A 72,089-nucleotide genomic window follows, 5' to 3' on the forward strand; every position below is an offset into this window, starting at 1 on the left:
GATGAGAGGGATGGGGAAGGTGGGGAGGAAGAATAAAGCCAGGGAGCTTGGTACAGTGCTTCTAAGTGTCCTTTTGTGTTGTTTTAGGTATTTACTTTTAAGAAAGCTGTGTTTCTAGTCTTGCTTACCCTACTGTAATGCCCCCATCTGTGATAGACTGCCATCCTGGATTTTCATACCTGTATTGCATTAGAGAAAACAGATGGGAGATGTAGGGGAGGCATTTTCGTTTTGGCTAACTTCTCTTACAAAAAGAGGCAGCCTTGACATTTTAAAGCAAGTTTCTATTGTTTATGGAAATGTTTTTAAAATCAAGAAAAATCCAATATCATCTCTACTGTGAGTCATTAAGTTTGAAGAAAACCAAACCTTTTATTTTGTCTCTCCATCTCCAAATGCCTGCTCCACAATGTGTCAACCTAATGTTGATTTTTAAAAAATAATAATGTTTATGGCTTTTTAAAGAGTATCTGTTTGACTGGTTTAAATCCAAACCATTCCTCTGGAAATGTACTGGCTTGCAGGGGATGTTTGTCTACCGTGCTCCTGGCTGCCCTGAACAGGCTGGTCCTTCACGTTCCCATCTTGCAACAAGTTCCAAGATGTCTCTCCTCAGCACTGCAGCTCATCCAATCAGCTCAGGGATGAATTTCTACAACTAGAAGGCAGCCAGTGAAGTGGGATACAGATAAGTAGCTGCCTGCCTCCAGCCTTCAGTCATGTCTTCCAGCCCATTTTCCAGTATGAAATTTAAAACTTGCAATGTCTCAAATGCCCCCCTGGGGAAGAGGGACTGGATCATGAGTTGCATCACAGCTGCCTCAAGTAGGGAGCTATGTTGAGAAACAATTTCTCCAAGCTCACCAAGTCTTAATTACTGAGGGTGTAATAGCAAAGAATTTGAAATTCACAGCCAACTTGGCCTCTAAAACAATAAAAGCCCTCGGGGAAGACAGCATTGCTCCCTAGTTGCCTTAGAAAACAGATTAATGTGACAATTTCAGGAATTTGGAAATTGAGCCTACCACCCAGCCACCCCTTGAGGATGCCAACCCACAACCCCACCTGCAGCCTATTGGGTGATGTGGGATTAGACCAATTCTGGGAACACATTCAGTGCTTAAAAAGAACCCAAGGGACCAAGCAGAGAATGTGGCTTTTTTTTTTTTCTAGCCATCAGTCTCCTGAAATAAATATGGATTTTTTAAATGCAAGCTAGAGAATAATCACTTCCATTCCAGCCAGGTCTGGGATGCAGACAGCTACTTCAAAAAAAGGATGAAACAGCAGCAAACAATCATTCAGCTGAGAAAAGGTTGGAAGAGGAAAACTCTTAGGATAGTCAAAACAAAACCTTGGTCAATGCACCTATCTCCCAGTCTTGAAGTGCGGTATAAAGACTTCATGGTGGAGAACAAAAGACTCTGGAAGAAATAATGAAAACAAAACAAAAAAATGGCCAAAGGAAAGAGAGATGGGTGAAACAATAACATTCTTCCAAGATCTGGAACTTAATCCTTCCTAAAAATAAAGGGCACAAAAGAATGACAGCTATACAATAGAAATAGAAAATGACTGTGACATGTTGGGCTAGGAAGCCAGTATGACAATATTTTCTCATAAAATGGTATTCTATTTCATCACCATATGCTTTAGGAAAATCCAATATGTTCCTGAAAGACTTCTAACATTTTTCCCCAAGATGGTTAAAGCTTTAGGGAGTGTGTCAAAGATACTTAGCACCCATTGCGTTCTTTAATATTACACATTGGTAATTCTCCGGTTCATGAATTTTAATAATACCATTGCAATTCACTTTGCCAATCACTCTCCCCAGAAGTGGCTGATAAAAACATCCAATAGCACATCCTGGTTTTGTTCCAATATACTGTTGAGTCTGTACATGGAAATTATACATGTAGAAATTTTCTTAAAAGAAATGGTATGCTAAGATGGGATACAAACATTATTTGAAGAATTATTTCAAAGCACTGTTTGATGACATTTCTAAATATAGCTCACTAGTTATTGTGGAAAAGAAGTGAACATTAAAGATTGATGATTCAGCCACAGATATATGACTTCAAACTAAGTAACATCAGTGAGAATTAAACAGGAGATTAAAATGAGTCATTTTGTGCTGTTTGCTCTGCACACGACCACGTGGAAGACTTTTTAAGTTATTTATACAGCCTTCTCCTCTCACTCCAGCCCTATTTGCATCTCTCTAAGTGCATGTGCATGTCTAGTGGGCTATTGTGGCTTCATCACATATGCTATCGATACTATACCTGGAAATGTACTGGGTAAACAATAAGGTATTATATACAGTATACTGGATGAGGTGCTCTACCATTAATATATTAGTGTAAAACTGAAATAATCTATTTTTCCTTTTATCTCACTTCCCTGTCTTTATTCTTCTCTTTTCTTTCTATCAATTCTAATTTTATCCTTCCAACTTCAAATGCAGTTGTCTTTCATCCTTCCTATTCCCCAACGTCACCTTTTCCAGTGAGCAAACTCTATGAGATCTCTATTAGTTCTTTCATGAACATGGCCTTTAAACCATCTGTCCTCTTTCTATTCCCATTTCTCAAAGCCAGACCCTCATCTTATACCTAGACTCTGCTAAAAATCTCTTAATAGCTTCCTGCTTCCAGTTTGGTTCCTCTCCAATTCATTCCTTTTGTTGGCACCTGGTAGATCGTTCTAAAATGCTGCTTTAATCTTGTCACTCCTCTGCTCAAAAACAAAGGCAGCCACTATTTACAGGATAAAGAACAAAGTCCCCATTTCTTAGCCCAGGGCCAAGGTAGACAGCCCAGACTCTTTGCAGCCGCACCTATCACTACATCTCAAAACAAGCCCTTGCCTGCAAGAGTGTCCATTGCTACTTGCCCTGCCTACAACACCTTCCGCCTCTGTCCATCTAATTGAGCCATAGTTCCCCATAGAGCCTCCCAAGCCTCATTTGCCCACAGGTTCTCCCACCTGGACACTCGGTGCTTGTTTGGGTTCAATGTGCATCACTTGGCTGCAGCCACTGTTGCATCTGTACATATGTCTAATATTTTCCCCCAATTGATGCAAGCTTGTGAGGGTAAGAACCTTCGAGTAACATTTATTAAGGACTTTCTCTGTGCAAAGTCCTACTTGAGATGACACCAAGATAGGGAGGTGTCTTTGTCCCTTCTGGCCACTATAACAAACTACCAGACTAGGAGGCTTATAAACAGCAGAAATTTTTTTCTCCCAGTTCTGGAGGCTGGAAGTTTAAGACCAAGTTGCCAGCATGCTCAGGTTCTGTAAAGAGCCCTCTTTCGGGTCCAGACTGTAGACTTCTCACTGTGTCCTCACAAAGTGGAAGAGGCCTGGGAGCCTATTTTATAAGGGTTCTAATCCCATTCATGAGATCCACCCTCATGACCTGATCACCTCCCCAAACCCCACCTCCAAATCCCATCACCTTGGGGGTTAGGCTTTCAGTATATGAATTCTGGGGGACACAACATTCAGACCATAGAAGGAAGGTCATATTTCTTTGGCATTCTATAAAAACAAATATGGTACTGTGCATATCATAGCTGCCCAATGCATATTTTGAGTGAATTGATTTCCACAACTTTTATATTATAAAATTTACAATTAATTAAACTGTCAAAATTAAATTTCATTCATGTCTTTGTTTAACAGCAGGCAAACTATGGTAAAGAAAGAGGAAATTTCTCATTAACCCAGAGTATTGGTAACAAAGTTAATATCTTAATGCACATTTTTGTTTTCTATTCAGCTGCTGCAACTGCCAAGTCTTTCTACATCTCATCATGAAAAACATTGTGTCCTGGGTTCAACGTTTCTTTGTGCATGGAATTAATGAATTGCTCTTCTGCTTGTGGCACTTTCTGGCTTCGGTCTCTTGTCCAACAAGGCACTGATTCTTGCATTTCCGATGTCTCCGTTTTTTATATGATTTTCCTTATTTGGACTCAATCATAGAAAGCCCAAATCCTATGGAACTGGAGCCAAAGTTATATAAATCAAAATAGATGTTTCTTATGCCCACACTCACACTGCTCTAATGACTAGCTACGAAGATAATTACTGAGTTTTCCCAGTAATTAAAGAAATTTCAAAAAATGTTTTTGATCACAAGCCTCAGTTAGTTTCCATTAGACAAAAATATATGTGCCTCCAGGACTATTTTATATTTATAATAAAGAGATTTTGATGCAAGACGCATTGATAAAGTGCGTGCCTTGTCTTCACTCATGTTATTTGGAGAATATGCCAGATGATAAATCTTCATAGTACTTGTTTAGTAGAAAGAAGTGACTCGACACTTTGAAAGTCAAACAGCCCAAACAAAGAATAAAACAAAACAATGTAAAACAAAAAAGATGCACAGAAAAAAAAGCCCTAACACTAAGATATTAACAAAGTTTTTTTCTAGTTTTATTCATTCATTATTCACTCATTCATTTAATCATTCACTGATCATACACTTTGGGAGAATTTATTAACTCCCAGGTATTATGTCAGACATTGAGTTGTCAGACTTTCTTTTTACTTCTCCAAAATCCCATGACAGCATGTATCAATTTTATGTTAAAAAATAAGCTCTCTAACTACAATATAGTTGTGATGGTTAATTTTATATGTCAACTTTACTGAGCCACCAGGTAATTACACATCTGGTCACACATTGTTCTGGAAATTTCTATGAGATTGTCTTTGAATGAAATTATCATTTGAATTGGTAGGCTGAGTAAAGCTGAGTGCCCTCTCTAATGTGGAAGGGCCTCATCCAGTCAGTTGAAGGCCATTAGCTCTGTCTTTATGACCTTGGGCATTGATATAAACCCAAGTCCCTGCACAGAGATAGCTTCAGAGCTTATCAAAGCTTATAAAATTGGCTTTGCCTTTAGTAAGTTTTGTGTCTTCTATCATTTCTCTCTACCTTTCCTCACTGTTCTTTTGTGCTTATTTTGGTTGAGCCTGTTTCTAATTTGCATGTTCAGAGTCAGGTTTATTAGGTTGTTAGAAATGAGTCTGTTGGCTCTGAGTGACAACTGAGGGATTCTCCTGTAAGTTAAATTCTGATACTTGAATATTCAGCAGAACTCAAGATCCATTTTTTGCTTCTCAGAAGTTGATCTGCTTACTTCCAAGTTTTACTGTGCAGGCAATTAAAATGACAAGATATATGACTCTGAACACTTGGAAAAATGAGCTACTAATGAAATATTGGGTAATATCTATAATAATAAAAGCGTAATATGCTGATTAGACCAGACAGCCAAACTACCTTCTGGACGTCATTCCGGATGTCCTTCCGGATGAAGCCGTGGCAGCAGGGGCTGAAGCAGAGGCGATTAGGGGTGATCAGGCAGGCGGGCTGAGGGGTTAGGTGCAATCAGGCAGATAGGCAGAGGTTGTTAGGGGTGATCAGGCAGGCAGACAGAGTGGTTAGGGGTGATCAGGCGGACAGACGAGCAGTTAGGGGCAATCAGGCAGGGGAGCAGTTAGGAGCCAGCAATCCCAGATTGTGAGAGGGTACAGGTCAGGTTGAGGGGACCCTCCCATGCACAAATTTCATGCACCAGGCCTCTAGTATATATATGAATATATATGAATTTGTATCTATCTGAATGTATGTAAGAATATATATTACTTAATATGGAAATGTACAAAAATATGCTTTGTGATATGTCACAGATATGAAGTATTAGTTTTCTTCAACATAAAACAGAATGTAAAAATATGGATTTTATTATTGCTAAATTATTTTTTAAAGAATATTATGTACTAAAATCTTGCAAAAGTTCTTCAGTTGCATAACTCATTCATACTTATTAAATTCACTGTTTGCCTTTTCTCAGATTTAAATTTAATATAAAAATTTAGCAATTTATTTTTCAAAGGTCAAAGTATTTTAATTGCATTTTAGAATATGTTGATCTTAGCTGAATCTAGTAACATCAATTTTGGCTTTTTGTGCAATGAATTTAATAACCCTTTTAGCTTGTGGATACAAAAATAGTGCAGAGCTTTTGAAGAATTGGAACCAGACCCCTTTAATCCCAGGGATGGTCTCATTAGGTTGATGAAAGCTCTCTGAACACCTTAGCCATTCTGCAGTGAAGCAGCCATTGTCTGAGGACCCAGAGCAGTAATATGGCCCTGGCCTAGTTCTATAAGCTTTATACTGGAGTCAAATCCCTTAAAGCCACAGATTTATTTTCTTTTGTTTTGTTTTATTCTATTAACAATGAAAAAGAAAAACATGGTTTCAAATAAATTAACTTTTTATTGTCTTATATTTTATTTTAAATCTATTTTACTGTGAACATTGTATTATGTCTGAAATGTTTTCTGTGGGTTTTTTATTTTATTTTATCAATTACAGTTTATATTCAATACTAGAGGCCTGGTGCATGAAATTTGTGCACTGGGGGGGGGGGTGTCCCTCAGCCCAACCTGCACCCTCTCCAATCTGGGACCCTTGGGGGATGTCCAACTGCCTGTTTAGGCCCGATCCCATGTGGCTCCCAACTGCTCGCCTGCCTGCCTGATTGCCCCTAACCGCTTCTGTCTGCCAGCCTGATCATTCCCTAACCACTCTCCTGGCAGCCTGATCGACATCTAACTGCTCCCCTGCCAGCCCGATCATCCCCAACTGCCCTCCCCTGACAACCCAGTCACCCCAAATGCCCTCCCCTCCATATTCCCTCTTTATTAGATAGGGCTTTTTCTTTAACATATTGGACAGCCCTAACTGGTTTGGCTAGGTGGATGGAGCATCGACCTGCAGACTCAAGGGTCCCAGGTTCGATTCCGGTCAAGGGCATGTACCTTGGTTGGGGTCACATATCCAGTGGGGAGTGTGCAGGAGGCAGCTGATCGATGTTTCTCTCTCATAGATATTTCTAGCTCTCTATCCCTTTCCCTTCCTCTCTGTAAAAAAATCAATAATATATATATATATTTTTAAAAAGAAACATTTAAGATTCCTCCATATCTGCCTGGTTGGTGTGACTCAGTGGTTGAGACCCCAGACTGCTGCAGCTGGGAGGGGATCGGACCTTGGGGGTGGCTGAGACCCCAGCCTAGGCTGCCAGTGCTGGGAGGGGACTGCGCTGTGGGGAGTGAATTTGTTTTGGTCTTTTATAAAGGGTCAGGAGGGCCTCTGGGCAGCATTCCGCCAGGCCGCTTACTCTGTAGGCTTTCAGCGGCAGCCCTCCCTGAGACTGGGAGACTCTGGTGGGGCTGAGAGGACTGGGCGCCGCCATCTTGTGACTATGGGGGGCGCCATTTTGTCGCAGAGTGATGGTTAATTTGCATATAACTTTCATTAGATAGGATTCTTTTGTATTAGCTTAAGGTGTATAGCATAGCATTTTGATAATGATATACTTTACAAAGTGTTCTCCCTGATATTTCTAGTACCCACCAGGCACCATCCATAGTTGTTGCAGTATTATTGACTATATCCCCTATGCTATAATTTATGGCCCATGACTATTTTGTAACTACCAATCTGTACTTCTCAATCCCTTCCCCTTTTTTACCCAGTCAACCCAGCCCCTTCCCCTCTGGCAACCATCAGTCTGTTCTCTGTATCTATGAGTCTGTTTCTGTTTTGTTTGTTCACTTTTAAGTAAAATCATATGGTATTTATCTTTCTCTAACTGGCATAATACCCTCTAGGTCCATCCATGCTATCGCAAATAGTAGATTTTATTCTTTTTTATGCCTGAGTGATATTCCATTGTATGTATGTACTACTGCTTTTTTTATCTACTCATGTATTGATGAGCACTTGTATTGCTTCCATATCTTGGCTATTGTAAAAAATGCTGCAAAAAAAAGTGAACATGGGGTGCATAAATTCTTTCAAATTAGTGTTTTGGGTTTCTTTAGATATTTTCAGAAGTGGAATCACTGGGTCATAAGGCAGTTTCATTTTTAATTTTTTATGAACCTCCATACTGTTTCCACTGCACCAATCTGCATTCCCATCAATAGTGCATGAGGGTACCCTTTTCTTCACATCCTCCCCATCACTTGTTGTTTGTTGACTTATTGATAACAGCCATTCTGACAGCTGTGAGGAGTTATCTCATCGTGTTTTAATTTGCATTTCTTGGGTGATTAGTGAGGAGCATCTTTTCATATGTCTATTGGCCATCTGTAGGTCCTTTTTGAAGAAGTATTTATTTAGGTCCATGGCTCATTTTTTAAGTAGATTGGGGGGTTTTGGTGCTGAATTGTATGAGGGCTTTATAAATTTTGGATGTTAACTCCTCGTCAGATATATCATTGATGAACATGTTCTCCCATTCAGTGGGTTATCTTTTCATTTTGTTGGTTTTCTTTGCTGTGCAAAACGTTTTTAGTTTGATGTAGTCCCATTTATTTTTTCTTTTGTTGCCCTTGCCCAAGGAGATATATCAGAAAAAAATATCACTAAGAGAAATGTTCAAGATTTTACTGTATATTTTTCTTCTAGGATTTTTATGCAATTGAGTCTTATATTTAAATCTTTAATCCATTTTGAATTTATTCTTGTATATCGTATAAAAAGGTGGTCTGGTTTCATTTTTTTGCATCTATATATCCACTTTCTCCAACACCATTTATTAAATAGAAGGTCTTTACTCCATTGTATGTGCTTGCCTCTTTTATCAAATATTTGACCATATAGTCTTGGCTTTATTTCTGGGCTCTATATTCTGTTTCATTGATATATATGATTGTTAAGTATCATGCTGTATTTATTTTTTAATATTTACTATTGAAAGTATTACAGATTTCCCCCTCCACCTACTCCAGTCCTCCCCAGGTCTTCCCCACACTATTGTTTGTCTATGGGCCAAGCATATCTATAATAATAAAAGGGTAATATGCTAATTAGACCACTCATCATTCCAGACTAAGCCAGGGCTGGAGGGAAGTCCAGGTCCCAGGTGCCAGAGGGAAGACAGTGCCGGCAGCCGGGGTAAGGAAGGCTTACTCTTTCATGAATTTTGTGCATTGGGCCTCTATTATGCACATAAATTCTTTGGTTAATCTCTTCCCTCCCCTCCCTTCCCTCTGAAATACATCAGTCTATTGCATGTTTCAAAATACCTGTATCTGTTTTGTTCACCGGTTTATTTTGTTCATTAGATTCCACATATTTTGATAACTATGACCTTGTAGTATGGTTTGATATCAGGTAGCATGATTTCTTCAGCTTTGTTCTTTCTCAGGATTGCTGTGGATATTCAGGGTCTTTTGGATAAATTTTGGAATTATTTGTTCTAGTTCTGTGAAATATACCATTGGTATTTTGATAGGAATTGCATTGAATCTAAAGATTGCTTTGGGTAGTATGGACATTTAAAAAATGTTAATTCTTCCTATCCATAAGTATGGTTATGCTTCCATTTATTTGTATCTTCTTCAGTTTCTTTCCTCAGTGTCTTATAATTTTCTTAATAAAAGCATTTTATAATTTTCTCAATACAGGCATTTACCTCCTTGGTTAAGTTTATTCCTAGGGTTATTTTTTCTTTTTTATGCAATTGTAAATGGGAATATTTTCTTTGTTCTCTTTCTTTTTTTAATATATTTTTATTGATTTCAGAGAGGAAGGGAGAGGGAGAGAGATAGAATCATCAATGGTAAGAGATAATCATTGATCGTCCTACATGGCCCCCACTGGGGATGGAGCCTGCAACCCAGCCATGTGCTCTTGACTGGAATTGAACCCGCCACCTTTTATCTACAGGCTGATGCTCTATCCACTGAGCAAAACCAGCTAGGGCTCTTAGTTCTCTTTCTAATATTTCATTATTGGTATATAAAAATGTAATTGATTTTTGGATATTTATTTTGTATCCTGTTATTTCACTGAATTTATTTATCCGTTTCAATAATTTTTTGTTGAAATATTTAGGGTTGTCTATATCCAGTATCATGTTATCTGCAAATAATCACAGTTTTACTTTTTCCTTCCCAATTTAAATGCCTTTTATTTCTTCTTCTTGTCTGATTGCTGTGGCTAGGACATCCAGTACTATATTGAATAAGAGTGGTGAAAGTTGACATGCCTATCTTATTCCTTTTAGCTTTTAGTCTCCCCCCACCTCCATTGAAAATGGTGTCAACTGTGGGTTTGTCATATATGGCTTTTCTTATGTTGAGCTATGTTTCATTTATTCCCACTTTGCTGAGAGTTTTTTATGATAAACCAGAGGCCCGGTGCATGAAATTCGTTCATGGGTGGGGTCCCTCCAACTGGCTGGTGATCAGAGCCCATCAGGGCCATCTCACCCAGTCCCAATCTCAAGCCTAGAAGCTGCCTGTTGGCTCTCACCTCACACCTCACTTTCCAGTCCAGCCCACCAGCACCTGCAGCAAGCTAACCTATTGGTGGAAACATCTGCCCCCTGGTGGTCAGTTCACGTCATAGCAACTGGTCAAGCAGTGAAACTCCCAGCGGAATTCCAGTCAAGGGGGCAATTTGCATATTAGGCTTTTATTATATAGGACTAGAGGCCCGGTGCACAAAATTTGTGCACAGGAGCGGGGGGTGTCCCTCAGCCCAGCCTGCACCCTCTCCAATCTGGGACCCCTCGAACGATGTCCGACTGCCCGTTTAGGATCGATCCTACCGGGATCAGGCCTAAACGGGCAGTCAGACATCCCTCTCACAATCCAGGACTGCTGGCTCCCAACTGCTCATCTGCCTGCCTTCCTGATTGCCCCTAACCGCTTCTGCCTGCCAGCCTGATCACCCCCTAACCACTCCCCTGCCAGCCTGATTGATGCCTAACTGCTCCCCTGCCAGCCTGTTTGCCCCTAACTGCCCTCCCTTGCAGGCCTGGTAACCCCTAACTTCCCTCCCCTGCATGCCTGGTAACCCCTAACTGCCCTCCCCTGCAGGCCCAGTTGCCCCCAACTTCCTTCCTCTGCCAGCCTGGTCACCCCCAACTGCCCTCCCTTGCAGGCCTGGTCCCTCCCAACCGCCCTCCCCTGCTGGCCTGATCGCCCACAACTGCCCTCCCTTGCAGGCTGGTCCCTCCCAACTGCCCTCCCCTGCTGGCCATCTTGTGGCAGCCATCTTGTGTCCACATGGGGGCAGCCATCTTTGACACATGGGGGCAACCATCTTGTGTGTTGGAGTGATGGTCAATTTGCATATTACTCTTTTATTAGATAGGATGGGCACTGGATTTTGTAAAAAACTTTTTCTACATCTATTGATATGATCATATGATTTTTATCCTTCATTTTGTTTATGCGGTTTATCACATTTATTGATTTGCAGAAATTGCACCGACTGTGCATCCTAGGAATAAATCCCATTTGACCATTGTGTATAATATTTTTAACGCATTGCTGGAACTGGTTTGCTAATATTTTGTTGAGAATTTTAGCATCTATGTTTATTAGGGATATGGGCCTATAATTTTCTTTCTTTGTAGTATCTTTATCTAGTTTTAGAATTAGGATAATGCTATCCTGGTAAAATGAGCTTGGGGGTTGTCCCTCCTCTTGAATGTTTTGGAATAGTTTGAGAAGGATAGGTGTTAGTTCTTCTTTGAATGTTTGGTAAAATTCACCTATGAAGTCATTCGGTCCAAGACTTTTGTTTGTTGGGTTTTTCTAATTACTATTTAAATTTCAGAGGTTTTAATCAATTTGTTTAGATTTTCTATTTCTTCTTGATTCAGTTTTGGGAGATTGTATGTTTCTAGAAATTTTTCCATTTCTTCCAGTTTGTCCAATTTGTTGGCATATATTTGTTCATAATATTTTCTTATAATCCTTTGTATTTCTGTGGTGTCAGTTGTTATTTCTGTCTTCTTTCATTACTCTCTCTTTTTCTCTTGATGAGTCTGATTAAAGATTTATCAATTCTATTTATCTTTACAAAGAACCAGCTCTTGGTTTCATTGATCTTTTTAATTGTTTATTTTAGAATGTATTTTATTTATTTCCATTTTAATCTTTATTATTTCATTTGTTCTCATTTTTGGGCTTTGTTTGTTGTCTTTTTCTAGTTCCTTTAAGTGTAAAGTTAAATTTTTTATTTGAGATTTTTCTTGTTTCTTTGGTAGGCCTGCAATGCTATGAATTTCCTTCTTTGGACTACTTTAACTGTTTCCCATAGATTTTGGGTTGTTGTGTTCTCATTTTCATTTGTTTCAAGGTACCTTTTGATTTCTTCCTTGATCCCATTAACCCATTTATTGCTTAGTAACATGTTATTTGGCCTCCATGTGTTTGTGTGGTTTTCAGTTTTTTTTCTTATGATTGATTTCTAGTTTCATGCCATTATGGTCATAGAAGATGCTTGATATGATTTCAATCTTCTTAAATTTATTGAGATTTGTTTTGTGTCCTGACATGTGGTCTACAGTATAAAATGTTCCATCTGCACTGGAAACGAAAATACATTCTGCTGCTTTAGGGTAAAATGCTTTTAAGATATCATTTAAATCCATCTGATCTAGTGTGTCATTGTTTCCTTGTTGATTTTCTGTCTGGAAGATCTATCCATTGATGTCAATGGTGTGTTAAAACCCCTTACTATGACTGTATTACTGTCTCTCCCTTTATATCCATCAAGATTTGCTTTATATATTTAGGTGTTCCTATGTTTGGTTCATAGATGTTTATCCTTTTGTTGAATTGATTCCTGTACCATTGTGTAATATTAATTTTTATCTTTTTATTGTAGCCTTTAATTCTTTTTTGTCTGACATAAGTATTGCTAACCCAGCTTTATTTTTTTCAATTCCATTTGCATTAAGCATCTTTTCCATCCTTTAACTTTTAGTCTGTGTGTGTTTTTCATTATGAAGCAGGTCTTTTGTACACAGCATATACATGGGTCTTATTTTGTTGTTGTTGTTTTTTGTCCATTCACCTACCCTATGTCTTTTAATTAAAGCATTTAAGTCATCTATATTTACAGTGATTATTGATAGGTGCAAATTTATTGCCATTTTATTCTTTATAACTATGTTCCTTTTTGTTTTTCTTTCTTCTTAAAGAAGACTCTTTAACATTTCTTATAATACTGCTTTGATGGTAATCAACTTCTTCAGATTTTTCTTATCTGAGAAGCTCTTTATTTCTCCTTCAATTTTTAATGATGGCCATACTAAGTAAATCAGTCTTGGTTGTAGGTCTTTGCTTTTCATCACTTTGAATATTTCTTGCCAATCCCTTCTCACCTAAAATGTTTCTATTGAGGAATAAGCTGACAGTCTTATGGGAGCTTTTTTATAGGTAATTTTTGCTGCTTTTAAGATTCCTTCTTTGTATTTAATCTTTGCCATTTTTTCTTTTATGATGTGTCTTAGTGTGGGCCTCTTAGAGTTTATCTTATTTGGGGCTCTGTGGTTTCTGAAACTTTATGTCTTTTTTCTTTACAAGGTTAAGAAAGTTTTCAGTCATTATTTCTTCAAATAGGTTCTCAATCCCTTACTCTCTCTCTTCTCCTTCTGGTGCTTTTATGACACAGACATTGTTATGCTTCACGTTGTCCCAAAGATTCCTTAAACTATCCTAATTTTTTAAAATTAGTTTTTCCTTTTGCTGCTCTGCTTGGGTGTTTTCTGCTGCCCTGTCTTCCAAATCACTGATTCAATCCTCTGCTTCATTTAACCCACTGTTTATTCTTCCTAGCGTATTTTTCATTTTTTATACTGTATTTTTATTATTGACTGGTTCATTTTTTATGGTTTCTATGTCCCTTTTCAAACTGTTGAAGTTCTCACTAAGTTCCTTGAGCATCCTTATAATTATTATTTTGAACTCTATATCTGGTAGATTATTTGACTCCATTTCATTTAGCTCATTTTTTTGTTTGTTAGTTAGTTTGTTTGTTTGTTTGAGATTCCTCCTATTTTTTCATTTGGAGAATGTTTGTTTTTCTCTCCATTTTGACTGCTTATTTGTGTTTGTTTCTGGTAGGGTGGCCTTATGTACTAAGTGTCCTATAGGACCCAGTGACACAGTCTCCTTAATCATCTGAGCTGGGTGCTCCAGGAATGTGCCTGTGTGGGTTTTGCAAGGCCTCTTATCATAATTATGTATTGATTGCTATTGGTTCATTCATGCATGAGGTCGACCCTTAGACAGGCTGACTGTGAAGATTGACCCCAACCACAGTGTATGAGTTGCTGTGCGGGTGCTGTCCATGCAAAGCAGATTTTAACTCACAGGATCTGGTGCCTGCTGAGATCTCTCTTTGGAATTTTGCTTATAAAGCTAATTGGATCTTGCTCTGAATCTCACCACTGGGTATGTTGATTCTGGGGCCTCTTGGAAGGAACTATGGTACAGATCAATGTCAGACATTGCCTGTGATTGCCTCTAGGCAACCGGTTTGGATCTACAAAGTGATCCACAGTTTGTGGCTGCCTTTGCTGGGAAGGGCCAAGCTGCACACCAAGGCCAGCTTCCAATAGCACCAAGCCTGAGGCATCCTGAACTCTGCCTTCACCTATTGGCTGCCTATTATGCTCAGTCACTGAAGGAGCCTTTGTTGGTATTCCAGTTGCAAGATGTAGGTTCTCACTGAGTCACCAGGAAGGGGCGAGTGATGTTCCGGTTGATACAGGTTCAAATTCAGTGTCAGTGCTGAGTCTGAGGCCAAAGTCCCAGAGTATACCAAGTCTAGCTGCTCTCTGCCAGGTGCCTGTAAACCTTTGTGGTGAGGTAGGGTTACAAGGAGTCATCAGGGTGAGGCCAGCAGAGTTTATCAGGCCCAAACAGAACAAGATTTGGCTGTGTGAAGGGTGGTCTCTGCACTAGTGGTGTCTGTGAGGGAAAAATGGCCCCCATCCTAGAGCCACACAACTCGGTCTGTCCCAGATGCTGCCTTGACCTTCTGAAGAGCTCAAGCTCCACAGGGTTGGGCTGCCAGGAGTTTGGAAGGTAGAACTAGTGGATCTCCTGTTAGGGGGAGGCTCACGGGAAGGTGGGGGAATGGCCTCCACACCAGAGCCACACAGCTCAGTCACTGACACACACTGAGTATGCCTGGACCTCTACACCCCAAGCCTCGGTAGCTGACTCCTCCACAGGCATGAGTTTTGCAGGGTGGGGCAAGAGGGAGTCTGGAAGGTGAGGCTAGTGCATTCCCCCAGGCTTATGCCATATGAAGGGGAGTGCTCCACCCAAGACAGATGGCATCTGTGGTGTGGGAAAAGAGCCCAACTCAGGGATCCTAGAGACTGTCCCTTCAGCTCTCTTCCAGAGCCACAAACCCCAGTCTCCCTTCACAGGACTCTAGTCCACTCCGTCCTCCCTCTGCTGAGCCCAGAGTGACTGACTGCTAATGAGATTTTGTGCACTTACCTTTTAACAGGGCTCCTGAGTTACTCCCTGGTGAATAGAATCCCCACTGTTTTCACAGTCAGATATTATGTGGGCACCTCTTGCCAGCTCTGCTGCTCTGGGCTGATGAGCTCCTGGTGGGATTGAAACCCCACATTCCGTAGGGGAACCTTTGAAGCTAAAATATCCCTCCAGATTCTCAGCCACCACCCAGTGGGAGCAGGGCCAGCCCTTTTCCTGTCTCTGTCCTTCCTACCAGTCTCCATGCAGCTTCTTCTGTAAATCTTGGTTATAAAACTTCTGTTTAGCTAGTCTTCAGTTGCTTATTTGGGTTGATTGTTCTATATTTTATTTGTAATTCCAGTTTGGTCCTGGGAGCAGATGAGTATAACTTCCTCTTTCTGCATCACCATCTTGGATCCTCCTCCAGAGAAAGAAACTTTTATCCTCCCAGGGCTACTTTCTGTTTACAGTGCTCTGAGCCACACTTTCCCACATTGATTCCCCCAAAGATGAATGTCTTCTATGCCATCTTCACTGTCCTATTTCCTCACCATGAGTTCTTCCCTTCTTAAAAAAAAAAAATTAGAGTCATGAACTTTGGATCATATTATATTGTTATGTGCTAAATTATGTTACCCCCCCAATTCATATGGTAAAGTCCTAATCCCCACTACCTCAGGAGAATGTGACTGTATTTGGAGAGAGGGCCTTTAAAGTGGTAATTAAGGTAAAATGAGGTCATGTGAGTGGCCCTAATCCAATACAACTGGTGTCTTTATGTGAAGGGGAGATTATGACACAGACATGTGAGCACACACAGAGGAAAGACCAAGTGAGGACATAATAAGAAGGCTCCTATACTGTCACTTAGGGGATTCGGTTTCAACATATAAATTTTGGGGAATACAAATATCCAGTTGATAGCACGGGTTACTACTCATATCTGACCTCCTTCCCAAAGGTCACCAGATATCTAGTCCAGATACTTTTTTCTACCATACCATCATGCCCTGCATTATTGTGAAGCAACTCTCCTGTAACAAATGTAGGGCTAAGTAATGCCAATCACAACAGTCACCACTTTCTCAAATTATCCAAACAATTGACATTAATCCTAGACTCATTCAATATGATGACATTTGACTGGTGAAGAAACCAAGGCCAAAGAATAAATAACATGCCAAGGTCACATAGGAAATAGCCTGAGAGCTAGGACCTCAAACCAGTCTTCATCCTTCTGGCATGCTAATAACTCAGTAACTATCAACTAGCTATTTGAAGAGCAATACATTGGCAATTTAGAGGGACAAATCCACAGCTAGAGACTCCTGGATTAGAATGTGCACTCCATGATACACACCAGCTGTCACTTAAACTTACAGAGCCTCAGTTTCTCTTCTATAAAATGGGAATAATAACAATACCAAATCATAGTTAAATGAGATAATACCGGTGAAGAGCTTTAGTTATATTTAACTTAGTAAGTATATAGATGAGGGGAAGATGATATGTTCATCTTTATTAGGTCATATGAATACTATGTAGATACTACAGTAAATATTATGCTAGTTTCACATTATACAGTAAATATTATGGATACTGTGTAGACACTACAGTAAATATTATACTGGAAGTGTTGGTTTGCCAGTCCCAAAGCAGGGTTGTGCAATAGAGTTCCAAAGGCCACAAAGGACTGCCTTCAGTGGCTGCAATGGGGTTACTATTCCAAGTTTGGTAAATTTAAACATGGAAATTGCAGAAACCAGTGAAATGCCAGATGTTTAAAACAAGTCAATATCACTTCTGGATGGATATTGGTCTTTAAAAACTTTCTCAATAATACCCAATTAATATCCATAAATCTAAATATTCTCAACAGAGGTAAATAGATAAATATCCTGATTTTGCTGTGTATGATTCCACTCAGCCTTTACCATTTCTAATGCTTAGTGCCAGATACATTTTTCCTAGTATGTTACAACCACATAATTTGTACCCTTTTCTCCTGGTGAAAGAGTCTTCATTTTTGACACTGCCAGAGGAAACAAAGCAATTTTATTTTTAAACTACCATTGTTTTTAGTTCCTTTGTCCACAAAATCATAATAAGACATATACAGAGTATCCAATTTTAGAGTTTGTGTGCTACCAGGATATTATTTTTCAGGAGAGAGAAAAAAATAGAGGAAATTTCTGTATAAATAATCATGTCTGTCTCTTGACAGAGCTGGTAACCACTGGGCAATATACTTTGTTCCTCCCGAGACTTCGTCATAGAAACCACCATATCTGAGATGGCTCCTAAAGCAATTACACGTTCCTCATGACCTTCCCAGATGGAAAAATCTGATTTGGATGAGTTAGAATGGCAAGAAGAATATTCTCAGGGATCATAGGCTTTATAATCTAGGTTGAGTAATTTTTTTTTTAATGCAGAAATTTGACTCAAGAGATCAAATAAACATCCTGAGAATTTTATAGAAAGAGAAATCTCTGGTAGTGATTAAGTTCAGCTAAGCCAGAGCCCAGTCTTTCAGTATAAAGGCAGTAAGGGTGGGGAACACTAACCCAAGCGCAATTGTTAAGTCATTCCCGACTCTTGACCATAAGTACATCTGGTCCCACCACTTCCTGGAGTTTTTGTTGTTTGTTTTTAATCTACTTTTTAATTATAGTTAGAACCTGTTTTGTTTTGACTTGTATATATCACTGATGCAAGGCCTTATTAATTTGCAGAAATAGGGTTGTTTTTCTTAAATTACATACACCATATATATCTACATAGCTATATAGAGAGAGAGGGGTCTGTCTAGAGAGAGAAAGGGGGGCATATATACTTAAAGGCTATGAATCCATTCCTTGTTTTCTGCTTTGGGTAAAAAAAAATAAAATATAAAAAAATAAAAATCAGGGGAGGAAATCATTCGTAAACAGAAATACATTTAATATTTTCTCCCTCCCTCCCCCCATGTTTTATTTTATTTTTATTTTTTAGTAAACCACTAGAGTGGGCCTCTCCTCTCTCCTTGGACCTCCAGAGTATATAAACACACCCTCACACACACAACACATTGATTCTTAAGCCAATTCTGAGAGGGAGGCAGAAATATATAAGAAAGAAACGTTTATGGGACGCGGGCTCTGCCAGGCTCTGCTCCAGGTGTTCTCTCATTCATCTTCTGGGAGCAGGGGAGCAGACCCAGAAAGGGAACCTCAGGGAGATCAAGTGACGCAGCCCAGGCGAGTGAGGAGTGAGCGCTGGGCAGGGTCTGTGGGACCTGCCAGATTTAGACATTCCACCACCCTCCACCCCCACCCGCCGCCCAGCTCTGGGAAAAACCACACTCTAGGCTTCTTTTTCCTTTGCAACGAGACAGAAATTTCAGGAGAGAAAAGGAGGACACGTGCGAGGAGAGGGGTGGGGGGGGAGAAGAAGAGTTGGGGAGAAGGGGATCTGGGAACAGAGCCCCTGCCCTTCTAAGGCTGCGGGTTTGGGAAGGCTGCCAAGCTGCTCAAGAAGCCATGGAGAAATAAGGTCCAGCTCTTCAAAGTAACTTCTTCCAGAAGAAAAAGTGGCATGAACAGCTTGCTTTCCCCAGAATCCTTGCGTGTTGTTTTTCCTCAAGTCAGTGACCATCACATAACCTGTCATATTTTCATTTTCGTTTTGGCCCTCAGAAAGCTTAGGATCACACAACTCGAATTTGTTAACCTGTAGAATTCTCCAGTCTAAATATTTACTCTAGCTTTTAACCTGGCCTTGCGTTTTTTTATTTATACAGGGTGGGGCAAAAGTAGGTTCACAGTTTATTCTTGTATTGTTATTTATTAATGACTAATATTTTCCATATGAACAACTAGAAACCTACTTTTGACCTGCCCTGTATATTCTCAAGTTCCAATTTTTAGCTATCTTATGTTAGCTTATAAATTATATCTGCTTGTAGACAAACCCAATTTCTGGGTAACCAATAAAGTAAATAATTTCATGCATTTGATCACTCTCTCTAGTACCTGATACAGTTGGTAGTATATATTAATTTTCATTGATGGTTCAATATGCTTACTTTGCATTATGGATTTTGTTGATTATATTCAAGGTATTTTTCCTTTATTCAGTCAACAAATACTTACCAAGTGTCCAGTATGTGCCAGGCTCTGGGCTTTGTGTTGGGCTCCCAAGGGAAGCAACACTCACATAGTCTTACTTTCAGGAAGACAACGCAATTGTCACACAAACAAAATGAAGTAAAAGGTACAAGGAAAAAAAGGCAGAGGGTGGTACAGGTGCCCCTACCAGCTGGGCTTGAGTTAAGCCCAAGGGGGGCCAGGCTGGCCCAGGCATGTGAAGTTTGAACTGAGATCCACGGGCATTAACTCTGAGAAGAGGGCAGTGGAACAAGCTTGGAGTTGGGGAGCACTTCAAGTGGAGAAAACAACAGGTGCAAGGCTCTAGGGTAGAAAAGAAGGTAGGTGGCTACTTACAAACCTGAAAGAAGGCCACTGTGCCTGCAGCTGGGACAGCAAGAGAAGGAAGTGGTCTTGAAGTAAACAGACAAGTCATGTTACAGATTTTGGTCATTGTCCTCAGAACAATGATGAGGATATTAAATGACTTGCTCAAAGTCCTCCACCAGTAAATAAAGACGTGTATAACAAATGTTAATAAAACAAAATTGAAACAGCTGGCAGCCTATAATAAATGCTAAGGGGAAATCTGAAATAATAATTACATTAATGGTTTCACATATAAGGCCTTATCAAAATCTCACAAAAATTCTGTTAAGTGGTTATTACTAAATTTACTATTACATACCCCAATTACAGATGAGGAAGCTGATCCTCAGAGGAGTTAAATAATTTGCTTGCAATTATAGTCAAAAAAGTGGCAAAACTGGGATTAGAAATCAGGACTATTGAATGAAAATCTTGTGTTTTTTCCATGAAGCACACCCTGCACAGTGCTAAGCTGATCCTTTAAATTCACATTCAAGACTGGGTACCAAGGACAAAATTGGAGGATGTACACATTTCTGTATAACTGGCCTCGAGCTTCATTCTTGACAGTGGAAGAGAATATGTGAGACAGATTTTATAAATTATTATAATAAATTATTCTATCCATGCAAATGCCTAGCAATCTTGAATTTTTACAAAGGAAAGAAAACAAAACATCCTTCACTGTTGAAAGGCAATTTGTTACACTTACGATGTTAAAAAATCTAGGCAAACCTTAGCTTTACGTGCTTTGATTTTAAAAGCTGTCACTCTCAGGCAGAATTGAATGTTGCTGGTTCTATCCCTAATCAGAGGAAAAGGAAAATTTGTAGGGGATGTTAAGGAATTGTATTCTTTGCTATAAAGTTGTTTTTATCCAAAAAAAAAAAAAAGAAGAAGAAGAAGAAGTAGCTTTAAGCAACATCAATAAATGGAAATGGGGTTTTATGAAAATAATACTCTTGATAATAAAAGAGAAGGAAATCTCATGAGGAAAAAAAAAAAAAAAAATGAGCCATAGAAGAGAGAGAAGTGTGCCCTGAAAGTCATTTGGCTCCAGAGACTGAACAATCTCACCAGCTCCTCAGTAGGAAGAGTTCTTGAATTGCCCTCAGAGGTGCTGCCAACAGGACCCAACTACTCTCCTGTTGTCATCCTTCTCTCTTTTTATAAAAAACAACAACGTGTTTTTATTGACTTTTAGAGGGAGAGAGAGATAGAAACATTGATATGAGAAAAACATGGATTGGTTGCCTCCTGCACGCCCCCTACTGGGGACGGAAACCAGGGTGTGCCCTGAGTGGGAATCCAACCGGTGACCAATTAGTTCATGGGCTGATACTCAGCCAACAGAGCCACACAGGCCCAGTATTTGTTGAACATCTTCACAACCTGCCAGTATTTGTTGAACATCTCCTGGACACCAGAGAATCTGGGAGGTTGAGGGAGGCGGCCAGGCTTTGTGGCTTTGTTTCACTACCTGAATTGCCAACCGCCTGACAACTGGGGCCGCTGTCCATGCTGTGTTCTTGCACAGGCCTCTGGGCTCAGCCACAGCTATTGCTGCCCACTCCTGCAGGAGTACCCACCAAGTCTCTCTGTTCCTCCCAGTTGGAGCAGGTCTCAGGGCAACAAGATTCCACACTGAGCCTCACGTGAACTCCTGGCTGCCAGGCTGCATTTCTGGCTAGTGTCAGCCCCACTCCCTTTCGCCTCCTCCTTTTTATACACTTGCCCAACTTTAGATGTTTCAATGTGCGGATCTCTCAGGCATATTTGGGAGTTAAGCAGGGAATCTTTGTTGAGACATGGCTGTACAGATTGTTGTAATTTCTAGGGGAGAGACCAGGGGAATCTCTTATGCCGCCATTCCTCTGAGATCACTCTCATTTATGTATTCAATTTCAGTAAGATCTAATTTTCTCATCATGCAGCCCTGGCCCATGTGGCTCAGTTGCTTGGAGCATCATTCTGTGGACTGAAGGGTCGTGGATTTGACTCCCCATCTGGAGTCTCTAGTTCAAAGAATTTGTCAGCTCCCAACTGGTCCCCAAAATTCAATATAAGTGCAAGGGGGAGTCAGTTGGGCCTGCTGTAGACACCACAATCCAGGGCGCTGCTGTAAGTGCCTTGGAAGAATGGGGAAGAATGTGAGGAAGTCTTTCAGCAGAGAGCTGCAAGGAGCCCGGCTTTTTGTTCTTTCTGTTTATTGTTCATTGAGCAATTTCAGGTATTGCCAGATTCCCAGCTGCAACTGAATTCCTGGCCCATGAAAAGCACTATTGTTGTTGTAGCTGGGCAAAGTTATCAATAACAATGACCAGCACTCATCTAGGGCTTACTATTGTTATCAATGGAAATGGAGTTCTTGCAATGTCGCAAGGAAAAGAATTTCCTGAGACTTGCATGGGAGGATGAGTAATATTCATTTGGGTGGAAATAAACCCCTGGGTTTGCAATGTTCCATTTCCCTCCGTCCTGTCATGGAGGAAGTCCAACCGTATCCTCAGCAGGGCCAGTATCAAGGCCACTGCCCATAGTTTCTGCTCCATATTAAAGTCCAGTCCAGTCCAGCATCCTGGGTATGGAGTCCACACAGCTATGGGTCATGTGGCTGCTAAGACCACATGGCTATGGAGAGAGAATGTGTGAACGCACAGGTGAGCAAGAGAGAGAACAAGAGAGAGGGAACAGAGAGAGGGAACTCTGTCTGGGGATTTTAATCAGGAGCTTCTTCAAACTAACCAATTAACTTTCTAAGATTTTACACACATCTGATGGGGTTCACCCCCTAGCCAATCCATTGTTCCCCAGGCTAGACTAACAGACAAGCATCTGCCCTGGGCCACCCCAGCTTCTACTGCACATGTACCTAAGTCCCCATTCTCCCCCCAACAACCCAGTACAAGATGGGGGAAGAGAGGGTGTTAATCCCCTTGGAGCAACAATGCTGTGTGAAGCTATAGCTTCCTGGTGAAGTTTCCCAGGTGACCATGCTTACAATATCTGACTTCCCTTTGCTTTCTTTCTGTTATTAATATTAACTAGAGAGTTACATCGATAACAATATGTGTTGGGTACTTTACATGTATTATCCTATATAACCCTTATGTAAGCCTGTGAAGAAGCTACTATAATTTTCCCCATTTTTCAAATAAGGAAATCAGGGTTAAGCAAATAAATCATAAAGCCAGTAAATAATGAGCTGGGTTTGAAACCTGAGCTCATATCCAGACAACACTGGCATGTGTGAAGAATGACCTGTGAGATACACAGCTATAAAATGTAACTGTGCCTAAGAACCTTTAGAAATCAAACATATTTCTATATGTATATCTCCCCACTCCTCTCCGAAACTGTGATTATTTTTTGTTGTCATGACACTATACAAATTTACAAAATGATGCAGAGAAATGTAAGCAAAAGTCCCTCTGTTCTTTCAGCCTCATAAATATTTTTGTTATTGCATCAACAGGAATTCTCTTTGCTCTAGACTGTGTATTAATTCCTATCCCAGCTGTGCTGTCCTCTTTCTTTGATAGGAATCTTGGTCTTTCTCTTAGTTGCCATACCTCTCTCGGCTAAGGAAACAAACATCTAAGGAAAACAGTTTCCATGATTAAGCACCTAAACTACTTCATGACTTTGTCTTATCTAATATTCTCAACAATTAGCGTGCAGACTCAGTCCTCCCATTTCAGCATGAGCAGATGAGTCCAGAGGGGTTGGGTGTCATGGTTAATATCACACACCTAGAAAGGAGACAAGGTGGTCGCCACATCCATGTCCTTAGACAGCAAAGCCTTGCTGTATTCCTTTCTCCTTGCTCTTTCCACCACCTCTTTACTTTTCAAACACAGATTATATAGAACCACAATAGGAGGGGGAAATTGGAGGGTCAGGATGCAAAATATTTTTAAAATAAAAATAGCTTTTCCTATTCTTCAGGTCTTGATGGAGCACTTATACACAATACCCCACAGCATCGGGACCATCATTATCATTCAGCTGAGGTCTCTTGGATCCCTTCTTCCCAGATTAGCTAGTGAGGAATGTGTTTTCACATTCAACAGAATAAACGGCTCCAGCCAGTCTTACTGTCAATGGTTTGTCTGTCTGAGTTTTGAGTCTGACCTGGTTAATAGGGTTGGGAAGATTCCTATCTTTTCCCCCATGTTTGAACTGTGTAATGTTGTACTGCCACCTTGTGGCTCCTTCATCGTGAGCTCAGAAACAAAGGCCCGGTGGGACAAAGCCAGTCAAGGAGCAGAGGCTGAAGGAGAAATGGAGGTTTGGGAGAGAATATGGAAGGCATATCCTAACTTGTCAGGGAAAGCATAATTCATATTTGTCACAAAATAATTACTGGTCATGAGCACAGGAAATGGAGTCCAAGAGACCATAATTTAAAGTTTACAACTAAATAACTCCCTCTCTGGGCCTTAGATTCCTTATCTGTACAATGGGAATAAAGAACACTTTTCAGGATTGTTGTAAGAATTAAATAAGACAATGCAGGCAAAGTACTTTGCCTTGAGTCTGCCACATGATAAGCTTTGCTGTTGTCATGGAGCTGAGAAAAAAAACCATGCTCTCCTCCTCAGGGCCCCAAAGAGACTCTCTCTTCCCTGACACTCTAGGACTCTCCCTTTCCACTTTGCTGCTCTTTGATTCGAAGCTGAAACATCTCATCTTTCCCTGCTATTGAAGCATGGCTTTGGGGGAGTTAAACAGAGTACATTTCAAATCTCATCTTTATCCTCTAGCAGTTTTGTGATCTTTTTGTCAAGTCATGTAAATTTCCTGAGCCCTAGTTTCCTCATCTACAAAATGTCTCCAGATTATAGAATGTATTATAAATAACAGGTACAAAGCACCTGGCTCAGTCATTGATCTATACGGTTATCATTATTATTGTCATTATTATACTTGCTCATTACAATTCTTTAATCCCTCCTTCAAGAAGCAACAAAGTTTTTAAGCTCATCTTAGCCTGAAAAAATCTATTGAAGCCTGTGTGGCTCAGTTGGTTGGAGCATTATCCCATACGCCAAAAGGTGGCAGGTTCAATCCCCATCAGGGTGTATTCAGGAGGTAGCCAATCGATGTTTCTCTCTCACATTGATGCTTCTCTCTCTCTCTCCTTCCCTCTCTCCCCCTTCCTCTCTCTAAGAAAAAAAATCAATTAAAAAATATCTTGCCTCTTAGAACCTGACAAAAGATGAGACCCACAGGAGGGTTAATTAGATTCATATTCTAGGCTGGGTGTCAACCACTTAGGTGTTTGATATTTTTTTCTGCTTGACTAACAATGAACATGCTCTAGGCTGGGAAGAATGCACAGTACTTTTATAAATATCATGAAGTTTCTATACCATTAAATATTCTTCACAGCTTGTTTAAGGAGGCTGGGAAGACAAAGGTAGAACAGGCCACATAATATAAAAAGGCCACAACCAGAATTCAATTAACCCAAGTTTGTCGATTAATTAGACATTTTACTTTCTATTTTTATAAATATAAAAGGTTGAATGACAAAAAATCAATTAAAATGTCAAACTAGATTATGCATTAGAAGGTAGTCATAGAGATCTCTAACATGATGACCTTGAGATCTTGTAGCATCTTGAATCATGTGAAATGTTTGTATGTTCATTAAACTCACCAAGGCATGGATGTGGCTACAAATATTTAGGAAAGATTTGCAACAAGAGAAATTTCGATTTTGTTCACATGGAAGCAGGGAATTGGATGCTCAAGCTGCTAAACATCATTTTTAAGACTATATTGTAACAGCCCAAGCATCACATTCTCTTCTGAGAAGAGGGATACTGAGGAGAGATTTGTCCAAAAGCCCCTGAGCTAGACCAGGACCTCATACACTCAAAGGCCTGAGTGAGCCATTGGACATAATCAAGTCTTGGGGTTTGGACAAGGGATCAAGAGACATGGGTTCAAGTCTCAGCCTTGTTAGTCAAGGAATGGTCTTGGGAAAGTCCGGAGCTCATTGTCCTCAGCTGTAACATGGAAAGATAGATCATTTTATACATTAACTGTATTGATGTATAAAATGATCTATCTCCAAAGATGATCTCACTTCCAAAATCTTTACCATTCTGAGAGAAAACTTAGAGGATGCTTATCTTAATTTTAGCCCTAAACTGGAGACAAGGTGTAGAGGGAATCCCATGCTTTGCATTACAAGTTTGCCCTTGAGGGAAACTCTACCTGGGATAATAATCCTGCGCATCCAGTGCTAGTTCTAGTTCACCAACTTGTTTTCTTGATTCAGAAAGACCTTGAAGGTCCCAGTCCATCACTCAGATTTGATATTTAAAGATATATGTTTTCCATAGTGGGGAGTCCCTGACCTAACCTGAAATTATGTGGCTCTGAATACTCCTTTCTATCTTTCAGACCCTAATCCCAGGCCAAACTCAGGAGTTCTTCCAAATCCATGTGGAGGTGAGGAAGTGGGAGGCTTCATTTGGGGAAATGACAAAATACTCCCTTCTTCTTGGAGCTGAGTGAGCTCCCTCTGCAGGACTCCCACAGCCTCAGAGGTCAAGGGTCAGGGGCCTGAGAAATAGGGCAGAATCAGGTTTCCCTTTGGACCACAGACAGCGCTGTTGCATCCATTACTCAATCCATTGCAACATTTGAGTGTAATCTCATGTAATCAAAGTGTTACTAATGGTTACCCTCTTAGGCTCTGCGGTCACTTAATTTGGATAAGTGACTTCATCTACTTAAGCTTTAGTCTCCTCATCTGTAAAATTGGTTTAGAAACAGTCCCAAGCACGGTGTATCTATGGTGATAGGTGGGTACTAGAATTATCGAGGAATCACTTTATAAATTATATAAATGTCTAACCACTATGCTGTATACCTGAAATTAATATAAAATAATATGGAGTGTCAACTGTAATTGCAAATAAAAAATAAAATTTATTCAATGAGATAAAAAAAAAGGATCTATTGAGTAATTGGAAGAGAAAGAAGTAGTCCTTGTGATGTCTACCCAGTTCTAATAAAACATTACTTTTCCATGATTTCATAATATACTTTTCTCAAAGCTAAGTGGAATTTTTTCACATTTGATACTTTTTATATCAAAGTGTCTCTTATAATAAATATATATTTGTATGTTTCTGTTTCGTCTTCCCCCCCCCCTCAAACTCCCCCTCAAAAGAGATGTTATTAAATCAGGGCATATCCTCTATTTGATGACAATTTAGGACTAAGGAATATAAGTGGGTTATGCTTCCGTCCACCCCAATATTCAAAAGTCTACATTTATGGTGATATCTTGAATATCCCTAGCCATAAGAATATGGCTCAAACCCACAGTGTTTCAGTATGTGCAGTTAGTCATACTGAGGCGACAGTGACTTGGGTCATCCAAGGGTCCCACCCACCTGGCTATATGACAGTTCCCTTCTCTTGTGACATAGAACGAGGTTGGAACTGTTGTAGTTCCCACTTCTCCACATCCCATAAAAAAAAGGATAAGCCTGAGCCTTCTAAACTCAAGTGGAAAAGATTCGGCTCTTTTCTGAATATGCAAACATTTAATCACTCCCGGGACACCTGAGCTGGCAGCAAGGATGCTGAACACTAAAACTGCTCAACCTTGAGCCAACTAGGGAACTGCACTTTCAAAGTCACTGAAATACAGCTGGCATCGCTGCCTTGGTTTCTAGTGAATGGGGACTTGTTGCATAATTGAAAACAAGTCTAACATCATTCATTATTGTCAGAATTTTTGAAAAGGAGAAAAAGTACTAATGCCAACTTTTGAAAAGTCCCTTTGGTCGATTTGCTTGCATAAAAACTAGCCCGTCACCCCCAGCCACTCCAAGTCTTGGCAGTCCCTTCTCCGACCCACCCCTTGGCACTGAGGATAAAATGATCTTTGTAGCTGCTTCTTTGTGAAGGTAACTTTAGCGCAGTGGAATAACAAATAAGGACGGAGGAATAACTAACCATTTCACTCTGGCCTAAACAGGCTATTTCAGCCACAGGGTACAGCTGGTAGGTCAGCCAACCAATACCTTTTACTAATTCTTCCAAAGAGAAACACAGTGAACTTGGACACCTCAGGGCCCTAGAGAATGTTCTGGCAGTCAAGCTGAGCTATTACCTGTAACCCTGATATCAAAAGAGCTGATGGGTTACTCCTTTTTTTTTTTTTTTTTTTTTACCTCTTGATGCACCTCTTCTGATGTTTCATTCTCATTGCCAATTGCCCAGGACACCAGAACGGAAGAGGCACCTATTAAGACACAGGTGGGAGTCATCAAACAGATTGTCTTTAGCTGCCCTCTTTACCTGAGCTAAATGGAAACTCTGACACCAAGACACACATTTTCTGCACAAGCCCCCTTCTCAAGACAAGCTATTAAAAGGCAATTATAGTGAGTGATCACAGCTGTTATTATGTCCAGGTGCTGCCTCTGCTATCTGTCTGTAGTGAGACGAAGCTGAAGAAGGCTTGGTTTCAACTGAATAAAGATTTTTTTCTGAGAGATGCCACTGCTGGAATGCCTTTGACTCAACTTGTGGGTCTGTGAGAAGAGATCCAACTTATATATCTCCATAGCCAAAGTCAACCTTCATAGAAATAAAGCTTATAAAAGAGCTAGTCAAAAAATGGCCTGCATTCTGAGTTATGCAAAGACAGGAAGACCAAAAAGATCTAAATCCCAAGCAAGTGAAAGCTCTCTGCCAAAGAGTAATAAACTGGGGAGGGATAAAGAAAGGATCAAGTAAGACTTAAGGAGGTAAAAACAGTAATTCATTTATCTTCAAGGAACTTACCTCTCTTCTGGAGAAAAGAATCTTACAAGATGAATTAACTGCATTTTTCACATCTTTTAACTCCATTTAACTCCCTAAAAGCATCAAGGAATTAAGCCAACATGACATTGTATATTTCATTCACCCAACAAATATTTCTTGAGGGCCTACTTCATGCCAAGCATTCTACAGTAGTGAAGAAACTATACCTAATCTCAGCCTTCACAGAGTTTATAATCTTGGAGTCAACTGCATCTCCAACCATGTCATGCAGCAGTAAGGTAAATTGGAAAGAGCACTAGACTCAGGGTCAAGAAAATTGTCAAGACTTGGCTCTGCCATTGACCTTATATGTGATCATGAATGAATCACATGGGTCTCTGTAAGCCTTAGTAAAGTCAGGGATGTTTGTGGGCTGCCACATAGTTTACTTTCTGCTTGTGTTCCTCTGAGCTCAGAGCATCTTGAGGGCAATACCAAATTCATGGGTCCAGGATGGCCCTAGGCTTTCCACCCTACACATCAATCTTAACAGTTCTGCTTTAATACATTGGAATGCAGAATAAAATCTCATTTAGGGGGGAAAATTAAAACCTCAACAGCTAAAATAAAGTTTGAAAAATACCCCTAAATGATTTTAAAGTCCATTCCTGTTCTATGGTTTGTTTTCCCAAATTTCATAGTTTTTGTTTCTAGGAGCATATTTCAGTCTTTCATCTCTGTCAGATAAATCACTGGGTAATTCTGTCTAACAAAAGTTCCTCTTCTGGTAACTTGGACTTATCACATGAATGCTATCTTACCACACCCTCGTGTGGCTTCTCCAACTCTCCTCTTATCCAGATTGCCTCTTTTCATCCTTCAAATATGGGCTTCCCAATCCTATCTAATAAAACAGTAATATGCAAATTGACCGTACCTTCAGTACACCACAAGCCACGCCCACCAGCCAATCAGGAGCGAGTATGCAAATTAATCCAACCAAGATGGCTGCGGCCACGGAGAGAGCAGGAGGCTTGGATTTCCCTGGCAATGGAGGAAGCCAAGCTTTCTCCTTGCCCTGGCCTGCCTTGGCCTCCGCTCCAGGCTACAAAGTTTCAATTATAGAAGATAAATAAATCCCTGATCCCAGGGCCTCCACTTGGGTCACTGGGAAGCATGGCCAGCCTGCAAACCACCACAGGCCCCTCACTCAGGCCACCCCACACCCCAAGGGAACCCCCACCCTGATCCGGGACACCCTTCAGGGCAAACCAGCTGGCCCCCACCCGTGCACCAGGACTCTATCCTATCTAATAAAAGAATAATATGAAAATTGACCATCACTCCAACACACAAGATGGCTGCCACTATGTGATCAAAGATGACTGTCCCCATGTGGACACAAGATGGTCGCCACAAGATGGCCAGCAGGGGAGGGCAGTTGGGAGGGACCAGGTCTGAAAGGGAGGGCAGTTGTGGGTGATCAGGACAGCAGGGGAGGGCAGTTGGGAGAAACCAGGCCTGCAAGGGAGGGCAGTTGGAGGCGATCAAGCCTGCAGTGGAGGGCAGTTAGGGGTGACCAGGCTTGCAGAGGAGGGAAGTTGGGGGTGACTGGACCTGCAAGAAAGGGCAGTTGCGGGGGGGGGACCCAGGCCTTCAAGGGAGAGCAGTTTGGGGGGACCAGGCCTGTAGGGGAGGGCAGTTAGGGGTGACCAGGCCTGCGGGGGAGGGCAGTTAGGAGTGACCAGGCCTGCAGGGGAGGGCAGTTAGGGGAAAACAGGCTGGCAGGGGAGCAGTTAGGCATCAATCAGGCTGGCAGGGGAGTGGTTAGGGCGTGATCAGGCTGGCAGGCAGAAGCAGTTGGGGCAATCAGGAAGGCAGGCAGGCGAGCAGTTGGGAGCCAGCAGTCCTGGATTAGGCCTACCTGGATCGGGCCTAAACGGGCAGTCTGACATCCCTTGAGGGGTCCCAGATTGGAGAGGGTGCAGGCTGGGCTGAGGGACACACACCCCCATGCACAAATTTCATGCACTGGGCCTCTAGTATAAAGATATCATCAGTATGAACAGCTCATTTCCTCTCCAAGTTACCATAGTTGGCTTCTTTTCCTTTCACAAACCACAATTTCGTATTGTAGCCATCAATACAGGCTGCTTGTTCTCCCTGGGAAGATTTTGGGTTCTGTTTATTTGCCGATTTATATTCCACCTTGTTCTCAAACAGGATCTAAGATGGGTTATAGGAATGCATAAAATGCAAGATTGTGTGACATTTTTAAATGATACAGAAGTAATACATGCACAATTTTTAAAAAATAAATAGTCCAGACAGAATTTTTTAAAAATAGTCTCACTTCTCAGAGCCAACTATTTTAAGTCCTTTAGCTAATCTTTTTAGTCCTAGTCAGTATTTTCATCTCTGAATAATATATTTATATTATCATTTTTTAATTTTTACATTTTTACCTGATTCATTGAGTTCTGCTATTATGGGTAAGGGGTTAATGCTCACTTTCTTCAGCCACCCAAGGTACCACTATTTTAGGTTACTCAATATACATTTTTCTACTATGATGATTATGTAAATATTGTTCCTGGAAAAAGGCCAAGTAGTTTTCTAACCATGAAGCTTAAATGGGAACATAAAAGTGTAAAAACAAGGTTAAAAAATAAAAGGAAGTTAGAAATAGGATTAAAATATACACTTCACACAAAAAACATATGGGTATTTCTCTGCTATGATGAATAAAGCACCACTTAGATCACTCTCAAACTTGTAGCGTGCATAGAAACGACCTGGGACCTTGTTAAAATGCAGATTCAAATGCAGTAGGCCTGGGTGGAACCTAAGATTTTTGCATTTCTGACAAGCTCCCTGGTGATATTGATTCAGCTGGCCCATAAACTACACTTTCAATAGCAAGATCTTATCTGGTGACTTCCAACTTCTCTTCTCCTTAGAAAGTCCTGACTCTTCTCAATAATCTCATTCTATTCATTTCTTTCTCTACTGGGAGAGGCAACATGGCATTAACCACAACTATGTGTCCAGTGGAGAGGAACAAGTGTTTCCTCTCTGTCTTGCAGATAAGAAAAACTGTGACAGGTAAGGGACTCACACAAGCCTGAATGGCAGAATTCTCTAATGTAGAAGGAGTTACTTCAGTGTCTGCCTTTCTTGCAAACAGACTTAAATTATGTTTAAACACATAGAAACAATCTAAAAAGCATGTCTAGCTTGAGTCAGATGAAAGTCCAATTCAATAGGATAAGCAAAGGACCAAGCACACCTCCTGTTCCATTCTCTTGTCTCTGCTTCTTTTCAATTCTCAAAGGGGCTCTTTCTTTGCTCATATCCAACTAGGCTACCAATTGACAAGAGCTGATGGAAGATACACAGGGAAGCCCTCTCCTCTCCTCTATAGTAGTTATCCTCCATCACAAAAGAAACTTTCTTTGAATATTCCTACAAAGTGGTGCCTATCATATATTTTTTTAAATGTGAGTAAAGGCCAGTGGTATGCTGTGAATGTTTAACAAATGACTGTTAGGAAAAAAAAAGAGAACTTGATTTGTAGCATTTGCCAATTGCCATGGTGTAAAATGCTCCCACTCTGGCCAATTTCATGTTACCAATGGGACTTTTCTGAACATGGAATTAGAAAGAGATTAGTACAAGCTGGTACTTCAGTATATCACAACTAAAACCTATAAGTTTAAAGCCAGACAATTAGAGCTGTATATTCAGTAAAGATATGCAATTGATTTATCAAGCTTCTTATCGCCTCCCTTTACTACAAAATTAAGATGAGCTGGCAAGGTCTTTAGGAGTTAATAAAATTTTTTTTTAATTAGAAAGTATTTGGCAGAAATGTTCCCATCACATAAAGTAGGCACTTGGTCTACGGATAGCCTTGATAATAGGTTTCTTTGTCTATTACTGACTTATTGCCTTGGATCAGAGAAATTGAATTCCCTCCCTGATGATTCCCATACATTCTATAACCTGCTAGAAGAGAAAAAATCTGCTACTCATGCTTAAATTAAAATTATTAACAGCTTTTTTTAATTATGCTCCAGTTATATATCTTAAGAAATCTTTTTTCAAACATTGTAAAAGTGTTTAAAAAATATTTACTCATGAATTGAGCTTGTTATTTGAAGGAAAGGAGATAAAAATTTTTATGTAGGAACGAAAAGATCTTATGCCTTCTGATCTAGTGTTCCTTAGAACTTTATAAGTGGTCAGTTTCTACTAGTTTAAAAATAGTGAGGTTGAACTTAAATTATAAACCTTAGGAATTTTATATTCTTTGACAGCTTTTAAGGGTTATAGAAGTTCAAACTTTTTTACCTGGGAATAAATGGAAGGTGACTATAAATGGTTTGCTAAAATGATCACAAATTATTCCCCTTCTTGTAAGGTCATATCTTTCACAATGTGACTTTACAACTTGCCCCCCCCCAAAAAAAAAAAAAGGTAAGATTTACTTCCCTACCTCTTTTTTTAATTATTATTATTAAGATATTACATATGTGTCCTTCTCTCCCCATTACACCCCAAGCCCCCCACTCATGCCCTCACCCCCCTGTTGTCTATGCCCATTGGTTAGGCTTATATGCATGCATACAAGTCCTTTCGTTGATCTCTCTCCCTTATCCCCACTCTCCTCTACCTTTCTTCTGAGGTTTGATGGTCTGAAAGATGCTTCTCTGTCTCTGAATCTGTTTTTGTTCATCCACTTATGTTGTTCATTATATTCCACAAATGAGTGAGATCATGAGATATTTATCTTTCTCTGACTGGCCTATTTTGCTTAGCATAATGCTCTTCAGTTCCATCCATGCTGTTGCAAATGGTAAGAATTCCTTCTTTTTTACTGCAGCGTAGATGTACCATAGTTTTTTAATCCACTCATCTGCTGATGGGCACTTAGGCTGTTTCCAAATCTTAGCTATTGTAAATTGTGCTGCTATGAACATAGAGATGCATATATCCTTTCTGATTGATGTTTCTAGTTTCTTGGGATATATTCCTAGAAGTGGGCTCACTCGGTCAAATGGGAGTTCCATTTTTAGTTTTTTGAGGAAACTCCATACTGTTCTCCACAGTGGCTGCACCAGTCTGCATTCCCACCAGCAGTGCACGAGGTTCCTTTTTCTCCGCATCCTCACCAGCACTTGTCATTTGTCGATTTGTTGATGATAGACATTCTGACAGGTGTGAGATGGTACCACATTGATGTTTTGATTTGCATCTCTCAGATAATTAGTGACTTTGAGCATGTTTTCATATGTCTCTTGGCCTTCCTTATGTCTTCTTTTGAAAAGTGTCTATTTAGGTCTACTGCCCATTTTTTGATTGGGTTGTTTATCTTCCTTTTGTTAAGTTGTATGAGTTCCCTGTAAATGCTGGAGATTAAATCCTTATCAGAGATAACATTGGCAAATATGTTCTCCCATGCAGTGGGCCTTCATGTTGTTTTGTTGATGGTTTCCTTTGCTGTGCAGAAGCTTTTTATTTTGATGTAGTCCCATTTGTTTATTTTCTCTTTAGTTTCCATTGCCCTAGGAGTGGTATCGGTGAAGAAATTGCTTTGGCATATGTCTGAGATTTTGCGGCCTGTGGATTCCTCTAGTATTTTTATGGTTTCCTGTCTTGTGTTTAAGTCCTTTATCCATTTTGAGTTTATTTTTGTGTATGGTGTAAGTTGGTGGTCTAGTTTCATTTTTTTTGCATGTATCTGTTCAATTTTCCCAGCACCATTTATTGAAGAGACTGTCTTGACTCCATTGTATATTCTTGCCTCCTTAGTCAAATATTAATTGAGCATAGTGGTTTGGGTCAATTTCTGGGTTCTCTGTTCTATTCCATTGATCTATATGTCTGTTCTTGTGCAAATACCAGGCAGTTTTGAGAACAGTGGCTTTGTAATACAGCTTGATGTCTGGTATTGAGATACCACCTACTTTGTTCTTCTTTTTCAGGATTGCTGCAGCTATTCGGGTTCTTTTTTTATTCCAGATGAATTTTTAGAGAGTTTGTTCTAGGTCTTTGAAATATGCCATTGGTATTTCGATGGGAAGTGCATTGAATCTATAGATTGCTTTGGGTAGTATGGACATTTTAATGATATTGATTATACCAATCCATGAACACAGTATGTTCTTCCATCTGTTTATGTTATCCACTATCTCTTTTTTCAGTGTCCTGTAGTTTTCCGAGTACAGGTCTTTTACCTCCTTAGTTAAGTTTATTCCTAAGTATCTTAATTTTTTTGGTGTAATGGTAAATGGGATTGTTCTTTTAATCTCTCTTTCTGTAAGTTCACTTTTGGTGTATAGAAATGCCATAGATTTCTTGGTATTAATTTTGTATCCTGCTACATTGCCGAATCATTTATTAAGTCTAATAATTTTTTGATGGAGGCTTTAGGGTTTTCTATGTACAGTATTATGTCATCTGTGAATAAGGACAGTTTTACTTCTTCTTTTCCAATTTGGATGCCTTTTATTCCTTCTTCTTGTCTGATCCAATGGCTAGTACTTCCAGTACTATGTCAAACAGGAGTGGTGAGAGTGGGCATCCTGTCTTGTTCCCGTTCTTAGGGGAAATGGTTTTAGTTTTGCCCATTGAGTATGATATTGGCTATGGGTTTGTCATATAAGGCTTTTATTATGATGAAGTATGATCCTTCTATTCCCACATTGCTGAGAATTTTTATCAAGAAAGGGTGTTAGATTTTGTCAAATGCTTTTTCTGCATCAATTGATATGACTGTGAATTTTCTCTCTCAATTTGTTTATGTGATGTATCACGTTTATTGATTTGCGGATATTGTACCATCCTTGCATCCCTGGGATAAATCCTACTTGGTCATGGTGTATGATCTTTCTAATGTAATGCTGAATCCGATTTGCTAAAATTTTGTTGAGGATTTTAGCATCTATGTTCATCAAGTATATTGGCCTATAATTCTCTTTCATTGTGTTGTCTTTATCTGGTTTTGGTATAATGGTAATTCTGGCTTCATAGAATGAGCTTGGAAGTGTTCATTCCTCTTGAATTTTTTGGAATAGTCTGAGGAGGATAGGTTTTAGTTCTTCCTTGAATGTTTGGTAAAACTCCCCTGTGAAGCTGTCTGGCCCCAGGCTTTTGTTTGCTGGAAGCTTTTTGATGACTGCTTCAATTTCTTCCATACTTATCAACCTATTGAGATTTTTAGATTCTTCCTGATTGAGTTTTGGAAGGTTGTATTTTTCTAGGAATATGTCCATTTCCTCCATGTTGTCTAGTTTGTTGGAATAGAGTTGTTCATAGTATTTTTTAACAATCCTTTGTATTTCTGTGGGGTCTGTTGTTATTCCGCCTCTTCCATTTCTGATTTTGTTTATTTGGGTCCTCTCTCTTTGCTTCTTGGTGAGTCTGGCTAGAGGTTCATCAATCTTGTTTATCCTTTCAAAGAACCAGCTCTTGTTTTCATTGATCTTTTGTATTGTTTTTTGGTCTCTATGTCATTTATTTCTGCTCTGATCTTTATTATCTCCTTCCTACTGCTCACTCTGGGCTTTTCTTGTTGCTCTCTTTCTAATTCTTTCAGTTGTAGAGTTAGATGATTTACTACCATTTTTTCTTGTTTTTTGAGGTAGACCTGTAGAACTATAAACTTCCGTCTCAGGACTGCTTTCATTGTGTCCCATAGATTTTGGATTGTTGTGTTTTCATTGTCATTCGTTTCCAGGATGTTTTTAATTTCTTCTTTGATCTCTTTGGTAACCCAATCATTGTTTAATAGCATGCTATTCAGCTCCCAAGTGTTTGAAATGTTCTGAAGATATAAGTTAAGTCCATCTGGTCTAGTGAGTCATTTAGGATTTCTGTTTCTGTGCTGATTTTTTGTCTAGAGGATTTATCTAGTGATGTCAGTGGTGTATTAAAGTCCCCTACTACGAATGTATTGTTGTCGATCTCTCCCTTGATATCTTCCAGGAGTTGTGTGGTTTTTTTTGTTTTTGTTTTATGTATTTGGGTGCTCCTACATTTGGTGAATATATGTTTATCAGGGTTATATCCTCTTGTTGTATTGATCCCTTTAGTATTATGAAGTGGCCTTCCTTATCTCTTGTTATGGCCTTCACTTTGAAGTTTATTTTGTCAGATATAAGTATTGCTACCCCAGCTTTTTTTTTTCATTTCCATTTGCCTAAAAGATATTTTTCCATCCCTTCACTCAGTCTGTGTGAGTCCCTTGTTCTGAGGTGGGTCTCTTATAGACAGTATATATATGGGTCATTTTTTTTATCCATTCAGCCACTCCTTTGATTAGAGTATTTATTTCATTTACATTTAAAGTTATTATTGATAGGGCATAAAAAGAAGAGATAAAATAGGCGAAATGTTATGTAATAACTAGAGGCCTGGCTCACGAAATTCGTGTGCGGGTATGGTCCCTAGGCCTAGCCTGCAATCAGGGCCATCCTCCCCAGCTTCCCACAGCCAGCCCCACCCCCCACCACCACCCACCCCCAGTTCCCCATTTGCCATCAGGTAATTGGAGCCTGCCGGCCAGGGGAAGGAACTGAGAGGTCGGCCATTTCAGCTGCTCGCCGGCCCCACCCCCCACCCCCACTGCGAGTTGCCCTCTGTGTGTGGGGCAACTGGCAGGGCAGGGGCCTTGGCCTGGCACCACCCACATCCCCTGCCACCCACCCCTGAATCCCCATTTGCCATTGGGCAATCGGAGCCTGCCAGTCGGGAAAAGGGACTGAGAGGTGGTCAGTGTGCCTCATAGTGACTGGTCGAGCATTTGTTCTGTCTTTAGGGTTAATTTTCATATTACCCTTTATTATATAGGATGTTCAAAGGTTGATAATAGGTACATGGTAGTTTGTTATGCTATTCTTTCTACTTTTGTGTGTATTTGGAAATTTCCAAAATAATTTTAAAAAATATTTTACCTGGAAAAGTTTCTTAAAGTTATTTCTGGGACTTTTCCAAGTACCTGAAAAGAAAACAATCATTAAATAGAAAGACCATGTAATACAATCACTGGGCTGTCTGCTCAAATAACCAATAAATTTCGCACTGCCACTGTGGCAGCAGAAGGAATCAAGTAATGGAAGTAAATATTAGATTAGCTAAAAAGCCATGGTAAAAGTCAAGAAAGTAAACCCAAATTGCACTTAATGAAAATTACAAAGTTAATAGGGCAAGAACAGGGAACTTGGATATTCTGACTTTAAGTCCAGTGTTTTTTCATGGCAACCCTGCTATACCTTCACTTTAATTTTATTCAAATGGCCAAATTGTGTAAGCGGGTTCTTCTGGTTGCAAGTGACAGAAATGCAACCTAAGTTAACTTAAGCAATGAAAGGTTCACCACTAGACAGATTAGTTAAGGTAGCAATCACTAGTTGCTTAAAAAGTTAAGCCTCCAAATCTCATTGTCTTAACACAGTGAATGTTTATTTTTTGTTCATGCCACTTTTCAATGCTGGCATTCTGGTCAGATGGCTACAGGATCCACCCTCCTCCAAATCTTCAGCCTCCTACCCAATGGATAAGGAAAGGAAAGGAAAGATCCCGCATGGGACATGTTTATGGGCTAAACCTGGAAATAGGTTATATGTGTTTCAGCCACAGTTGATGAGAACTCAAGGCCATACCCACCTGCAAAGAAGGCTGAGAATTGTAGCCTAGCTGTGTGCACAAGAGGAAAATTAAATAGGTTTTGGTGAACATATTGCAATTTCTGCACTGGATTTTATGCCTGGGAAGACAGTGGTATATCAGGCACAATAGGGTACAGGATTCTACACTCCCTCTTCCTTTCCTGGCTCTATTATATTCCATCTCAGCTCTGCCTTATTCTGTCTCCTGGCTTCTTGTTTGTCTACTGGGGGATGTTCAGGCATCATACTGTTAGAAATGTAACTAGTGTGCAGGGCATAGATACCAACTTCTGCATCTCACAATATTCAGTTCAGCCATTCATTGAACCAACATGGTTTTCAGTGGAGTAACATATGGCAGAAATTGTAAAGGTGGTATGCTGAGTACTAACGTTTAGGAAAAGTTAAAATAATATGCTCAGTTTTATGCACAGGAAGAACACATAAGAAAACAGAAAGCAGGACAAGGTAGAGCATTCTATGCTAGAATTATGGTGCAAAGTGCTCTGAGAATCCAGAGGAGAGTGGATGCGTGGCCCCAGGGTTGGAGAAACTTCTCTGGAGGGTGATTGCACTTTCCTCTCCAGAAGGAGGGATATTTAGGAAGAGGATAAAATCAAAGTGGTTGGAACAAAAAGGCCATGGGGTAGGTGGGCAACAACAAGATACAAGGAAGTCTAAATACACAAGTCTTACCTACCAAGCTCAAGACTTTGAATTTGTTTTCACAAAGATTATCTCCTTGACCACACTCTATCCAGACTCCTCTGAGGCCTCTTTTCAACTAGGCCTCAACTTTGGCCTATGAAAACTTGAACAAACAGTAGTGTAATTTCTGACAGCTCAAGGCCACATCCCTGGGATGGCTCTGGTCCCCGATAAAGTGGCTGCTTTAGGAAACTCAAGGCTTTACTGTTTGTTTCAGCCAACACCTCAAGATAGAGCTCATCTCTCAGCCTCAGTGGGAGGGTAGAACCTTCACTCTGATGGGTGTGGGCAAGAGAAGGTGAGACCTGAGCCTCAGCCTTAGTCAGTGAGGAATAAAATGAGAGCACTTTCTGAAGTAGAATTTGCAAGATTTGGCTGCTGACTGCACGAGGCCATGAGAGACACAGAGGAGCTGAAAAAGCATCTGAAGTTTCCAGATGGGGTTAGGGACTGAACACCCCATTGATTTGTTGCTTCAAAGGAGAAATATAATTCATTTGAATCTTATTTCCACATGTTTAAGCTATAGGATGAAAATTATCAAAGAAAAGTTCACTGGGAAGAGATTTGGGTATCAGAGGTTTTCAAAGCAATTATAGAACAAAGCAGAAGTTACACCATATAAAGTGTGATTGCGAAATAGTACATATGATGTTTCCAAGTGAAAACCAAGGTTAGAAACCAAAGTCAACAACTTTGATCTTGCTAAATCTCCTCAGTTTGGAGAACTGAACGCATATATAAACACACAAATGTACTTTTTTTAAAAAAAAAAGTTTATTTCCTTTTTGCATTTAAAATCCTAATAAAAATTAGGGGAGTCCATAAAATTATGCTATCTACTATTCACAGTAGTTTTAATTTGTAAATGTTTAACAGGAAATGAATCACAAGACTAAACATTTCAATGGAGAATTTCCAAATGACCTTACCTGGAACAACACACAGGTTTTCAAGGACTCATAGCAAAGATTTTAGAAAAATAAGGGCAGAGATAGAATATCTACCACAAATATTGGGAACTAGAATTGAAAAAAGTGTCCAAAGACACCTTCATCCTTAAAGTCCTTTTGAAGAGGGGTATAAAATGCCTGATGTTCCCCCAGAGTCTACTTAATGTGGCAGAATTGAGCCAAAAGAAACAAGAATACTTCTTTAAAATTATTCAACAAAAGTAATTGTGTCTTCATTTGTTCTGAATAGATAGCGTTTTATATACTTTTAATAAGAACGGGATACTTAGCACCATTAACCAATTTCACTTAACTCCAAACGTTAAATGTTGAAAATATAAAATGTAATAACAGAATTCTCATCATGAGGAGCTTCGCATTCCCATGTTGCAGCCAGTTCTGCATCCTGCACAGAAGATGATGGGGGAGAGAGGGGGAGAGGCAAACACTTTTCCTGCCAGCTTTGAAGAATGACCTTGCCCCACAGGTAAAGCCCAATGACAGGGTTGCCCTGGGAGCTGCAGGGCAGTGGTGGGAGGCAGAGAGGTCCCAAGAGCCATGGATCTTCCCTCCTAAGTCGTGAATGAACAGTCTTGCCTCCACCACCTACTGTCTACAGGCACCTACTGTCTATAGGACTCATAGTGAGTCACTGGAACCCTCTAAAATGGAGAATCATGAAAGCTTGTCTTTCGTAGAGCTTTGGTTTGTGTATATGTATGAGGATGAAATGAGATAGTTAATGGAAAAGTTGTTTTGTAAAATGGGAATTCTATTGATGTTGTTCTAGTACTATCATCCTATCTAATAATAGACAAATATGCAAATTGACCATACCTCCGACACACCCACAAGCCATGCCCACAAGCCACGCCCACCATCCAATCAGAGCGAGTATGCAAATTAACCCAAACCAAGATGGCTACAGCCACAGAGAGCAAGGTTTCCTAGGTAACAGAGGAAGCCAAGCTTTCCGCCTGCCCTTGCCAGGCCTAAGCCTCCACTCAAGCTACAAAGTTTCAATTATAGAAGGTAAACAAATTCAAAAAAATGGTGGCAGAATGGAGCTTGAGAGAGCAGGCCAGGGTTGCCGCCAGCAACAGGGGAAGCAAAGCTTTCCGCACACCCTGGCTGGGCCCAGGCCTCTGCTTAAGGCTACAAAGTTTCAATTATAACCCCAACACAAATGGCTGCCGGCCTCGGAGGGAGCCCCAGGCTCCGCTCCAGGCTACAAAGTTTCAATTGTAGAAGGAAAATAAATTCCAGATACCAGGGCCTCCACTTGGGTTGCCAGGGGGCATGGCCAGCCTGCAAACCACCACAGGCCCCTCGCTCAGGCCGCCCCACACCCCAAGGGAACCCCCACCTGATCCGGGATGCCCTTCAGGGCAAACCAGCTGGCCCCCACCCCTGTACCAGGCCTCTATCCTATCTAATAAAAGAGTAATATGCAGATTGATTATCACTGCAACACACAATATAGCTGCCCCCATGTGGTCAAAGATCCTGCCCCCATGTGGACACAACATGGCCACCACAAGATGGCCAGCAGGAGAGGGCAGTTGGGAGGCACCTGGCCTGCAAGGGAGGGCAATTGAGAGGGACCAAGCCTGCAAGGGAGGGAAGTTGGAGGTGATCAACCCTGCAGGAGAGGGCAGTTAGGGGTGACCAGGCTGGCAGAGGAGGGAAGTTGGGGGCAAACAGGCTGGCAGCAGAGTGGTTAGGGGGTGATCAGGCTGGCAGGCAGAAGCGGTTAGGGGCAATCAGGAAGACAGGCAGGCAAGCAGTTGGGAGCCAGCAGTCCTGGATTGTGAGAGGGATGTCCGACTGCCCGTTTAGGCCCGATCCCACCAGGATCGGGCCTAAACGGGCAGTCGGACATCCCTCCAGGAGTCCCAGATTGGAGAGGGTACAGGCTGGGCTGAGGGACAACCCCCCTCCGTGCACGAATTTCGTGCACCAGGCCTCTAGTACCTAATAAAATGGTAATATGCAAATTACCATCACTCCGCTACGCCCACGATTGGGCCGGCTGGAGGCGCGGGGGGCGGGACTCAGGGTGGCCGATTGGCTGGCGGTAGGAGCGGGGGGTGGGGACTCGCGAGTCCCCGACCCCCGCTCCTCCCGCTGGCTTAAACGGCCGGCGCTGCTTAGGCCGGCGCTGCGGAAGACGCTGGTGGCGGAACTCCAGGTGGCCGATTGCGTGGCTGCTGGCACCAGTTTTCTGCCAGCAGCAGTTTTCCTATGGCCACCCGCCCGATTGGAGTGCCTCCCCATTGGAGTTCCTCTCGGGGTGGCCGATCGTGCTGGCGGGAGGCGCTCTGATCGGCGGGTGGCCAGAGGAAAACTGCTGCTGGTGGATAACTGGTGCTGGCAGCCAGGTGAAGGAAAAGTCTATTGCATGAAACTTCATGCAACGGGCTCCTAGTTTATAATATTGCAAAGTTGAGAGGATGATGATGTTGAAGCAACTTAATGTCGACCACCTAAATCTTTTGTAAGTCCCAGAATTACACAGATTATACCTCTCCATGTGGTGTGCTGATTCAATTTACAAGGTAAATATCACCAGAAGTTTATTTTAGGGTTTCTTTTATTCTTTTTCTTTCAAAAATGATTGGCTTTTCCTTTAAGTAATACTGGCTCATCATCTCTATCACACAAAACGTACAGGCCCCTGGTTATAACCTACGGTATGAAGGGAATTGTGAAGACAATCAATGTTCTCAGTATCTCCTCTAGAGAGAGGCAATGGCACATGGTGAAAAGAACAAGGTATTGGTTCTTATCTCCTTTGTCAAATATTAATTGAGTATAATAGCTTGGGTTGATTTCTGGGTTCTCTGTTCCATTCCATTGATCTATATGCCTGTTCTTGTGCCAGTACCAGGCTGTTTTGATTACAGTGGCTTTGTAGTATAACTTGAAATCTGGTATTGTGATTCGTCCAACTTTGTTCTTCTTTCTCAAGATTGCTGCAGCTATTCAGGGTCTTTTTCAGTTCCATATAAATTTTTAAAATATTTGTTCTAGATCTGTGAAATATGCCATTGGTATTTTAATAGAGAGTGCATTGAGTCTATAGTTTCTTTGGGTAATATGGACATTTTAATTATATTAATTCTACCAATCCATGAACACAGTATATTCTTCCACTTTTTATATATTCTTCTATTTCTTTTTTTAAAGTTCTGTAGTTTCACTGAGTACAGGTCTTACCTCCAGTTAAGTTTATTCCTAAGTATCTTAATTTTTTGTTACAATGGTAAATGGGATTTTTTTTTCAGTTTCTCTTTCCGAGAGTTCATTATTGGTGTATAAAAATGCCATTGATTTCTGAGTGCTAATTTTATATCCTGCTACATTTCCAAATCACTTATTAAATTTAGTAATTTTTGGTGGAGTCTTTCGGGTTTTCTATGTACAATATCATGTCATCTGCAAATAATGAGAGTTTTATATCCTCCTTTCCAATTTGGATGCCTTTTACTCTTTCTTCTTATCTGATCGCTGTAGCTAGGATTTCCAGTACTATGTTGAATAAAAGTGGTGAAAGCAGACAACTCTGACTTGTTCCTGTTCTTAGGAGAAATGGTTTTAGTTTATGCCCATTGAGTATGAGGTTGGCTATAGGTTTGTCACATACGGCCTTTACTTAAAGACAGTCTCTTTAATACAGTAAATGGTGTTGGGATAATTGGACAGGTACATGCAAAAAAAAAAAAAAATGAAACAAGACCACCAACTTATACCATACACAAGAATAAACTCAAAATGGATTAAAGACTTGAATGTAAGTCGTGAAACCATAAAATTCCTAGAAGAAAATGTAGGCATCAAAATATCAGATATCTCACGTAGCAGAATTTTCATTGATACACCTAGAGCAAGAGAAACAAAGGAAAAAATAAACAAATGGGACTACATTGAAATAAAAAGCTTCTGCACAGCAAAAGAAATGAAAAAAGAGCCCACTGTATGGGAGAACATATTTGCCAATGACACATCTGATAAGGGTTTAATTTCTAAAATGTATAAGGAACTCATACAACTCAGCAAAAGGAAGACAAAGAAATTTATAAATGGGCAAAGGGCCTGAATAGACACTTCTCCAGAGAGGACGTACAGGTGGCTAAGAGACATATGAAAAAAATGCTCAACTTCATTAATTATAACAGGGATTCAAATTAAAACCACAATGATGTACCATCTCACACCTGCCAGAATGGCTACCATCAATAAATCAACAAACAAGTGCTGGCAAGGATGTGGAGCAAAAGGTACCTTAGTACGCTGCTGGTGGGAATGCAGACTGGTGCAACCACTATGGAAAACAGTGTGGAGTTTTCTCAAAAAATAAAAAATGGAACTGTCATTTGATCTAGTGTTCCCACTTCTAGGAATATATCCTAAGAAGCCAGAAACACCAATCAGAAAGAGTATATGCACCCCTATGTTCATAGTAATGTTATTGACAATAGCTTAAATATGGAAACAGCTCAAATGCCCATCAGTACATGAATAGAATAAAAAACTGTGGTACGCCCTAGCTGGTTTGGGTCAGTGGATAGAGCATTGGCCTGTGGACTAAAGAGTCCCAAGTTTGATTCCAGTCAAGGACACATGCCGAGGTTGCAGGCTCGATCCCTGGCCCTGGTTGGAGTGTGTGCAGGAGACAACCAACAGATGTGTCTCTCTCACATCAATATTTCTCTCTCTACGTCTCTCCCCCTCCCTTCCACTCTCTATAAAAATCAATGGAAAAATATACTCAGGTGAGGATTAAAAACAATAAAACTATGGCACATTTACACAATGGTATACTATGCAGCTATAAAAAAGGAAGGATTTCTTATCCTTTGAGACAACATGGAGGGACCTGGAGAGTATTATGCTAAGGGAAATAAGCCACTTAGAGAAAGACAAGCATCATGTGATCTCACTTATATGTGGACTCTAATGAACAAAATAAACTGATGAACAAAATAGATCCAGAGACAGTGAAGCATGCAACAGGCTGATGAATTTCAGAGGGAAGAGGGAGGGGTAGGCAGGAAGAGATTAACCAATGCACTTAGGGGCATATATGCATAGCCCATAGACAGACAATAATGTGCAGAAGGTCTGGGGAGGGGGGCTGAGTATGGTGGAGAGGGTCAATGGCAGGGGAGGGGAGGAAGGAGGGAACATCTGTAATACTTTCAACAATAAAGATAAATTTAAAAAGAAAAGAACAAGGTGTTTGCATTCAGACCTGGTTTAAATTCACAAATGGCCTCTTGCTTTGTGCCCTTGCAGAGGTTATTTCAGACCCTCCTTGGGCCTCATTTTCCCACCTGTAAAATGTGAGTAGAGAGGAATAATACCTGACTCAGAAAAATGTTATGAGTACGCCAGGCAAGGTGTAAACTGTGCCTTGCAGGGGCTTGGCCAGCAGACACGTGCCCCTCGAACAGTAACAAGGGCTGCTCACCTCACCCAGTGGCAGCCACATGGCTCCTGAGACTGCGGAGATTTCTACTTGGAGCCACAGTGTCTGTTTCCCCTTCCAATGTGGGAAATTCATAATGGTTTTCTTATCTATTGAGCAAGTTTTATACATTTTATTCATAGGATGCACAAGAGTGGAATGAGAGTAAACAAAATATATATTACTGAGTCCTGGAAATTAGCACACTGTGTAAGTATTGATCATCTAGCTCTGATGAAGTAAAAAATCAACAAAAGAAACCTGGCCCTGGTCAGGGCATGTACTGTGATGACATTTAGTACATCTTAAAAAAATGTTGATATATTCAGTTTAAACATTTTGAAAAGGTGCCGGGGCCGGTTTTGCTCAGTGGATAGAGCGTCGGCCTGCGGACTCAAGGGTCCCAGGTTCGATTCCGGTCAAGGGCATGTACCTTGGTTGCGGGCACATCCCCAGTAGGGGTTGTGCAAGAGGCAGCTGATCGATGTTTCTCTCTCATCGATGTTTCTAACTCTCTATCCCTCTCTCTTCCTCTCTGTAAAAAATCAATAAAATATATATTAAAAAAAATTTTTGAAAAGTCATCAAGAGAATGATCTAGGAGATAATATACTATGAACATGAAAAACAGAGTTCATAAAGCTACTGTAATAATCATAACCTACATGTCTTTTCCCAGAGGAACAATTGTAAACCTACTTTTGCCCACCCCAGAACACCATTAATCACTATATTTTTATTAATAGAAGCATAATATATAGTATAGCATTCAATTCCTTCCACTTCCATCTAAATTTGCATTTATTATATCCTTACATAAATTAAGGGATTTTAATTATTTTTAAGTTGTTACCTTTACAGTTGCAAAAAACAAATGCATGTTCATTTGCTTCTCATTCAAGAACATGTAAAGGAAAAATGGGAAATGGATTCAACATAGATTGTTATACCAAACAACAAGCTTTGTCTCAGTTCTAGCTAGGAGACAAATAAAACTGTTGGGACAATATAAGCATTTGCAATATCTCTTTAGTTTCTGTTGAATGAGGCCCCTGCAAAGGTGCTAACAGATCACAGCATGTACCAGCAGAGCACCTGGATTAGTGGGTCTTGAATATGCAGCTTGCTTGTGATTTCAAAGGTCAAATTAGCCATTCTGAAGACCTTTATTGTCCTACTAGAGGTCCGGTGCACGAAATTCATGCATGGGGGGTCCCCTCAACCCAGCCTGCACCCTCTCCAATCTGGGACTACTGGCTCCTAACTGCTTACCTGCCTGCCTGCCTGATAGCCCCTAACTGCCCCCTCTGCCAGCCTGATCACCCCTAACCACCTCTGCCTACTCACCCGATTGCCCCTAACTGCTCCCCCTGCCGGTCTGGTTGCCCCCAACTGTCCCCCCTGCCAGCCTGGTTGCCCCCAACTACCCCCCCGGCCAGCCTGGTCACCCCACACAGCCTGCTGTTCAGTCATTTGGTTGTCCCTCACTAACCCCCCTGCTGGCCTTGTCACCCCAGGCAGCCTGCTGGTCATTACTGTTACTGTGATGGCACCCTGGATAATTTGCATATTCCTCTATTATTAGATAGATAACAACTCATCAAACTGGCCAAAATGACAATTAAGGGATGATAATTACTTTAAAAAAAAAAACACATAACTTTCCATTCCACCTGGCCTATGAGCCTCTCAGATCATTGCCTTTCTATTTCTCCACTTTTTAGCCCCTCCCTTCTCACAAAGAGTGAATCCACATGCAGATCCACACTCTGTGTTTATTTTTTTCCACCTCTTTTTTTGCTGTCAAAGCCATGACTACAAACTCCTGCCATCTACCTTCCATCTCTAGTTCTCTATTTTTTCCTCCCTCCCCACACCCCCCCATGACAGTAGACTTGAACCATGTAACCATTTGCTTGCCAGAAACTCCTAGACTGGTAAACTTTGCTATCCTTGGCTGCATGTATGTGACTTGTGTCATGGGCCATCCTAGTTGGAGAAAGGCCATTGTCTCCTCATTGCTATCCATTCCCAGGTTGACCCTCTGTTTACATATGATCCAGAGGCAAGGATGTGACTGCAATGACAAAGCCAGAGGGAAGGCTTGGTTTGGAACAAAAAAGTTGCCTCAACTTGAGCACATTCTTCAAATATGATGCCTTTTCAAAAATTTTAAACTGAATATATGGACATTATTTTTAAGATGTACTAAATATCATTACAGCAAATAAAGGGTGAGCTGCAGATAGATGGCAGTTAACCTTCCATCTAAAAGGGGGCCTCTTTTGGAGCTTGCTTTTCTGTCAATCATCAACAGTCAGCAGAGGCCCTCCCACAAATCCATCATCTCCTCTCATGGCCCCATACTCAAGCCCAAGAGACCTGTATTTTCTGTATGCCTCCTTTCCTGCTATAAGAACCTGACTAGTCTTGTATTTTATATTGGAATAAATTTTTAAATTAAATTTTTTAAATTCTCAACATCAGACAAGAAAAGAGAACAATAAGGCAATGCGTTCATATGTGTTTTTTATACCTGCCGAAGTCCTTTTTATCTTCAATACCCTATGCCATAGGTCTGGGAGATAATATATCCCCTTATATTATGAGGAAAATGAGGAACATGGTGGTGAATGAACTTTTCTAAAGTCACACTGTCATTAGAATCCAATCCCTGGATTTCTCAAGCAAATACAATAAATTGGATCCTAACTTTTGTTGGGATTAACATAGGTTAATAGGTCTTACATTATGAAAGATATTACAAGAGTCTAAAAGAAACCAGACTATAGGCAAGTGAATATTTTAGTACTTTTCTATTATTTTCATTATTATTAATGATCCCCTAGTGGTGTATTTTAGGATATTGATGAGTCTTGACCTTGGATGCCATACCATTATGCAATTATTAAGTGTCAGAAGAATTGATGGCTTTTAGAAAGTAACAGCAAAGCTGGAATTAATTCCCAGCCAGTACATGCAGCTGACAGCAGCTGATGGATGAGTATGAGTTCAGAAAAGAGGTGATTGTGAAGGAAATCACAAGTCCCTGCTCCCTGAATCTCCCAAATCAACTTAACTTGGCTCAGGTTAGCATCTGTGTTTTTCAACTATCACTTTGGTCTCTAGTGGTAGAGGGAAGTAAAGGCCTCTTTTACTTTTGTTTTTGTTTTTTTGTGTGTTTTTTTTTTCCCCACCACTGAGCTGGAAGATGCTGATTTGTGGATTGCTGTGTTAAGTAAAAATCAATCCTTTGACCTGGGAGAATATTTTATAGTCACTTGGAGTTTCAGAAGGTTCTGCTGTCTTCTGATTTTGTTAACATGATCTGAATGTAGGTTAGAAACATAGTAGTCCAACTAATAAAAATAAAATTTGGAAGGGGAAAATGTAAGTCAGGAAAAAGATGTCCCTTAACACAGAAGGATTTTTTTTAAGTTAAGAAGACAAACAATTCCTGGAAGAGTGGGAGACATTTTGTATCAAAATTAGCTTTGACCTTTGGCTTGAGTGGCATGTTCCCTCTGAGGGCTCTTTTAAATGGGACCTCTACCATTCTGGGGTGATTCTGAGCCCCAGAGTCTTTGGAGAGAAATCAGGCCCTCTAGTCTCCAGTGCATGGCATTTGGCTGGCACTCCATTGCCACGTGCATTGGCAGATCCTGCTGGATCTAAACTCTTCTGCAATGCCAAAATCTCCAGGGGGACTTCAGAACTTGCAACATCAGTCTCACAGAGGGCCTGTGATGCTGTAAGCACCGACCAGTGCACATACACAGCCCGCAGACAGCCAGCAAGCCTCAGCCATAATGTAATCATGAAGATGACGATGGCCTTCTCAGGAGGCCACACATGTCTTCTCTGGGGAGACTCTCTGAAAACTGTGCAGGTCGTGAAGGTGGGCAGACATATAAAGTCTAATTCATCAAAGCATGTTTTCTCCACAGTGTTAGGGGGGCAGAGGGAGCGATGGGGAGAGGAAGAGGAGATGAGGAGGGAGGCAGCAGGGGATCAGAAAAGCAAGAAAAGTTTTCAGATTAACAGAGTCATCTATTGCTACACTAAGAAAATCATCTTGCGTTCAGTGACATGGCTTCTTGGTGGAGTCCTGGGGTGACTGCCAGTCATTAAGGGAGGAAGCAGGGCTGTAAGCCAGGCACAAGATAAGAATTAAAAGGGGGAAAACGATGCCCTTCACCTGCTGCTGCTCCAAGTGCTTTGACCCCTATTTGGAACTGGGGAGTCATTGTCCCCCCTCTGGATAGTGCTTCCTCATACACTGCGTTCAGAATCACGGATGGGAGAGGAGTCCTAGGTAGGAGAGTGTGCCTTCAGCAAACATACTTATCCTGGAGCCTAGATTCCGGAGAGAGTTCAGGAATGTAAGAGAGAAATGGGGAGCAGTGCCCGAGTTAGAGAGGAAAATGGCAGTGAGAGGAGTGGTAAACAGGAGATTCAAGAAGTTTAGCTCCTCCTCCACCCTACACTCCACCCAGGACCCCCTTTAAGAGCTTCTCCATGTTCTATTCTTGGCCTCTTTTTTTCCTAGTCTACTTTCAGCAACCTCAACAAACTCTCGTTTCCCCTTTTCTTTTATAATTTAAATCTCTTTAAATCTCTTCTTTCTAGTTTGAATGGCTGAAGTTTTGCTGTTCATTGTTTTTAGCCATCCTAAGTCCATTTTTCTAAGTAGTAGGAGTAAATAAATAAATACACACATAACTAAATAAACGAGACCACTCTCCTGGCTTTTGAAAGGGTAAAAGAGAATAAAATGGGGAGGAGAAAAACTTATTGTGCTTAGCAGATATCTTGCAGAAAGCTTGCAGCCTTGAGCACGGCATAGCTCAGTTAACCGGAAGACAGCTGGCATGGGAGGAGGAACCAAGGACGGACTGGACCCTTATGTCAGCAGAGCGGCTTGCAGCCAGCAAAACTTAATACAAACCTATCTCTCCCTGCTCTCGTCACTGATGCCTTTCTCGGTCTCAGCCCACCTGCACTCAGGTGCCTGCAATAAAAATCTCTTTTGATACATTATGTCCTCGTGTCATAGGTGCATGACCCTGGCCCACTCCGAACCTTTCCGTTTTAACTATCTCAATGAAAAGAACTCCAAACCTGAGTCTTTGGTCCTTAGGCTTTTGTGCCAGATCCCAGTTCACTGGCCTGCTCTCTGGTTGTATAGATGTAGAGGTGAACAAAACCAATTTCATCTCTGTGTTCTGGATTTCTTTCATGCATTGATCAACCTCACTGTCCCTAGCAAACGTATCAGGGCCTTCTGGTTAATGATTACCTGTGTTCCATAAAATATATCCATAAATGTGTTTATTAGTAATGTGGAATGGCATGACTTCCAAGAAGCTGGTGAGAGCATAGTTTATCAACAATCATTCACTATAAGACCACCAGTAGGTATGACCCCCTAGCACATACTACATTCTTTGCTCTTTTGTCTTGCCAGTCATTAGTACCTGAGTTATACTATTTAAAAAGTACTGTAACGGGGGTCTGTTAACAGAAAATAATTTGCACAAAACTGCTGGTACATCCTGTAAGTAAATTACCCTATAATAAATGATGTTATTCCTAAGGAGTTCCCTGCATCATTTTTCTGTCTGGAGATATCTTCTCGTTGTGGCAGTCATTACCCCTTTGCCCTCTGCCTTAACTCTCTGTATATATGTGCTGCCCACCAATGCAGGGTGGTTTATCTAATAGTGAAAACAAAGGACACCAGGCTCTTAAATGGCAGCCCCTCACCCCACCCCATCAATCTCCTCTCAGTCCTGTTTGTGTGTTTTTTTGTGTGTGTCTTTTTTCACCTATACTCCCATCTCCCCCTCTTTGGCAACCATTAGCTTTTTCTCTGTATCTATGCATCTGGTTCTGTTTTATTTTGTTAATTCATTTGTTATAATTTTTAGTTATAAAATTACATGATATTTGCCTTGTTCTATCTGACTTACTTCACTTCACATAATAACCTCTAGCTCCATGGTGACACAAATGGCAAGGTTACATCCTTTTGAAGTAATGGCTAAGTAATATTCCATTAAATACCACATCTTGATTATTTTTCTTGACGCCATCTACTATCATCTCCTAAAATACTGTTTCCTGGGACACTAGTTTGGGAAACACTGGTTAGGCTTAAACTAGGATCTGTGCTACTTGGGTGTTTATGTATGTGAAACATGTCCCTGAAGGAACACAGGTCCCTGCAGGGCTGCCTTAGTCACTGAGTTTACCTACAGTCCTTAGCAGGCTGCCTCCTTATAGCACTTATAAATTATCAGCCTATCCTATATAATAAAGAGGTAATATGCAAATTGACCATCACTCCAGCACACAAGATGGCCGCCCCCATGTGGTCAAAGATGGCTGCCCCCATGTGGACACAAGATGGCCACTGCAGGGTAGGGCAGTCAGGGGTGACCAGGCTGGCAGAGGAGGGCAGTTAGGGGCGACCAGGCCTGCAGGAGAGAACAGTTGGGGCGGGGGGGGACCCAGGCCTGCAGGGGAGGGCAGTTGGGGACAACCAGGCCTGCAGGGGAAGGCAGTTGGGGGTGACCAGGCCAGTAGGAAAGGGCAGTTAGGGGCAACCAGGCTGGCAAGGGAGGGCAGTTAGGGGTGACCGGGCCAGAAGGGGAGGGCAGTTAGGGGCAATCAGGCTGTCAGGGGAGTGGTTAGGGGGTGATCAGGCTAGCAAGCAGAAGTGGTTAGGGGCAATCAGGCAGGCAAGCAGGTGAGCAGTTGGGAGCCAGCAGTCCTGGATTATGAGAGGGATGTCCAACTGCCTGTTTAGGCCCAATCCTGATGGGGTCCGAGATTGGAGAGGGTGCAGGTTGGGCTGAGGGATACACACCCCCACCATGCACGAATTTCATGCACCGGGCCTCTAGTTGACATATAATCATTGTTGTTTAGTAGTAGTAGTAGTAGTTACTGTTTATTGATAAACTAAAGCCCGGTGCACAAAATTCATGCAAGGGGTGTGTGTCCCTCAGCCCAGCCTGTACTCTATCTAATCTGGAACATCCCTCTCACAATCCAGGACTGCTGGCTCCCAACTGCTCACCTGCGTGCCAGCCTGATCACCCCCTAACCACTCCCCTGCCAGCCTGATCGATGCCTAACTGCTCCCCTGCCAGCCCGATTACCCCCAACTGCCCTCCCCTGCAGGCCTGGTCCCCCCAACTCCCCTCCTCTGCAGGCCTGGTGCTCCCCAACTGCCCTTCTCTGCCAGCCCGGTCCCCCCTAACTGCCTTCCCCTGCTGGCCTGATCACCCCCAACTGCCCTCCCCTGCAGGCCTGGTCACCCCTAACTGCCCTCCCCTGCTGTCCTGATCGCCCACAACTGCCCTCCCCTGCTGGCCATCTTGTGGCGGCCATCTTGTGTCCACATGGGGGCAGCCATCTTGTGTGTTGGAGTGATGGTGAATTTGCATATTACTCTTTTATTAGATAGGATTGCTATAGATGCTTGATAATAAATGCTTCACATATTTTATCTCATACTAGAGGCCTAATGCATGAAATTCGTGCAAGAGTAGGCCTTCCTTCCCCTGGCTGCCAGCACTGGCTTCCCTCTGGCACCCAGGACCCAGGCTTCCCTCACAGCCCCGGCTTCATCTAGAAGGTTGCCTGGAAGGATGTCTGGTCTAATTAGCATATTACACTTTTATTATTATAGATTTCTCCTTATACAGTCCTTCTGAATTTAGTGACTCTTTAGCAGGTGAAAATAAATTTTCATGTGTTTTTACCAAAGACACAGTGAAGTCATTCAACATTAATCTTAAATTCTTAGCAATTAATTTACTGGTTTTATTTTTCTTTTATCTTTTACTTGAAGGAGAAGGAGAAGGAGAAGGAGAAGGAGAAGGAGAAGGAGAAGGAGAAGGAGAAGGAGAAGGAGAAGGAGAAGAAGGAGAAGAAAGGTGTGTATTTTAAAGCCAACAGTAAAAGCTCTGTGTAGTATTCTCTGATCCTGTCAGGTGTAGGTTTTTGGTAATGTTGTAATTATAATTATGACAAACTTCAATGGCTCAAGTTAGAAAATGTTTTATTCTACAAAGCAGGAGTAGAATGACAACTAGTTCACAGATGACTCGGTATGCAAAGGACTCTTTTTGAAAACCAGCAGCTGGAAGTTTTTACGACTGAGTACTGAACTCCCTCCGGCCACCTGCCCAGCAGAGGCTCTGGTGTGAAGTCCTCAGCAGAATCCACAGCCACGCAGATGGGATGCCACATCCAAGAGTAAGTAACAGTAAATCTGTGACTTCTCTTCTGGATGCTCACCCTCTCCAGGTTCACTCAGTCTAAGTGAAGCCAGCCAGCTGCTGTGTTGTGAGCAGCCCTATGGAAAGGCCACTTAACAGAGAACTGAATGATGTCTCTAGCCAACAGCCAGTAAGGAGTTGAGGCCACCAACAGCCGCAAGAGTGAGCGTGGGAGCAGACCCTCTCCTGACAGAGCGGTAAGGCGACCGCAGGCAACCTTGACTGTAGCCTCTTGAGAGGCCTGAGTCAGAGCCTCCCAGACAGGCTGCACCTGGGTTTCTGACCCACATAAACTGTGAAATAAACATCTGTTGCTTTGCGTCACTAAGTTGTGGGATAATTTGTTCTACAGCAACAGATAACTAAAGCAATAGGAGACAAATCCATGGTTGAGCACCAGATATGTAGTGCCCTCAGATTCTTCCAGCAGATTCACCTTTTATCCTCCTCTCCCTGCCGAGGAATTACAGAACATGTGGGTCCCTGACATGGTGATGAGCAGGGCTTCGTAGGCTGAGCACTTGAGATCTGTAAAGATAAGGAGTTCTGCTTTCACTGCCCTCGCATGCTCTGTGTCTAGCTCAATACCTGCCTCTTCTAGAAAGCAAATCAATGGCATGTACCATCATCTTCATATCTGAGGACCTCTACTAAGTTATGAAGTATCGTTTTGTGTGTGTTTCTGTTCTTTTAACCTGTATATCTGCATATAAACATATATTTTTCTTAAATATGTGTTACCAATTTTGATCATCTAGGCCCCAGCTGTGGTCCCTGGGAAGAACCCTCTGTCTTTTCAAGGGTTCTTTCTCCACTCCGTGTCTCTGAGCCAAAACTAAACCCAAGCTGAGCGTTGAGCAGCACAAGTTTTATTCAATGGCCAGAGAATGGAGAGTGGGAGTCAAACTCACAGATCAGATTCTTATCTAGAGAAGGCTGGGGGAGGTTAATACAGGGGCAACATAATGAAGAGAAGGCATATGCATTCCTTTTCGGGGAATGGGCCCATCTTTTCCCAGAACTGGGGCACCTGCCCTTTTCTTCCCTTTTGTCGTATCAGTTGGCTCATCCTGGCACAGACAGATGGGTTGGTTAGCATGCTAATGTCTTATAATCAGGTTGTAATGAGGTTCAGGGTCTCCTGGAGGTCAGATTCAGCCCTTTCTTGATTCAGGCCAGCTCTGGTCAGTTTTTGTTATAATAGCCCTCTTCCTTCTTTTGTGTTTTTCTGGTAATGAAAATGAAAAATACAAAAGATTTCCACAGCAGGGGGCCTACAACCACCAAGACATGTTGACATGCTGGTCTGCTCAGTGATAGGAATGAATGAAAAGGATTGCAGTAAAATGTACTCAACAAAGGTGTGTCTTTATTCAGACCGACTTCAGAGTCATTGTGTTCAATGCTATAGCAGAAAGGGAATGAAGCTGGCTTTGCTCTACTAAATATCGGTGGGGCAGGTTTACAGCACTTACAGCAATCCCTCTCCTAACAGAATATGAAAACAGAAACCATTGAGTTATTTCATCATTACTTACTCATTAGAAGTTATTTTCAGCATCTGTCACTTCCCCATTATAATTGCTTCTCCATGGATTTATTTTCTTCATATAAAGAAATATTCTTGGCCTAACCAGTTTGGCTCAGTGGATAGAGCGTCGGCCTACGGACTGAAGAGTCCCAGGTTCGATTCCGATCAAGGGCATGTATCTTGGTTGCAGACACATCCCCAGTAGGAGGTGTGCAGGAGGCAGCTGATCGATGTTTCTCTCTCATCGATGTTTCTAGCTCTCTGTCCCTCTCCCTTCCTCTCTGTAAAAAATCAATAAAATATTAAAAAAAAAAAGAAATATTCTTTGCAGACAAATACGCCCTCTCTCCCATTTGTTCAAATTGGACTCAAACTCGGAAAATCTCATGACCACATTTGGCACTGGAAAAGAAAAAATAGGGATCATCTCTAACTTAACCCTACTGTAAAAAGGCAATTAACCCATCTTCCATGGCGGGCCAGAGTGATGACCACCACTATGAATAAAGAATAGTCTGTACCTGTTCACACGCACATGGACACAATCCCTTCCCCCCAAATAGCTATATGTTTCCCAGTTAATATTTAAACAATAAGGATTTGGATCTCAGGGTATAACTGATTACTATGGTGATGCTTAAGACATCCTGAAATACAAATGATGTTCCGAAGCTGGACAGTCTGTCATGCCCAGGGCAGCACAACATTTACTTCCCCAGAGGAGAAAGCAGGTATAATACCCAGATTCATAAACAAATGGGGCACTGCTTTCATGCTTTGCAGATCACATTTGCACATTTCAAAAACAGGCATTGTGTACAAAAATGTTGCCAGATTGAGCATGTCCTCACAATTCTTCCACTTGGTACAATTTCAGTTTAATTGGAACCATCTATGCAAATGAGATGGAAAACAGCCCGCCAGGTGACCATTAGCATGGAGGCGATCAGTGCAGACCTGCTCTGCTTGCTTATGCACAGCTGCTAAATGAGCCCTGGGAGCAGGTGATCACGGTTTCGTCAGCATTGCAATTCCTCTACTGCTCACCAAGCACAACAAAGTGGCAAATCCTGGCATCTCCTAGAGCAGTGGTCGGCAAACTCATTAGACAACAGAACCAAATATCAACAGTACAACGATTGAAATTTCTTTTGAGAGCCAAATTTTTTAAACTTTAAACTTCTTCTAATGCCACTTCTTCAAAATAGACTCGCCCAGGCCATGGTATTTTGTGGAAGAGCCACACTCAAGGGGCCAAAGAGCCGCATCTGGCTCGCAAGCCACAGTTTGCTGACCACAGTCCTAGAGGACTTTGTAACCCACAGAACTAGAGCCCCTCACTGTGAGCCTGGCCGCACTACGGGCACAAAGGACCTCCCAAAACCTTGGACCCGGCCCCAACATTCAAGCACATGAACTGGGGGGGTCAACAAATCCAAGAGGAGAGAGAATGTCATAAAAAAGGTCCATGCCAGGCAACAGTGAGGGGGGGCATGTGATAAGGGCCTACCCTGATTGTTCCCATAGAAGTTCCTGATTTTATACTGCTCCTCAAAACACTCCTTGAAACATAATGGAGTTCCCGACAACCTAGGGTGAGACCATCACCGCAGTGTTGCGCTTGAGCCCTGTCACTCTATGTCCAGCCCCCATTGGAAAGCTGTGGATGACGGTCCAGAACCCAGGGCAGCATACAGAACAGCAAAATGATTTAGGGGCTCTGGAGTCAGAAGACCTGGATTCAAATACTAAATCCACTCTTTGCTGTGTGACCTTGGGCAAATAGCTTAACTTCTCTAGGTTTCATTTACACCCAGTAAATATGGACAATAAGAGTATATATTTCATAGCGTTTTTATAGAATTAACTGAGATATTGTTCAATGCTTAGCAAAGTGTCCAGAACCAAACAAGTGTTCAATCAGTGTTTGCTAAGGAAAACAGAGACCCACCTGGTGATTATGTCTGCGTTCTGACAACAGAGATCACTTTGAAGGAAAAATAAATACCCAGGTGTAACAAGGATCCCAAAAAGAAGCCTATTCTCAGTGTCCATTCCAGAGTCAGGCATGCCAAAGGTTGTCATAGATGCAAAAAACAATGGCAGGTTATAGTTAGCATTTAGCCTGCAAGATTGACTCCCAAACAAGGAAGGGAAAGTCCTGAACCTGGAACCTCTGGGGCCCTGTACTAGGTAGGGAAGACACTCACCTGGTGAGAAAGGAGCACCAAAGCAGTTCCAGGGACACCGGATGGTGGTTGCAGCTTTGAATTCGACACCACGTGTCACTGAAATTCTCTCTCCACCCAGCTTAGCCAGGCTTTGTATTAATAGTTGATAAAATACAAAGATGATAACTTTAAAAGCACAGCAAGAAAGTAAGAGTGTGCTGACCAGGTTTGAAAACTTAAGAAAAACATTTCACTACTTTTTAAGTGAAAACTATTACTATTGCCAAAGTAAGACGACCAGTGGAACAGAGAGAAGGCAGGACCAAGCTAAGACAACCAAGTCACCCAAGGTGAGGTTGAGAAGGATGAAAGCATGAGCCCAGGTTAGGAAAAAAACACCAGAATGGCTGTTGAGGACGAGGTAGGAAAAATAGAAGAGGGAGACTCCACACACAGAGGCACTCAATAAATACTTGTTGAAGGGACAACTAAATTTTATTTTCATAGCAAGCCTATTAGTTAGGGTTGGTATTTTTCCATGTTGCATATGTGAAAGAGGTTCATAGAGAAAAACACCTAATGTTACATAACTATAATATAAAAATTTTGAAAATCAATCTAGATTTTTATTTTACTTTTGACTTCATGCCTCTATAATTTGTAAGTAGATGAAATCTCTAATGTATCTATGATAATGCATGGTATTATTTTCATGATTTTGTTATTATTACTAAAATTACATTACAAAATCTTTTGGATGAACAAAATATGTGCTCTGCCTTCTAGGAGCATGTCATTTAGCAAATAAGATAAGACAATTATACAAATTAGCTTTCTCCTGCAATCTAAATGAGGTTGGCTTGAGCCACCTTCCAAGCTTCCATGCCTATCCCAAGACATCTGCCAATTCCATTGGGTCACTGGTGTGGTCATGTCTGGCTCCAGGCTCTTGCTTTGCTGCCTGACTCAGTTTGGTACCACTGCAGCAGGAACATGAAACTCAGCCCCTTCTTATATCTTCACACAAACATACACACACACACACACACACACACACACACACACACACACACACACATCTGTGCACATGACCACACACTAAAAATATTTCTGTGTACAAAAATGTTGCCAGATTGACCCTGTTATAGTAGAACTACTGAAGGTTTACAAAGGAAAGGTTAACAGCTAATGGTGCATTCCACTTCAAATTGAACTGTAGCTTCAGGTTAGACATTAGATTTCTCTGTTCTTAAGACAATTTTTAGCCTATCAAGCATCCAGGCACTTTGAATAGCCATTTCACCCCGAGTCACCCAGACATAGCATATATCTGGCTGGCTTCTTTCTCCCTGCACACATGCATACTCCTCTCCTCTCCTTTAATTGTTCTTCTCAAAAGCACAAAGTTGCTCATCTCATTGTCTCTGTCAGAGGAGCATAGCCATCACCACTGTTCTCTCGGCTCCTGCTGAAGCCAGGACCATCTTTTCCTACAAGTACCTTATCGATGTTTCAGTGTACTAGGAGTTATTCCAGTGCCAGCTCTTAAAATAACCCACTAAATGCCTGGCTACAACTGTATTATTAAAAGGTTAATCTGTTAAGCCCAAGAAGATACCATAAAAATTTTAGATAGAAATAAAAGAATTACTTCCAGTTATAGCTACTGATAAAATCTTAAGTAAGGAGGTTAGATTTAAGAAGGGCATTCCAGGCAAAGGGGACATGAGCAAAGAAGAGCTACAAGTATGTCTGGGAGAGATGCTTGCTCTGGGATCCAGGATTAGAGGGATAGAAATGGGGGGAAAGATTGGGAAAGCACACGGACACCAGAGTGTAAAGGGGTTTGACAAGATCTCTATTACATTTGGCAGAAGTGGGAAGCTACTTCTGAGCAGTCTTGGTATAGAGATGAGACATATCAAAGGTCAATTATTAACACAGAAACAACTTTCCTCAACAGCAAAAATATGTGCATGCAGAATGAAGAAAGACCATAGAGTTCAGGTTCAAGATTTCTCCTGTCCATTTCCTTGACTCTTTAGGAAGCTCCTTTACTGTGATATGACCAGAAGATAGAAAGCAGAGGGCATGAAGAGCATTCTTTCATGGCTGTTTCTAGAAAAAAAAAGGGAACTGACAAACAGGTCAGATACCCTTAACCCTGAGCACAGCCAGGGGATATACCAGAGCCAACAATTCTGATTATTTATTAATTGAGATTTTGTCATTGATAGTTTTCTTCCAATTTGGAAAGGGAAGGAGATCTTCGCCTAACTGTGAAAAAAAAAACATGTATGAGTTATGCCGGTGGTCTTGATCTGGCATCTAGAAGGGTCCAACAATCTGGAGAAGGGGCTGTGCATAAATTAAATAAGAGTCCAGAGATGAAACATAATTTTGAAAGGCATTATAGGGAGTCAGAGAAAGACTTAGCTAAAGGAACTAAGTTCTCCTTGTCTCAGGACCCCTTGCTTTTTATTAACACAATTTGTCCCAAAGCAAGGTGGAGATATACACATCAAAGGGTAGGGTTAGGTACAGAATCCATTGTCAGATTGGGGAATTACCTCCAGCTGTTCAGGTGTTTGGCCAACAGGAGGCAATAACATGTAGATTAATATGTCCTGAGCTGTCTGGCAGCAAGCAATCATCCTTTTCAGGTTTGGGGAAATGCCTTCAGCCATTCCCAACAGGCAATAACATATGTGACTGAGCCCTTGTTGAGTCTCCAAGTTCCATCAACCTTTTGATAAAACTCTTGCAATTACAACATGCTGGAACTGGCTTCCGGCATATGAGCTTTATCTTTCAGGAGTATGTCATTAGGAAATAAAATAATACACGTGCAAAAATAAGTATCTCCTGCAACTTAAATGAGGTTGGTTTGAGCTACTTCCCAAGGGAGAATACATAGAGAGGGAGTATAGTCTGGCTATTTGTACAGACAATTTCTACATAGGCTTTGGAGTTGGACAGATTTGGGGTTAAATATACCTCTGTAGTTTTCTAGCCATGTGACCTTGAACAAATCAATTAACCTCTTTGTGAGAACCAACAAAATACAATTGCACACCAGATTAAGTGTGTGCGCCTCTGTCAAATAGTTCTAAAAGAAAAGTGTCTGGTATATAGTAAATGCTCGATAAATAAAAACTATAATTATTGTCACCATCACCATCTTCATCATCTTATTCTTACTGCAAGATACTGTGGTTGCGATGAAATGCCATGTCTGTCTCCCCTGTTGTCCTTTCTGGGCATCAGGATCCCTACATTAATCATTTCAGGGTGCCGCCTCTTCCTGGCCCAGTTCATGAAGAGAGATGCTTAACCCCATCTCTTCTGTTAAGACTTTTCCTGACAGCATAGCCCCTCTTGTCCAGTCACCCCTTCATGCTCATCTCCTTCCCCAACACCCTTTGTTCATTGTCAACTCCTAGTTTCATTGGAAAGCCCTTCTACCCCTTCTTTCCTTGGCCAAATCCCAATTCTGCTGTAAACAGGAACTGAGCCAGCTGCTGAGAGGAAGATAACTGGGACCCAGCTGCCCTAAGGGGGGTCTGCAAATTAGCAATGACAGTGCCATTCATATTTTTGCTTGGCACAAAGTAAGAACTCTATGATTATTGTTGTTATTGTTTACATTATTATTTAAATGTTTGTTTAACTTAACTAGTTAATTAATATGTTAACTTTAGTACAACTTTACTTCCAATGCAGAACTCTTTTGTAACACTGGAGCATAATGAAAAGGGTAAGGCAGATAGGTAAAGGGAAAGTAAATGTGCTTTTATAAAAAATACTAGAGGCCCGGTGCACAAAATTCGTGCAAGGGGGGTGGGGGTGTCCCTCAGCCCAGCCTGCACCCTCTCCAATCTGGGACCATTTGAGGGATGTCCGACCGCCCGTTTAGGCCCAATCCTGGTGGGATCGGGCCTAAACGGGCGGTCGGACATTCCTCTCACAATCCAGGACTGCTGGCTCCCAACCGCTCGCCTGCCTCTGCCTGATTGCCCCTAACCACTTCTGCCTGCCTGCCTGATCACCCCCTAACCACTCCCCTGCCAGCCTGATCAATGCCTAACTGCTCCCCGGCCAGCCCGATTACCCCTAACTGCCCTCCCCTATCGGCCTGGTCACCCCTAACTACCATCCCCTGCCAATCTGATCACCCCTAACTGTCCTCCCCTGCAGGCCTGGTTGCCTCCAACTGCCCTCCCCTGCAGGCCTGTTACCCCACAACTGCCCTCCCCTGCAGGTCTTGGTCCCCCCCAACTGCCCTCCTTTGCTGGCCTGGTCTCCCACAACTGCCCTCCTCTGCTGGCCTGGTCACCCACAACTGCCCTCCCCTGCAGGCCTGGTCCCCCCCAACTGCCCTCCCCAGCAGGCCTGGGTCCCCGCAACTGTCCTCCACTGCAGGCCTGGTCCCCCAAAACTGCCCTCCACTGCAGGTCTGCCCCCCCCCAACTGCCCTCCCTTGCAGTCCTGGTGTCCCCCAACTGCCCTTCCCTGCAGGCCTGGTCCCCCCAACTGCCCTCCCCTGCAGGCCTGGGTCCCCCCCCCCCCAACTGCCCTTCCTTCCTGGCCTAGTCTCTGCCAATTGCCCTCCTCTGCTGGCCTGGTCACCCCTAATTTCCCACAACTGCTCTCCCCTGCAGGCCATCTTGTGGCGGCCATCTTGTGTCCACATGGGGGCAGCCATCTTTGACCACATGGGGTCAGCCATCTTGTGTTTTGGAGTGACAGACAATTTGCATATTACTCTTTTATTAGATAGGATATTTATTTACTTGATTTCAGAGAAAGGAAGGAAGAGGAAAATAAACATCAATGATGACAGAGAATCATTGATAGGCTGCCTCCTGTATGCTCCCTACTGGTTATCAAGTCCACAACCTGGGCATGTGCCGTGACTAGGAATTAAACCCTGACCTCCTGGTCCATGGGCCAATGCTCAACCACTGAGCAACACCGGTCAGACAAAGTAAATATGCTTTTAAATAGGCTTTTACTGGTATATGTTAGGGGAATGATATAATGAGCCAAATATTACAGTCAAAACAAACTCTAGTAAGCTTATTAGAGTCAAATCTCAGAGGTAATGGAAGAAATGAGCGAGCAAGATCAAATTAAAAGTTATCAAATAGATCCATAAAATAAATAAATAATAAATAGTAAACATAAACATTGAATAAATAAATCCATAAAGTACAGATATGTATGACTACATTCATTTAGCTTCTCACACACCAAAAGCCTCTATTTAAGCCTGGTCACTTAGAGGAGTCTCTAGTTCTGTCTAGAATGATCCATCTTTGCTGCTCAGAGCTCCACAAGATATAAAATTCTTTAAGAATGGTCAAAGACCAAGCTTCCAGAACAAATGGTGAAAAGGTTCTTGAGTGTCTGGCCTTGACCTGAAACAGGTAAAAATGAGAATTCCTAAAATGTTCCTCTCTGAAGGAATAAGTCACAAAGCGCAGATGGTGCGTCATCCTCCTCAGCATCACTGTGAGCGGCTGAAGAGCAAGGGCTTGGCCCATGAAGCACTGCAGAGAGGCCACTGAGCCAGAAGTCAGGGCTCCAGCATCGCACTACATTGTCTCGGGCAAGTTGTTTCATCTCTCTGGGCTTTGTTTCTGTGACTGAAAAATAAAGGGATTTGAGTTGGAGACTTTGTACCTTCCTCCCAGTTTTTGATTCTCTCCAGTCTGTGAAGCGTAGGAAGATAGTTCCCCTGAGAAGCCTGTGCCAGGAGGAGCAGATATTGTAAGCATCCATATTTTCTGTGACTTTCTCTTTGTTCTTGCTACTTGGAAATTTCTGAGATTGATTTTGCTACCGCAGGAACCATGAGGAAGGAAGGAAGCACTCATGGGAGTTTTAAACAAGGACATCTAAAAGCTTCAAAATAAAAAGGTGAGAAACAAAACAAGTGTATATGTATATGTATATGTATATGTATATGTATATGTATATGTATATGTATATGTATAATGAGCCCAGGATAACACAGCCCAGGATCTTCTAATGAGATAATTGTGTGTGAAAAACAATGGAGTAAAACTGCATTTAGAATTGAGGAAACCATGTAGGAACAATGAATGGAGGATGCATCTATTTCCCTAATCCCTGGATAATGCTAGTATCAGGAAAGAATAGTTAGAAACAAAACTTAGCAAAACTTAGCAAAGCTAGTTTTACTCCATGGATACTGTGAATTAAATTGCTTTTATGTCTTTCCACAAATCCCAAAATACATGGTTCTGCAGATGATAAATTGTAATACAAATTAAATTGGTACTTAAATATTGGCCCTTAAACATTTTGAAATGTTATCATTGAGGGGAATAGCAAGAGTCCTTTTAAAATAATACTGTAAATAAATAATATGAAGAGCTATCCTGATAAATATCAAGACATTATTCTTACTTTCTTCACAGTATGGCTTTAAATAAGAGTTACAGAGGGTAGTGAATGATCACTGTAGTACATCTACTTTCTGGTATGAACAGGTTTGTTATATATAACAAAGGCGTTGTGACTAAGTCATCTGTCTTATACCTCTAGTGTTCTTCTATTGACAAATGTTGCTATTATACTGACAAAGAGTAACAGAAGTCAGACAGACCTGGTTTGAGTTATAGCTCTGCCACTTACTAGCTGAGAACTGAGTGACGTTGGACAATGTACTTTTACTCGTGGAACTTCAAATTCTGTATTTGTTAAACCGGCTATAATAATGCCCTTCTGGTGGAGTTTTTGAGAAAACAGCACTAAAAATATAATACATGCTCAATAAATTACTTTTATCTTGTTGTGGTGATGGTTATTGTTTTTATAACCTATATGTACATGGTCCTGGGATATTTAAAAAATACATGTCAAAAAGTTGTTTGAATATCCACTTGGAACTGTGAGTTCTAAGCTAAGTAGCTTGGAAAAGTTTAAACATGTGGGCAAAGCTGCTATTAATTACTGGAGCCAAGACATCGCTTTCGTCCAGGTAGGAAATGGGAATATCAGCAAGCCATCACTTCAGCTGCAATAGGAGAAAAAATAAAAATACCTTCCCAGCAGGGGAGGGTGGGTGGGAAGAGATCAACCAATAAAACTTGTATGCATAACCCTTGGACACAAACTCTCCAGAAGAGTGAGGCGGGGGGGGGGGGGGGGGGGGGGCGGGGAGTGGAAGGGAGGGGAGTGGGATGGAAGATGTTAATGGGGGAAAAAGAGGGAACTATGTAATACTTTCAACAATAAAGATTTTTTTAAAAGACCTTCCCATGTAAACTGAGATTGTTAGCTATTTTCTTCCCTGGGGACATATGTAAATCTTGTATGAGCTGAAGACTGGCTTCACATAGAGGAAGGGGCTAAGAACAGCCAGGAATCTTTCCATAGTTACACATGCATTGCCAAGACAGATGAAATGCAGAGGACCCCCAAATGCATGACTTTTTCCCCATAGGGCACTTACTAAGTACTGAGGCAGCAGGAGGCTGGAGTGGGCGGGAAAGAGTAAAATCTCCCACTCTCACAATGCTTAGGCAGCAAAATTCCACTAGAGGGAGTTTTCTGTAACAAGCATACCATTGATCTTGAGACATCTGCTAGAAGTGGACTGAATTTAAACCAGCCCTTACATAGAAATCTGATTAGACTGAGGTGAGTAACACTTCAATCCAGCTGTCAAACAAAGGAAAGAGCAAGAAGTCCCTGGCAAACTCATACAACTTAACCAAAGGAAGAAAACAACCCAATCAAAACTGGGCAACGGACCTAAATAGATACTTACCAAAAGAAGACATAAGGAAGGCCAAGAGACATATGAAAACATGCTCAGAGTCACTAATCATTCGAGAGATGCAAATCAAAACAACAATGCATTACCATTTCACACCTGTCAGAATGGCTATCAACAAATTGACAAACGACAAGTTCTGGCCAGGATGCGGAGAAAAAGGAACCCTCATGCACTGCTGATGGGAATGCAGACTGGTGCAGCCACTGTGGAGACCAGTATGGAGTTTCCTCAAAAAACTAAAAATGAAACTCTCATTTGACCCAGTGATCCCACTTCTAGGAATATATCCGAAGAAACTAGAAACATCAATCAGAAAGAATATATGCATCATAGCAGCACAATTTACAATAGCTAAGGTTTGGAAATAGCCTAAGTGCCCATCAGCAGATGAGTGGATTAAAAAACTGTGGTACATCTATACAATGGAATACTACACTGGGGTAAAAAAGAATGAATTTTTACCATTTGCAACAGCATGGATGGAACTGGAGAGCATTATGCTAAGCAAAATAAGCCAGTCAGAGAAAGATAAATATCACATGATCTCACTCATTTGTGGAATATAATGAACAACATAAACTGATGAACAAAAACAGATCCAGAGACAGAGAAACATCTTTCAGACCATCAAACCTCAGAGGGAAGGTAGGGGAGGGTGGGGGTTAGAGGGAGAGATCAACCAAAGGACTTGTAAGCGTACATATAAGCATAACCAATGGACACAGACACCATGGGGGTGAGGGCATGTATGGAAGGCAACTGATCAATGTTTCTCTCTCTCTCTCAGGGCACATGCCAGGATTGTGGGCTCGATCCCCAGTGGGGCCATGCTGGAGGCAGCCAATCAATGTTTCTTTCTCAACATTGATATTTCCATCTCTCTCTCCTTCTTCCTTCCTCTCTGAAATCAATAAAAATATATTTTTAAAAAAATACAGTTGAGTGAAAAGCACAAGTTGCAAAATAATTATTGTACAGCATGATGCCATTCCTATAAATTTTTAAACATTCAAAACCATACCACTCTTTCTTTTTTTTTAATCCTCACCTGAAGATATGCTTAGAGAGAGGAAGGGAAAGAGAGAGAGAGAGGAAATGAGTGAGCTCCCTGACTGGGGATCAAACCCACAACACAAGCATGTGCCCTGTCTGGGAATCGAACCAACAACCTTTCAATGCCAGGGATGATGCTCAACCAACTGAGCCACTCCGGCCAGGCCACTGCTTATTGTTTTAAAAGATCTTAAAGTACAAAGTCAACTCTGGGAACTGAGTGGGAAGTGAAGAATCAGGAGGGAAGTCAAGGAGAATTTCTCTTAATCTGTGGGCTGCAATAACAGAAAACCATAGACTAGGTGGCTCATAAACAACAGGACTTTATTTCTCACAGCTCCAGAGGCTGAGATATCCAAGGTCGAGAGAGTGGCAGAGCTGGTGTCTGGCGAGGGCCCACTTCCTACATCACAGCTGGCGCCTGCTCAGTGTGCCCTCACATGGCAAAGGGACAGGGATCTCTCTGGAGACCCCTCTGTAGGAGCACCAATCCCACTCATGAGGGTGACGTCACAATCACCTCCCAAGTGCTCACCTCTTAATACCATCACCTTTGGGGGTTAGAATTCAACATATGAATTGGGGGACAGGGGAGCCATACATATCCAGATCACAGCAGGATTTAATAATAGCTGTAATATTTCTTCACAGGGCAGCATAGTTTATATTAGTTATATGCATCCAAAATATATAAATATAAATATTTGTATGAGCATACGCACACACGGTTTTTTAAAAATCTTTAAGAAAACATGGCACAATGTTAGGAGTTAGAAAGTAAGTACAGGAGACATTCATATTTTCTTTTTGTTTGGTTTTTAAATGTTTTTACTATTTAAAATTTTAATAAAATATATAAAAACTTAAATCTCTTTAAATATATATACCAATCATATACCACCTTCCTGGATTTCTCTCATTATTCCAATCAATGACAGGGGTTGTCTTGTGTAATTTTGATTGTCTATTTCATTGGCCATGTGCTCTATCACTGTGGCATCCGGAAGTCTGATAACCAGGACTTCTATTCCATCCTATAAACACTGATTAAAACGAGGCAGAAACTTGTGTTTTTTCTCTATAGCCTGCTCTCCACACATACCACCTTTGGGGCTACAGTTGTTCCCCATTAACCTACCTGAGCTCTAATTTAGCCCACACTTCTCTGTCTTGGCCAGAAAGCTAGCAGGTGAATCTTTGTTAGATACAGTGTTAAAATAAATGTATACTACATATAAAAACTTCACCTTATCTATGAAAAGCAGAAAATAAGAATATAAAGCATTCTTTTTCAGACAGGGTCATGTGGACCCACCGACTCCCTTCTGAGTTAATTTGATTGACCCTGCAAGACAGTGAGTCTTTAACATGGACATAGGGCACTCCTGGGGTTAAACAAAAGGTATAGTCATCAACTATGGCAATCTCTGCCAAAAATAAAAATAAAACCAATTAATTGCAAGTGATTATTTAACTTTCTAATGTACTATAATCAGCCTTGCACACTCCTCATCTCCCCAGTAAATGTGCTCATGAGGCTATTCCAGGCACAAATCCTTTTCTGATTATATAATCCCTCAAACAACGACCTGAGAAATATTCCTGCATGCAAAGAAAATTAGATCAGGTAGAGCGCTTTTTGCTTATAAAAGTTTAAAGATGACTCTATCTTTATTTAATGACTGTAGGTTGTATAGGAAATAATGTTTATTGCATTTTGAAAAAAACTTTACATCCATATATAATGCAACAGTAATCTGACCCTTCTTACAGTGTCCTTTTGCTTGGAAAGATTTATGAGTGTCACTGGAGAAAATTGGATCTTTCTTCCATTTAGAAATGATTCTGGCTTATGTAACAAACCGTGTCCTCTCTTTCCTCCCCGCTTCCTTTGCTGTCCTCAGGAACATTTTCAGAAGAGCAGGTCTATTCCTCTCCGTTTCTAGGGCTCCTGCTGCTTCTGCTTATTCACCACCTGAAGTCTTAATTCTCTGCTTGTAACACCACAATTGGCTACTGTGGAGGTAATTTTGCCATAATCATGCCAGAATTATTACTTGAAGACAGAGATCAGAGGGAAGTGAACGAAATCTAACAATGGGTCCTAAATCACAAAGAAGAACCAAAAACAGGATAATTTTCAGCCAAATTATCTGTTCCAGCTTTGCTACGTTTAAAAATAAAATTCACAGGCTTGTTCTACCTCCTATCAGGCTTTAAAAACTCATTTCCTGGGTTCTTATTGCAGTCATTAACTTCTTCACAGTGAGAATTCTGACAAGGAGGCAAACTCGGTCACTTCAAAAATTTCATCACTAGCCCTAGCCGTTTGGCTCAGTGGATACAGCATCCACCCACGCACTGGGCACTGAAGGGTCCCGGATTTGATTCCAGTTAAGTGCATGTACCTCAGTTGCAGGCTCCATCCCTGGCCCTGGTTGGGGCATGTGCAGGAGACAACCAATCTATGTGTCTCTCTTATGTCAATGTTTCTCTCTGAGTCCCTTCCTCTCCCTTCTGCTCTCTCTAAAAATCAATAGAAAGCCCTAGCTGGTTTGGCTCACTGGAAAGAGTGTTGGCCTGTGGACTGAAGGGTCCTAGGTTCGATTCCAATCAAGGGCACATGCCCAGGCTCCAGGCTTGATCCCCAGCAGGGGGCATGCAGGAGGCAGCCAATCAATGATTCTCTCTCATCATTGATGTTTCTATCTCTCTCTTCCTCTCCCTTCCTCTCTGAAATCAATAAAAAAAATATATTTTAAAAAATCAATGGAAAAAATGTCCTCAGATGAGGATTTTAAACACACACACACACACACACACACACACACACACACAAATGTCATCACTAAAAATTGGTTGAGTCGAGCTGGATGAAACGTGCTGCACAGATCAGCAGCAGCTCAGGACTTCAGCCCAATTCAGAAATAAATTTCACACCTAAATGGTAAATCTCATCTCTACATTTTCCAAGGTAGGCGATTTATTGATGATTCAGTCAACATCACAACACATTCATTCACGTAAGTCTAAGCGTTACTGTGAGTCCCTGTTGAACATCAAGTTCAAAGCAGCCCACACTCATATTAAACAGAAGAAATGAATCCCACAATGTCTCTGGTGGGTGTCGGCAAACACAGATGGGCTGGTACAGAGCCAGGGGCAGCCTAAGGAGTTGTGAAACCTTGGTGCCTCCTTCGTGGGTTTCCATGGTATGAGGTTGCTTGGTTTACTTCCACTTTTCCACACTGGCTTCTATTTCTCAGAAACACTAAAACAATTCTTCAGGCCAATCTGATGCTAAAACATAAAAGAAACGTGTGATGCGAGAGGTTGGGGACATATCTTAGCCTAGTCACATACCAATTTTAAGAAAACTAAATTACTATTGAAATGACTGTGGTGAACACAGCCTAATGGGACCCCCGAGTCACACTCTTGTGTAAACCTTTCCATTCAACTGTGGGTGGGACCTGTATGCCCCTCCTGGGATTAAGCTACACTATATCTATTAGACTCTATTTTACCAGGGAAAAGCTGTCCTGCTGGCCTTGAAGAAGCAAGTATGATGTGAACTGCCCATGGAGAGGAACATGTGACTGGGATCTGCAGGTGGCTGGGGTCTGCAGGTGGCCAGGATCTGTAGGACCTGAGAGCCTCAGATCTATGACCACAGGGAACTGAATCCTTCCAACAACCACAAGAGATCAGAAGAAAACCCTGAAATCCAGAAAGGAATGCAGCCCAGCCAACACCACGGTCATAGCCTTGTGAGACCATGAGCAGAAGACTCAGATAAATTGTGCCCAGACTCCCAACCCAAAGTAACTTGGAGATAACAAGTCTGTGTTTTGAACTGCTAAATTTATGGTACTTTTTAAATGCAGTGATAGAAAACTAATACAGTGACCAATGATGTATTCATATTAGAAAGCAGCTGCATGGCCACCAGAAATCAAGGACTGGTGCCACCTACAGACCAGAAAATCGACAGGAATGTATTCCCCGGATATAGTCCACGTGGTTCAGATCCAAGGAAGACAGTGAGAGCCGCCTGCTTCCTGAGAGCCACGTTTCTAGCAGGTAGGAAGAGGAACCAGTGGCCCCCCCTCTAACTTCTCTGTATCAGCGAGGATTCATTTGGTTGCAAGCAAAGAAAGCATGACTCAAAGTGGCTTAATAATAAAGAAAACTGAATGATGAGAAAACATAAATGTAGAGAAAAGTCCTTCTGGAGTTTGACAAGGACTGATTCAGCTACTCAGTGATGTCACCACAGCTCAGTTTTGTTTTGTTTGTAACTTCACTCTCGCTGCCATGGCTCCTCCACCCCTAAGGTCTCAAGATGCCTGCCAACAGTTCCCAGGGCTGCATGCCCCTCTCTCACATCCATCAGGAAAGAGAGTTGTGTCCCAGTCTTCTCAGCAAAATTCCTGAGAGTCACATTGGCTGGACTGGCTCAGCTCACATGCCCATCTCCTAAACCAATCCTTATAAGCAGCCAGGCCATTGGAATGCATATCTGGCTTAGCCAAGGTCATGTGTTCCATCCGACAAGTTGGGCATGATGGACACACATAAAACCTAAATGAAAATCACAACTCTTTGGGAGTGGGGAGAGTCATGGATCCAGGGAGGCTGCTAACAAATGTCTACTAAAACCCCAGTTCAAAGAGGTAAAGTTAGCTCTGTCCTGTGACTTAGAAGGGAGGAGGACATTGGGAACTCATCGGGAATCCCAGCCCATAGGAACTTCTCTTTTTAGCCAAAAAATAGCACTAGAGGCTCAGCGGTAGTTACATGGGAAGGCCTCAGACCTTGTTCCTGATAAGAGTCTCAGCGAGCAGAGGATTGGGCCTGAAGGGAGCTGTTCCATCCTGCGTTTGTTCAATGGCACAGAGCTCAAGGGCTTCCTGTGACTGCAGCTGTGGCTCCACATCCTTCTCCAGGCCCCTTAGTCTTCCAAAGCACTGAGCAGGCAATCTGATGATTTAATTGGATTGTTCTCATTTCTTCTTTCAAAACACATCCTATTTGAGATATTTTTTTTTATAAACCCACACACTATCAGAACTCAGTCCAACACTTTCCTGGCTGTAAATCAACACCAAGCACGTAAATATATCCCTCTACAGGGATAGCAAATAGAATAACTACAGAGCCCAGTAAAATAGTATCATGAATGTCCATATCTCCAGCTGCAAACTGCAAATACAGGTTATAAGAATAAAGTACGAAATTTAAGATGGTTCAGTAGAACTATCTTTCTTTGAAATAGTTATTTCAAGAAGTCAAAAACTTAAAAATTATCTGATTCGTGGATCTTTGACTTTATGTTTTAGACCACAAGTGTACAGTTGAGTTTATCATATATTTCAGTTCATAACACACTAAATATATTTCAACATTATTCAGGAACCTAGAAAAATAAAACTCTACAAGCACAGTGATCAATAGCACACATCAGCCTGCATCAGGACACTTGAGGGAGTGGCAGAGAGTGTGGTGAACTGGACACGGCTTGACCCATCTCAAGCAGGAAGCCTGTCCTCAGCTCTAGTCATTCTATATAGATATGGAAGTGTGGGAATAGGAACGTAGTGTTACCAGTTTGGTTAACTTTTTAAAAAAGCTTACGATCTAAATCTTTCTATAAAATCTCCTAATTTTTCATGTTAGATTACTTTTTCTTAAGCTGGAAGGCCAATCGAAACTCCACAGTTTGCAGCCAGAGATCTGGACATTCATGATACAGCTTTCGACTTTGCATGGGGCACATCTCAGATGCTTTCTCCCCAACCAAAGCTTC

Source organism: Cnephaeus nilssonii (assembly GCF_951640355.1).
Source record: "Cnephaeus nilssonii genome assembly, chromosome: 6".
Classification (NCBI taxonomy): Eukaryota; Metazoa; Chordata; class Mammalia; order Chiroptera; family Vespertilionidae; genus Cnephaeus; species Cnephaeus nilssonii.